The following is a 72,089-nucleotide window of genomic DNA, read 5'->3' on the forward strand; positions in this document are numbered from 1 at the left end:
CTAGAAAAAACAGCTGTGTGAGTCAAACCCAAGTTACCTAGAGGGACCACTTCCTGGCCCCATGCCCGAAGGTAGTGTGGCTGCCACTGCTGAATCAAGAGACTCTCAAACCTGAAAGAGACATTGTCAGTAATGATGTCCTCACAGTCTGACATAAGACTCTGGTAGACACATTAGAAGTCTGTTTGAGGAACTGAAAACTGAAAATAAATGCACCTTGCTCACTGGCTGCAAGCCACCCTCTACCACTGCATTAACCATTTTTTCCCCAATCTTAGATGCTTTAAGAAAGGAGATAATTGATGGGTTGGGACCAAGATCTCTCTGACTCCAAAGAACATTGAAAGTTATATGTACCTAGTCAAGAATGCAGGGAGAATTTTACTTTGAAAACTAAAAAACTGAAGGTAAGCTAGAGCAGAAATAGAGTGGACTACACAGGGAATGGTTTCAGTGAACTATGAGTGAGTTTTTATGCATATGTATGTCTGGTGCAGGCAATGATCAAGTCTGTTTTCCATGCTGGCCATGTTGAGTCTGAGTACAAATTGTAGGAAGGGCATGAACTCAAATCAACTGTAGAAAGATCAGGCATCATGAGCTGGGGAGATACTCAAGAGGAAAAGAAATAGCGACGAATTGTTACAGAGGGGTTAAGCAGGCAATGAGCCTATAAATGGAGGTGAAACACAAGGAAACAGCAAGTCTCAGAATTCACCATAGCAGAGGTGGAAAATCAGCAAGAAACTAAAAAAGCAAGAATGAGAACTTTTGGCAAAGCATACAGGTGACAAGTAAATAATACTGCTACAATAAAATAATCCCCACAGAGATAAGAACAGTGATTCTGTGGAGCCTTCAAAACTTACCTCTGTCCTTAATATCTCATAAACTCTGTTTCTGTCCCCAATTCCTAAGCACTATGATACCTATATCTTCCTTTATTCTAGATTCTGTGTCCTTTCCAGGATTGAGACAGCTTTATGCATAATTCTTTAGTTTCAACCCTTTCTTAGCTGATGTAGGTATTGTTCATGGCTTTTTCTGTCCTCTATTCCTAGTATTTAGCCCATGTTTAATTCATCAACTTGGCATATCATTGCCCACAGAAAGATACAAATAGGGTCTTCTGTTACCACCTCTCATTTCTCTCACAGGAATAGTTATATCTTCTAGTTATTCCCCAAGGTAGAATTATCAAATTTGAGGAGTAGAAATAAAGTGTGACAACACAAGTAGACCTCATTAATAACTCATGTGCCTTTTGTGAGGATATTTAACAATCTTGTTTAGACCAAAGTTTACGGAAAAAATATTAAGTATTTAGAATTATATCTTAAGGGGAAACTATGTAGAATAATGTATAACACTCTAGAGGAAAAAAAAAAGGAGCTATTTTTATTATATTTTAAAACTTCGATCATGAATATAAAAACTCAAATTCACTTGCATGAACAATTACTGAATTATGCATTTAAATAGCATCTGTTTCCATGGAATCTAAGTAGTAAATGTTATCTACAGAATAGGTAAATGCAGATTTTTGTATACAAAACATCTTTTACGAATACATTTTTTTTCCATTTAGGTAATAGACCCAAACCCAGCTAGATATGCAATAGTATTTTGACTAGGGTCTATTTGATATAGAAAAACAGTACTATTTTCCTCCTGTTCAAACTATAATACGTATTTTTCTTCCATTTACTACACATAGTGATTCATTTTAAATAAATATTCTTCATTATCCAATGCTTCATTATATCAATCTATGTGAATGATTGTTTATTTCACTGACAAAAATACTCTTCATTCAGATATATTTAATTTGCCTATAACCAATCCCCCCTAAAAGAAAAAAAAGTCTGATGTTGCTTAAAAGTAGATAAACTTCACTTAATTTTTAGAAACTCTGCTTAGTTTAATGCAATAGACAGTTATAGGAAACAAATTCCTGTTCATTGTCAGCTTATTTGGACATGTCTTCAGTGAATTTTAGAAATGAACATATATCAGGCTCTTTGTATTGACTGTGCAATGTCTTAGAGACAATCTCATTTGGGCTCAATTTCTTTGATAAATCTCCTAAAAGCTAGAAGGGCTGTTCTGTAGATTGGCTCCTAATAGACAAGGAATTTTAAAGGTCTGTAATGTTCACTAAACTTCCTTTAAAAATTCTCTACGAAGTGACTCTTTTTCTTATCAGACAAGTAAAGATAAGCATAATAGCAGGTCATTTGTGATTTTAAAAATAAATAAAAAATAAAATATCTCCCAGAAAAAAAAAAACTAGAATACACCAAGAGACTTTGAAGACCAAAAGAAAAAGCTGATAAACTGAAAGGATAGAGTTGAGGTATAAAGGAATAAATACTAGAGATTTCAAATAACATAATTTAATTTTACTAAACTATTCAGCAAGTTTCTTTTTTTCCTATGTGGATACCTGCTTGTCCTAGGCAGAGGCAGGGTATACTTACATTCTTTCCAACAACAAACATAGGGACAAATTGAATGGTTAAGGCAAAGTTGCTACGAGACACACCTTCGATGTTCTCGCCACAAAAAGAAATGAGAATTATGTGACATGAGAGAGGCGCTTGCTAATACGAAGGTGTAATTATATTGTGCTATAGAAATGTATCAATTCAACATAGAACAGCAGTTAATGTTTTAAACTTAAACATAATTATATGTCAATTTATATCTCGATTTAAAAAAAATTAAACACATAGAGCTCAGGCTGTCAGTATAATGTCATCATAAGGTTAATTATCACAAAATTATTACCATTGGTTATATAGTAACAAAAGATCATAGGTGATTATAGGTGAAGTTCTCATGAAGGTAAAAACATGAGTCTAAATATAAACAATAGCACACAGAGATTTCATTATCAACAAAAATCCAATAATAATGTGGTGATTTTAAAACATAATTTCAAATTACTTTTCCGTCTTCTCCTAAAGTGTGTCACTTCCTAAAATCTTAGTGGGCTAGTAACTACTTCAACCAATTGACTAGTATAACAAGTTCTGCCACACTATTATACTGGTTTTCTAGGACTACAGTACCAAAACACACCAAATTTAAAACTGATAGTTTAAACAACAGAAATTGATTTGTTCACAGTTTTGGAGGCTGGAAGATCAAGATCAAGGTGCTAGCAGGGCTGATTTTTCCTGAAGCCTCTCTCCTTAGCTTTCTCTGTTTCCTCACATGGCTATTCCTTTATGCACAGGTATCCCTGTCGTCTCTTCCTCTTCTTGAAAGGACACTCATCAAATTGGATTAGAGCCCAACACTGATGATCTCATTTAACCATAATTACCTCATTAATGTCCCTATCTCCAAATACAGTTACATTGGATGTTAGGGCTCCAATATATAAATTCAGGGGTATACAATTCAGTTAATAACAATAACTTTCAAGGTTATGCAGGTTCCACCTTTATTGTTGGATTTTTTTTTTTATACCTTTGAGTTCCATTTAAAAAGTTCAACTATCAAAAACTGTGCAGAAGCAATGCAGAGAGCAGCTATTTCATGTTATAAATGAGACTCTAGGTATACATATAAGTTTATAGATAGGTTTCATGGATGTGAAACTGTTGCAGCATTTAGACTTTCTAGCTACTAGGGCTATAGTTGGAATGCCTGTATTTGACAAGTCAGATAATAATAGATTAAATGTGAAAGTGGAAGCATGAAAAAATGAAACTGAATACTGTAATGTCCTAGGACTGGGTCTTGGTCTCTTCTTTATCTACTTTCGTTCTCTAGGTGATGTCATCCAGTGATGTGGCTTTGAAAAACATCTATATCTATATTTTGAATGTTGATGATATCCAGAATTCTATCTCCAACACACCTGAGCTCTAAATATCCAACTTCTATCTTAAAATCCCAGCCCACATACTATTCTTCACCCAACCTTCTTTATCAAGTAAATGGTAAATCCCAAGTCAGTTTAAGAGACATAATTTCCCTGCACACTCAAACCAGTGAGAAAATTTGTCCAAACTCCTTTTTATGTGGCTTCTTACTATCTGCATGATGAAAGCACTAGCCTAAAACATGACTGTTACTCATGTTGAACATTCTAATGTCACCTAGATTAGTTAGTCATTTCTACATTATTCTTTGCCTTTCTACTGTCAACTGTCTGCTGAGTTGCTAAGGAGACTTAAAAAAAAAATTAATAATTATATCATTTGCATTCCTTGCCAAAACAATTCAAGGACTGTTCATTGTAGTGAAAATCGGTTCTAGGTCTACTGCTTTGTTCTACAAAGTCTTACTTGATTTGGTTCTCTTCCACCATTCTGCCCTCACCTCCACCATTTTTTCCTTTACTACATATTTGCATTTTCTTATCTTTATCACGCTAAGCTTGTGTCTGCTTCAAGACACTTATATCCCAGAAAAGCCCTTCCCAAGATCTGTTCAAGGTAAGCTGCTTCTAGTCATTTAGATCTCATTTTAAGAGTCCTTTCCTAATTCAAGCCTTATCTACACAATCAGAGACACTCCTTTTATTACTCTAATATATCGCCCTGCTTAACTTCCATAGTGGCATTTATCTCACTTCTTAGTATCCTTATTTATTGAGATATTTATTATCTCTCTGCTCTCTACCAACACCAGAAGAATTTAAGTTCCATGAAAGTAGGGTCTGTCTTCCATCTTTACCATTATAGCAACAATACTTATAATCATGTTCAATCTACAGTAGATAAGTAATAAATATACCTTGAATAAATTAAAATTTGAGGAGTTAAATTCACTTTTTTAGAATGTGATTACCACTAATTCAACTTCTAACGTTCTCTAAAATTATACTTCTAAATCTTATGTTTTTGAACTAAAAAGAGATAATCAAAACATTTCCTTACTTATCTGATATTAAGTTCTTTAAAAAAATTATAAAATTTTAGCATTATTTAAAAAATAATAATTGGTGAGAGTTCAAGACAGAAGATCTTACTCTCATAATCATATCTCAAAGCCTTTTTTAATCATCAAGAGAAAGAGAAAAATAACAATAAGAACTATAGTTCAGGAATGTAGTTATTACTATTAATTTTTTTACTTCTCTTTACACTTTTTATTAAATATAGAATAATATTCTCACAGTGGCCATATTTGTAGTTAGAAACGGCAAATCTTAAAAATTGTAATATTCCATGTGGAAATGTTTCTCTTTTTTTTTCTACTCACAGCAGGAATCAGGGGCAAACATTTGGTAGCTATACCATTTAACTTCCTAAGGATTCTGAAAGGCCTGACTATGAAAATCCCAGATTTTTTCATATTAGGATAATATTTAGCTTATCCTTCCTTCTTCCCTAGAAATTCTAACCAGAATGCTACAAAATAAATAAGTAAATAAAACTGAATCTGTCTGTTTTATATATCTTTTTTTTTTTTCTTGAAATGGGCTTCACTTCACAACAAACTCAGGAGAAGTAGAATGGAAATGATGACTATTAACTGTCATCCCAGAACCTAGAAGAAGGACCAGCATGTAGCAAATGCTTCAAAGAATATTTATTTTAAAATGAATAAGAAAATAAGTAGATTATAATAAATACACTTGTCCATTTTCTTCCTAATCTTAACCATACCGTTTGGGTCCATGATGTTACCTATTTGATCTCTTAATCTAATTTTTTATGAATATTATGAACTGAATTATGTGTCCTCAAAAACCATATTGAAAGCCTTAGCCATCAATCTGACTGTATTTGGAGAGAAGGCCATGAAGGAAGTCATTAAGGTTAAATGAGGTCTTAATGGTGGGGTCCTAATTCGATAAAATTGGTATCTTATAAGAAAAAAAAAGAGACAGAGAGAGAGAGATACCAGAAATCTCTCTGTCTATCCCTGCACACACAGAGGAAAAACCATATGAAGACACAGTGAGAAGGTGACTTCTATTGGCCAGGAAAGAATCAACTCTGCTGGAAACTTGATCCTGGACCTTGCCTCCAGAACTGTGAGAAAAGACATTTCTGTTGTTTAAACCACCCAATCTATGATGTTTGGTTATGGCAACCTGAGAAGACAGATACAATGAGTCTTAAGATAATCACAATTATTCTAACCATTCTATTTTATGTTTTTGCCACCTGAAATGGATAAGCCTTAAAATTAACAATATAAGAATAACTAAAAATGTTTCTAATTATTATCCCCAACATGTAACATGTGCTGTATCTCACAGCTGAAGGTAGTTGAGCCAAATTTGAACACATCTGTTAGATCCTAAAAGCTCACTGATCCATGACATCGAATAATCTATCATTTCGAACATATTTCCAAATGAACTAACATAAGAGTCATTTATTCATTATAAAATATATGTGACTTTTGGAAGCAGTAGGGCTATCAGGAAATAAAATTTCAAGTGCTAGTTTTACCACATATTAGCTACGTGGCCTTGAGCTTCTATGAATATTTATATTTAAGATGAGACAATACCTTGCTAGCAGATTGATAAAGGAATTAAATGGTAAGTGTATTAAACATATGAGAAAGCATCCTACAATTAACTAAGCACCATGCAAATATAGTATTTTTTAAATTTTTTTAAGAATACTAATGCAATATACTTGTACTGAGTATTTTGTTGAAATATACAAGATAAAAAATCAGTGCTTAAATGTCTCAATAACTCAAAATAATGTATTCTGAAATGTGTACATGATTTCTTTAGTATGCTTCATGTTTTATTACACTCTTTTTGCATTTGATTGCATCAAGCTCTGCATTTTTTATTTAATTACATCGATCAGAAAAAACAAAACCATTATATTATATATGTTATATATAATATATTTGTATTTTAACTTTATATTTATTTAAAAAGAAGATTTGAACTAACTTTACAAAATGATTTGAACTTTCTAAAATATTTCCTCATTATTTATTATTTACAGAAACCACAGGAAAAAAATATTGGATGGTATATTATTTGGTTTGCTTTAATATTATTAGAAACACTCAGGAATTTTTCCAACATGGTAGGCTTATCATTCTGCTTGCAAAATTTATTCATCATAATCAGCTCTACCTTTTCCACATCCTGGCATATGGTAAAGAAAATATTATTTTACCAAAATAGCTTTATAAAAAACATATCAAGGAAAGACTAGAAACATAATAGACTTTTTCTTCAATCAAAAGAACTAAAATTCTTTTGTAAGACTACATATAAATATTCATGGAATTCCTAAGCACAAACTTATATTTCATTTATTTTTATGAGTAACCATTTAGTAGAAATATTATATATGCACAACTTTGATTGCCTAAAAGCAGATGATTCTATGTAATGTCATTCAAATGAACAATTCTTAAACTCATTTCATAAAAAGCACTCTCTGTCACTGAGATGAATCTCTAAATATCACAACTCAACAAAAGTTTGCCCATGACAAACATTTAAGGTCAGGAGTATAAAACAATATTCAATGAAATAAAGTGAGAGACAAGTCTTCTTCCATTTCCCATCTCTGTGTTTTAATTTATCCAAAATAATGATACATTTTATTCAACAATATTCAATAACAATAATTGGCTTAGACAAAACTGAGAGAAAAAAGGAGTTAAGAACAGTAACACAAAAAGACTTCATTTTTCTTCAAATGCTTACAAAATGTTGATTACAATATGCAAAGCCAGCTAAAAATCATTCAACTCCATGTAATAATTGGTCTCAGACATCAATTAATTACTTATCTTCAGCAGTCATTAAAAAAAGTTGCTTTTGACCAATGTGGACATTTGTTTATGTACATGAACAATACCTAAAATAAAATATGTAAATTTGTGTACATATTGTATATGTATGAAAGTTAAAATGAACAATATTTGCTTTCATTATCTTTATATTTTCTTAGAAATTCTCTTTTACCTCATTCATCACTAAATGATCAACTAGCCTTGTTCCTTCTTAATTACACTACCCTCTACCACAAATAGCCAATAACAGATTGTCTTAAATAAGTAGCCAAAGATACAAGTTATTTTTTCCCTAAATATTCATACAGTCTGGCCTTAAGTAATAAGCATGTTTGTGTGCATGTGTGTGTAAAATTATATTTCATTCAGTATTTATGGAGAGAAAAGCTTTTGCTAAAATTTGTGCTAGTTGTTGAGTATGATAGATCACTACCCTCATACGCATAAAACTATGCACCCTCCTCTCATTGAAAATATAGTCATTTGTATTATATATAGCCATATATATGATCTATACTAATAGTATTAACCTAGAGCTGTCAAAATTCTGCACAACGCAGTCTCTCTTTAGCCTCAGGGTCTCTGCACAGGTGGTTGTCCTAGACCAATTTTTATGCCTCCTCCCTGTTCCTATTCCACTTCTTCAATTTATTATTCTTCACTCAGACACCTTCTCAGTGGATTATCCATAATTCCACAGGCAATAGAGAACTGTAAAACTGTGTTATCCTTCATCACATTTATAATTATACATTTACCTTTCTGGTGAATATATTAGGGATTAATTACTGAAGTGTTATCAACTTTTTCAAGAATGATGATAACTAGCATTTAATGAATAACTACAAATATAAGGGTTTAAATGAATCATCTCTTTTAATCCTCACAATGACACACTAAGAATCGCAGTGCTAGTTTTGTCTCTTAAGGAATGAGTCTCTGGATATCTAGGAATAAGATCCAAACACTACCTTCAGAAGGCTTGGGTTACTGGGAGTTGGCATCATATTAATAAAGGACTTTTTAAGCTGCATATAAGACTTACATAAAAGAATCAAACAATGCTTTTTCGAGAGGTACTATTAGAAAAACAGGAGGTACAAAAATTTAATAATAACTCTAAAATATATTCTGTGTCCCAGGGGGGAAAAAATATGGTCAGTAATCTAAATTGAAGTTAAAAAAGAATATGTTTTTTTAATAATTTTTCAATTACAGTTTGCATACAATATTATATTAGTTTCAGGTGTACAACATGTCTAACTTATGAATTGATCACTTCGATAAATCTAGTATGTATCTGACACCATAATAGTTACTAAAGTATCATTGACTGTATGCTATACTTTACTTCCCAATAACTATTGTGTAACTACCAATTTATACTTCTAAATATCTTCTCCTTTTTCACCACCTCTCCAATTCCTTCCCATCTAGCAACCATCAAAATGTTCTCTGTATCTATGAGTTTGTTTCTGCTTTGTTTGTTTATTTTGTTCTGTAGATTCCACATGTACATGAAATCATATGGCATTTGTCATTCTCTGTCTCACTTACTCCACTCAGCACAATACCCTCTAGAACTACCCATGTGGTTACAGATGACTGAGTAATTTTCCATTGTATATATGTACCACCTCTTTATTCATTGACCAATTGATGGACACCTTCAGCCTACGGCCATGCTACCATGAACAAGCCCTATCCTGTCTGATCTCATAAGCTGAGCAGGGTCAGGTCTGGTTAGTACTTGGATGAAAGACCACCCAGGAAGTCCGGGTGCTGTAGGCATAAATAAATAAAAAATAAGGGATTATAAACTGACAAGGTCCTTGCAATTTGTGAGGTCAACCAAGGGTTGCCTTGCCTAAAAAAAAAAAGCATTAAAAAAATAAATTTGATGGACACCTCCACATCTTGGCTAATATAAATAATTCTACAATGAATATATGCATTCACATGTCCCTTCGAAGTAGTGTTTTGGGTTTGTTCAAGTAAATACTCTGAAATTGGATTACTGGGTCCTTCTGTGTCTCTTGTAATAATAGCCTTTGTTTAAAGTCTATTTTGTCTGGTATTGTTACCCTAGCTTTTTTTGTTTGTTTTCATTTTCATGAAATATCTTTTCCCACCCCTTTACTTTCAGTCTATGCGTGCCTTTCAATCTGAAATGAGTCACTTGTAAGCAGCATATGTGAGTGTCTTGTTTTCTTATCCATTCAGCCACCCTATGTCTTTTGATTAGAGCATTTACTCCATTTACATTTAAAGTAATTATTGAAAGGTATGTTGTTATTGCCGTTTTATTATTTATATCCTCTTCTTCTTCTTTTTCCTCTTCCTCTTCTCTTTCCTCTTCTCCTTCCCCTTTCCCCCTTCTCCTCTGGAAACAATTCCTTGTTACTCCAAACTGTACAATAACATATTGTAATGCAAATTGTTTTTTTAAATAACGCACCTATGTTCAAACATTTCCATTAGAGTTTTTAATTAATGTAATGTGGTTACAAGTTGCATCTATTTTAAAGTGTATGAGAAAAGGAACACTAATTGATATGTGCTCTATTTTTCTCTGTTCCTTAGTCAAAGGCAAAGCACTCTATAATACAAGCATCAATACTTCTTGAGATGTGGGATATGAGTGTTGATACTATGGTCAATTGCAAATTCAATTTGAAAATACATATGCTTTGATATTTAGTATTTAACAACTGGAAGTATTTGTGTCTGTTTAAAATAAATGAAATTTCATTCCAATCAAACATCTGAGGTTTTTCTTTCTATAACATCAGTTAACATAGGACTTGTTTTTTTGTTTGTTTTTTTTGTTTTTACAAGTAAGTGTAGACTTTATGATTCCTTGTAATTTTCATATGACACTTGTTTAAAAATGTAAGTTTAAACCCTAACTATTTTAATGCTTTTGTAATTATTCCATGTTTTACTACATGCAAATTATATTGTATGCAACTGTACTAAATGTAATCTAAAAATCCATGAACATCAAAGGATTATTTTCCCCTATTTTATAGACTATGGTTTGTTAACATTTGCTCATCTATCTTTTAGAATGCATTATCTAATATCTTGTGTCTTCAGGCAAAATTGAAACTAATATAGCTCTTTTTTAAATATCTACTTTCTTCATAGTACTGTTTTGAAAGCACAATTATATAAAAATATGTAGAGCTTCACAATGTATTTTAAAAGGTTGATTTAACTCAGACATAAAATTTTTTAAAAAGGCTAGCACCAAAAATAAAAGTATAGGGAACATCACTTCCTTAATAGAACACTTACAAATAGAATTTAGCATTGTACAAAATAAAATAATATGCCACTAGGGTTTATCAGAAGAAAATGATGGTTCCATAAGAGAAAATTTGTTATCTAACTTAGTATATTAACAGAATCAAGGAAAAGACCTACATGAGCCAGTAGAGCCAAAAAATAAATGAAATTTGGTGCATATTTATAAAATTACTTATGAATTAGGAATAGAAGAAAATTTCTTTATCTTTATATGTTTAGAAAGAATATTAATAAAAATCTTACATTAAAAATGATAAATAATTTTAAAATATGCTAAGCATGCCTATTAAAGCAGGGACAACCATTAAAGACCATAATTTAAACTATCTTTTACAGCATCTTAATCAATGCTATTCATAAAGGCAATAAGTTACAAGCATGCATATTGAAAGAGAAAAACAAATCCTCATTATTTTTAGACAATATGATTTAAAGTTTGAAAAATCTCAAATTATAAAAAATAGAACTAATAAAGAGTTTAGTAAAATGACAAAGTAAAGTATAAATTTACCAAAAAAGGGGGGCGGGGAGTTGCCTCTTTATCAGAAATAGCCTATCGGAAAAAATTAATCAAAATTGTTTCATTTAAAATGACATCATAATTAATAAATATCTAGAAATAGATTTGTTTAGATAGCTTTTAGCTATAAAAGACATAATGATAGCCACCAATTACTCTGAGTGAGCTGGACATAGTGGTATGTGACTCAGAAAAGAACTTTTGCCCTAGTTAGAAGAGCTGTAAGCAGCCGTCAGCTGTCAGCTGCCTTAGCTGCAGAGGAACGATTTGTCAAAAGTCATACCTTTTATAGTGTGGCCCACATCCAATTACTGATAGTGGCAGTTGTGTAAAGGATTGATCATTTTGCACCAATACGGGAGAGCTATCATGGGCAATTTTAACTCCAGTTTCCAGTGCTCTTCGCCAAAGCTGATATGGGGTCTGCTTAAGAGGTTGATTTCGTCTTCTGTCCAATCCTTTCTTCCTCCTCCTTCCCACTTATTCAGTTCCCATAGACACTACTTAATAAACACCCTGTACACAAATCACCATCTCAGTGTCTTCTTCTTAGGGAATTCAACTTACAATATTGGGTGCCAAGAATGGTCTAAGAAATCAGGCAATAAGAAAAATTATTAGAGTTGGATCACAGTCTGCCTAGCTGGCAATAAGCATTCCATCAGGTGGAGTACAAATAGTCTCGGGCAAACTTGTTCACACAGTGATTTAAGTCAGTTCTGGGAGAAAAACAAATGCACCAGTCAGGGGGAAATGTCAGGTCTCTGAGAGATTTGGATGTAGAGGAGGCAGTAATTATAAAGACGGTAAATTGGGTGGCTATTGCTGCCCTCCAGTGAAAGCCCTAGAACAGTGATTCTTAGAGTGTGAACCAAGGAATTCGCTAGAAGTGTCCAGAATCAGGCTTCACCTCAGATCTATTGTATACAAAACTGTAAAAGTGGAGGCCTATCACCTATATTTGAGAAAAGCCCACCAAGTTATTCTAAGTCGCTGCTTTAGAACAAAATTAATAGTCAATTGAACACCAAGTGTGAAAGCTAGAAGCGGCCTAAAATTAATCTATCACCTCCTATAGTTAGGGAGCAGAAAAAGGAGATGACAGGCCCAGAATTTATTGTCAGTATACACAAAAGAGCTAAATTGCCAGCCAAGGCAGTTCTGATGTCACAATATCTGAATCTAGTTTGGAAGTAGGAATCATCTGGGTTGATGCCCTTATTAGATCCTTAGATTCCCCCCAGTTCTCTGAACGTACAGAAGGGGTACATTTCTGTTAAGAGCTAACACTCCCTTGTCAAGCACACAAGCCAAGGCCAAACTCTGACAGATATACCAATAAAGAAATAATAAGTCTCTTTTAAGATCTTCACACTGTATCACTTACATAGATAGTGAAAGAAAGATCATCCAAGGATGCTGGTTTGCCATGGTGCTTGTGTAGACAATACTAACAAAAAAAGAGAGAGAGAGAAATTGAATACAGATGGTAGGATGCAGCTTTCCTGCAATGCTCATTCTATGTGGCAACCAAGTGGTTTCGTAGCCTGTATCTGTACCCCAAGGGAGGGAAGGCAGAAATTCTCATACTTCATTAGAATCTGGGAGGCAATGAAAACCTTTTCCATGACAGCGTCTTCGGTAGATAGGAAAGCCAAGTGAGGAAATGACCTTGCAGCACCTTCTCATTAGCCATACATGCTTTCATATTCCAGGAGGATCACATGTTCCACTGTGATTTACTAGTTTTTAGTGATTTACTCAGACCAACTGTGCCTCAAGCCTTGTTCATGTGGCCTTGTCTATTAGGCACTGTCATGGATCTCGCCCCCTCCATCACCACCATGCCTTGTTGAAGGCAACGTAAAGGTTTCTCCCTGACAAGACAAAATGTGCTCCTGTCAGGAACCCACATTCCTTCTTGCCATTATGCCTATAACTTTGATTGTTTTAGCAAAATCAAGCTGGGGACATGGTGTTCCCCAACCCTTTTCCAAAGCACTTCATATTAAATATTCTGTCCACTGAATACCGTCTTAGAGTCTGCTTCATGCAGAACCAACTTTTGACAATGAGCTTACTATGAATTCTTTCTATATCTTGTCATACTTGATCCCGATACAACTCTTTTCATGATCTCACAGAGGTTTTAAGTAATGAACTCGCAGATATAGAACTAGTAAATGATAGAGAAGTAGAATCATGATAAAGTGCTTGCTTTCACCACAATGCTATGATGCTTCACTACACTTAAAAGGATAATTTTACTCAATGAAACTTTTACCTTAATAAAAACATAAAAATTAAATAAGTACATAAAGTGAAAGAAGGAAAAATTCTTGGAGAAAATATGAAATAAGATGAGTTCATAAAAATTGAGATTGGTTGGCACAAGTGTTCATCAAGCTCTTTTGTCTGTTTTTGTGTCTGACTAAAATTTTCTACAGTGAAGTGTTTTTAAAAGAAATAAATTACTACTCTAAGATCAAAATGTATAAAATAGAGAGATAGCTAGCTCTATCTATCTGTTTATATACATAGTGATATATGTATAGTGGTATATATACTACTCTAATACTTTTAAGGAAACACATTATATTGAGATGTAATTTTTCCTTGATATAGAAATGTCTTAAAATAAAATAAAAATATAAGGCATATTGATAGAGTGATAAAATAGAATTCTTTTAACTTTTAAGCTATTCTGTCAAAAGAAAGCATACATGAAAATTTTGAGAATTTACAGCTTGAGGAAAACTGATTGTATATATAAAAGATATTCACTGTTTGGAATAAAATATTTCTAAAAACCAATAAGAATATGACACTTACTGGAGGAAATTTTTCGAGGTGATGGATATGTTTATAGCGTAGATTGTGGTGATGAGTTCATGGATATATTCTTATCTACAAATAAGAAATAAGATAGGTATGCAATATCTTAGAAATATGATTTAAAATTACTTTCTTTTAAAAAAATATACCAGTCTATGAAGATAATTTTTTAAAAATTAAAGACAGATATTTTATATTTGTAAAACACAAATTATAAATATTGGCTGATACAGTAGAAAGACTAAATTTTACTAAAAAATATGTAATAGAGAAACTAATTATATAAAACAATGTCAAAGGAATAGCCCCATCTTCATAGTCAAAGCTTTGGGTCCAAAGACTCTTATGTGAGTAATCAAAGTTAATAAGGAAGGAAAAATATTCACTGTATTTAATGATCCTAGGGTTAGAAGATACAAATCTGCCCATTTTACTAAGCCCAAAGGCAAAACTTACTATCATATTGTAAAAATGTTTAAATAATATATTAAAATGTCCAGATTGATTCAATGTATTAAAGATGCATGTCAAAACCTGACAAACTATCAAATGTGGTTTGAGTATATATGCATTAAAAGCATAATCCATAGTGATAGGGATTTACCCTAGGAATGTAAAATGACAGTGTTAGGAACTTCAGAAATACAATTATATATGAAGTTATGTGTGGCTATTATGGACTAAATTGAAAATTACCAGTTGTCCAACAAATTGTTGGACAATCAGTGGTGCCAGACTCCATTTGTTTTGGGGCCCAAATATCTAAATACTGTGTGAACTGATAGGAATTAATTTATAGGCTTCAGGTCTTCATTAATAGCAGGTAAAAAAGCAGGTGCTCATATTATTGAAATATAGCTGGGATAAAGAAAACAATCATTCCAATTATTGCAGCATGTCAATATGTAAATACTTTTTTCCATAATCACCTGAAAATTTTTAGGGTAAAACTACACAGGTGCAGATATGTGTCCAATACATTTTTTTTAAATCTAAATAATAACATAATTGTTCGATTAAAATATTAGAACCACTTAGAAAAAAAAAATCAGTCTATTCTGGAAGAACACAAAGTCAGCTCTTAGAACCTGAACCCAAAAAGACACCAAGAGAATTACTAAAACATGGGTCAGTCCACTATTACCCTCAGAACAAATTGAGCTTGTCAAGAATTGTGAAGGCTCTGAGGGCTTACCCTACTTCCATGCTAACAAATTAGCCTGCTACAGTTTTATAGACACTGGCAGAACACATGGGAGTTTATTACTCACAACAAGAGCAATAGTTGGAGTAACATCATTTTCTGGGTTCGCTGAGCCCCAGTTTCCACACAAAAGGGACCAGATGTTGCTCGCTCATTATGAGTGAAGCACCATGACATTAGAAAGTGGTGATCTTATAAAGGGGGCTGCTGGCCAGACTGCACGATCTCTATGGAGATGGACAGAGACACAATCTTAACTACTCCAAAGGTTAATAAATCTTCTCTAGAGGGAGACATTACCTTTACCATCAAAGGTTTTCAGTTATACAAACTTTATTGAAAAGTTATTTTGCAGAAAATTAGCTACTGAAGATTTTGCTCACAAGATGGCGTAACAATATGAGACATCCATGGGGAATTGTCTCACTAAATAGACCATTGCCTGGATTTATAAATAAAAGTTCATTGAGACTTAACTGCACACATTCATTTATATATTGTCCATGGCTGTTTTTGTACTTCAACCACAGAGTTGAGCAGCTGAATCTTACACATAAATTTGTTGATCCTTGACATGAAAAGATGACTAAATATAGGTAAAATCAACAGTAATATAGAAAAGCCTTACATGTCTCACTGAATTTTGATTCTCTCTCCGTAACATACATTGATTTAAAATATACAAACATCCTCTACATTTATAGTAAAATGAATGAAGGAGCCAGAACATATCATTCCAAAATATACTTCTCAGACATATTAATTATTTTGAGTTTAAGGTGGTTGAAAAACGACAGATGCAAGAAGGGCACTCTCATGTTCCTTTCTCTTCCCCCAAACCAAGAGATACCCCAATATAGAAGCTGTCCTTCCTATATCAAGAGAAAAGAAACATCCTTATCACCAGATCCGGGAAGTCAAAGCCCAGAGAAATCTGTACAAACAAGTCTTGTTAAACTAATTCTTATTTTCTTTCAAATTTCTCCATGATTAACTAACTACCTTAGCCCAAAGGTAGTTAGTTAATTAGTCCTTTGCTAGTCACATCTCCACAATGTATAGTTGTGAGCCACGTAACATTTCAGTCAACAATGAACCACATAGAAGACAATGGTCCCAAAAGATTATGATAGAGATGAATTTCTTATAAGAAATGGAAAGCTATGTGGTTCTGGAGGAATTTTTTTTTTTCTGATGGGAGCAATATCTGTGGGGCTTGGCAATAGATTTCTCTCATTCACAGTACTTCAATTTTGAGTGCACAGATTACATCCCAATCAGTCAGCCACTGACCTGTTTCAGCACCGAGGAACCTGTCCCCTTAGCACTTACATATTCACAGGGTGCCACAGGCCTCCCAGACCTACCTTGATGGACCTCAGAGACATTGCTATAAATTCTATCTTGAAGACCTAAAGCCCTGTAAAAGGACACAGGTCCACAGGAGCTCATTCAACAGGTATTAAATGTCACTATCACTTTAGTAAAAGTTTTCTGTGGTAGTGTGGAGTGAGCCTGTCTTTGTACTTTGGAAATATCTCCAGGTCATAATGATGTTAAACATAGATAAGTTGTATTTCTTCTATCAAGTCAATGCCAGAGAGAACTCTTTGTGCCGGATAAGGTCATGGATCCAAAAACAAATTTCCAAAGTCAAAATATTGGGTCCTCAGTTCTATACTCTCCATGTTGAACAACCTCTTTTTTTTTTTTTTTAATGAATAACACAGAGTTTCTTAATCTGACCACTACTCCAACAGGCAATAGCCAAAACCACATTGCCATGACAGTCTTCTATGCTTTTTTATCTCTTCATCTTGATTTCTTATTCCTACTGATCCTCAGGCCACCACTCCTTCGTGACAGTCGCTATTATTGTGACCTAGACCTTACCTAGCTCCTTTCTCCATTATATTTCCAACCATTCTAGCCCACATCCCTGTTCATGGAGCAAGATTCACAGCTTTTATCTTAATTTTCTAATTCTAGCTACCAGTTCTACAAATGATTTTGTTGAAGTTAGGCAATTAAATCTCAACATTCTCTAAAGTCAACTAGAAGCTATTTTAAAAGAAAGACAAAAAAAAGCACAAATTATTTTAAGTATTTTTATCAAACTAGAAAGTTTTTTACAACATTGAAAATTTTAATATACGAAAGCGGTTATGTTCCAGCTTGCTAAGATGTCAACCTTATCTGGAAGGCTGTGTGTATATCCGTGTGTGTATGTGTACACCTGAATGTCATGCATGCATGTGTGTGTTTTAATATATGCAGCATAGCAAAATACTGACGGCCCTTTTTATTATAGAAATGGTCACAAAATTGAAACACTTGAGTTTTTCTTTTTTATAATACAGTATGATAATTGCTTAACTTTTTAAGGTTTGACAACTTTAAACATTTTTGCCACAGAACAATTAGTGAACTGCTAATTGATACAAAATATTTTTATATTCAACTGCTGACTTCTTTGCATTTTTAAAAGTCTCATATAAAATTTTACATTAACTTTATATAAGAGCACATATATTCTATTGTGTAGGACTAAACCTAAAATGCATTGCAAAATGTAGGAAGCTAATTAACATATGAGGGTGTCAATTATAACCCTTTGCATTGTGATTTTCTCATTTTTTCTCAGAAACCCTCCCTAAATATAGACCATGTGACTCTTTACCAGCCATATTGAGTGAGAATGGCAGTGCCAATTCCTATGCTGAATATTAGTAAAGTGTAACGCTTCAGTTTTTCCTTTCAGGCAGAAAATACATATAAGAATTCTAATATTTTATTCTTCCAAATTATTGACTTCTCCTGTACCCAATTCACTATTTGAACATTATTACACTGATATGTTGTATAATTATATATAATTACAATACTGGTCACATTAGCAGCTTTTATATATTTTCACAAGTATATATATTCATATCATATCTAAGAATATATGTAATATACATATATGTATCTATTTAATATGTAACATGTATGTATTGTGGTTTTTTACAGTATATCTTTCAAAATATCACCTTTTTTATCTTTGTTATTTGATTACCTTTAGTTCCAATTCACTTAAAAATACTACTCGACTATAATACAGTGTGTACTTTATCTCAGTGCTCCCAGTTTTGAACTTTGTGCTGAAGTGATGAATATACGAGTATATGCAAGAATATTTATAAAAGTGATACATCAAGGCAGAAGAGATACAAAAACTCTAAGTATCCATCAATGAGAGTCTTATTCACTACAAACATGAACAGCTCTTGAACATACTCTCTTTCCAAGCTTTGGGAAGGGCCCTAGTAATGTACTCACATGGCCATTCATTTGTCACTTGAAATGAAACTCTCTCAGTGGTCTATTAAAACCATTTTTCATTACTTCAAGATTATAAATTAGCATTCCTAATCCCAATATTGAGGCAGAGGTCGGGGTGGGGGGGGCATGTCTAGTCTCTAAGTGCTCAACATAAAATTTCTCTGGAGAAAAAACTCATATATCCTTTTTCCCTTTTCCAACCCAGTTATTTTATGGAAGAGGGCAAGGAGATTTGATACTGGAACCAGGTTTTCATGAGGCATTCAGATACCTCTTTGTGGAATGAAACTTTCCAATGATATATTACTTGAAATTTCCCTGTAATATCTTGTTAAATGTATAAAAGAAGAGATGCATTGCTAGCTTCTCTGTAGATATCAGGACCAACATTCCCTAAATAATAAACCAAGTAGGAGAATTTTGCTGAGTTTCATGTGTTCTTTTATTCTTATGTGCATTAAGTGATATTTCTGAAATCTATGCAATGCTTTTTTAACCACTATAAACAATGTGGTTCTTTTTGAAAATAAAAAGTCATCTTAAAAATGTGTGATATCACTGAAAGAGTTTTATAGCTGTTAAACAATTCCTCGAGTATTATTTCATTTGTTTCTCAAGCTAGCCTAAAGTTAAACAAGATTATATTCAAACGTAATATATTAGAAATTTTAAAAAATCACTGAAATTGAAAAGAATAATTATTTTCCAAAGTTACTTATGTATCATTCTATTTTTGGATGATATTGTTCTGACAATACTATAGAACACTGCAGAGAGAGTGAACAATGATAGGGCCATGTTTGAAAACCCTGTTTTTTTAACATTGGCCCTTCTAGAATCTAACTCTGATGAGATGTTGTCGAAGGCTCATGAGATTTTTGTGACAACCACATCTTAAGATTTAACAAAGAAAGGTGATGGTTACCTAATATGATTCAAGCAGCAGACTTTTTCCTGAAATGTAGTTCATTTCTTCTTCTCTTTGCATATTATCTCTTCCTTGAGGAAAACAAAATAGTAACACCAGGAAATTATTTTTATTCAAAGTTAAAAATCAACTTTGTTGCTATCTGAATGATCAATGTAAAACACATTACCTTTATGCTTTCTCATCTTCGTTGTATGTGAGAAATTGAAAGTTGCTGAACATTTGTCTATTTCAACTTTCTGTCAACTGACTAGATCAAAAAAAATAAAAATTTTAAGTAAGCTCCTTCTGAGAAATTTTTTTAGAAAGACAAACATTTTATTTTAAAAAATAAAATTAAGAATACAGGCTATTTAAGCATTAAGTTGTAAAGTTTTGTCCTAAATATTTGTTTCTTTTTTGTTCACTAAATATTAAGAAATATTTTTAAAATGAGGTCATAGTATGTAAATTTGAGGTGGTAGTATAACCATCTGTTTTAATTATTTTTATCATATAAGTTGTGAAAATAAATATCACTGTAGAACTGTCAGAATTCAATTTTCTTTTAATATGGACACTTCAGTTGCAAAGAATTATAAGCTATTGAGTAGCAAAGGAAAATTACTTCACCTAGCTTTTAGATTTACAATTTTAAAATTATAATAATGAAAGTTATAGATATATAATTGAAGGCAAATAACATTCATTGTTCTTATAGATGACATACATGTAAAAGACCACAAAACATCAGCAATGATTTCAACTCCTGCTGCTCCAGATGATCTCTAGAGCTATTGGTCATTAAAAATAAAACAAGAATAAGAGAGATGAAAAGGACTGAATTAATAGTCAGTTGTTATATTTTTCTCATTTTCTTGGTGAACTTTTCCTCAATTTCTCCTGCATTCATGGAAGGATGACATTTCTAAAAATCTACCTTATTTCCATAATACTTAGACTGACCATTTTTCCTGACTGAACCCTAACTAATATACAACCTTGTTTCAGAAATATAAAAAATGCTAACAAGTACATGTCTGAGTATTAATAAAATAAATAATTTTTCAGGTGTCACTTAATACAATATTGTTTTTTAAAAATCTAATTTTATATTTTTAAAAAAGTGAAATAATAAAAGTTTGTTTTTTTGTTTTTTTGTGTTTTATTTGCTTTCAGGAATAAATTACATTTCCAAGTTATTCACTAAATTAAAATCTTAATTAGAAAATAGTTCAGGGTTTGTGATTCGAGAATAATGTTTTCCAAACTCTGGTAAGATTATTTCTTTTAAAACAAAACAGATATTGTTAAAACATATGAGAATACTTTTGGGAACTTATTAAAATTACCGTTTTCTGCTAATTGCTTATTAAAATTACTAGGTCCTGTCCCACATCTAATTAATTGGCATCTTAGAGGAGTCGAGGTCTGAAATATGAATTTGGAAATCTATCCAGATGATTTACTGAATCTGAGGAATATTTAGGTTTATTGAGTCACCTCAAATCTGTTCTCCATATTTTTAATCCATCCATTCACAAGTATTAACAAAACATTAAATTTCTATTTCCTATAGAGTTCAAGAACTTTATATTATTTAAAACATACACATATGATATGTTATTGAATTGTACATTTGAAATCTACATAATTTTATTAAACAGTGTCACCCCAATAAATTTAATAATGAAAAAACTAAAAAAATAGGTAAAATAAATAAAACATATCTAATTATTATTAACTATAGAGCAGTGGGTAACAGAGTACCTCCTCTATATAAAAATTTTTTTCTTTGCAAATATTGGTTGGTTAGTAAAAAGTGTGGGTGATAATAATGGAAATTCTTAACACTTTTGTTATCAGTGGCCTTATTTAATTAATAACATAATTTTAATCATGATGTTTTTAAAATAAATAAATAAATTACTATGTAAAAAGTATCAACTAAAAGGTTACAGATATTTTTATCATCATTATTGTCATTTTTATGAGCAGGATCTTTATTTTTTAAATTTTTTGAATTTGATTAATGAACTATTTCAGAAGACATCAGCCCTCACCTCTCCACTGGGATATTTTCAGTTGATCATGGCATTCATCATGAAGAACATAAAGAAAACTTACATGGCAGGCAGAATTCTAGGATGGCAGCCAAGGTTTCTGCTCCCTGGTCTACATTCTTTGTATAATTTCCTACCGTGAGTGTGGATGGAACTTGTGAATAAGTGGAGGAGCCAGATCACAAGTGACCCCCACAAGCAGTTCACAACATGGGTATGTGCTTTCCTCCAGACCACAAGAGATCTTTTTTTTTTTTTTAGTAGTTTATTTTTTTTATTTATTTTTTATTTTTTTCAAACCACGAGCGATCTTGAGCAGAGAATACAGATAACCCATTCCTGAGCTTCTGAATCACAGAAACTATGAGATAATAAATTTGTGTCATTTGAGGCAGCTAAATTTGTGTTAACTTGCTATGTAGCAATAGAAAATTAATACACTTTATTCTAAAAAATTAAGATATTTAATGAGGTTTTTTTTTTTTCATAATGAAACTAAAGGCATTGTTTTATCTTAAACGTTATCATAAGGATAACATTTTTTATTGTTAGGCCCTGTTGCTTTTTTGTTCAAAACACAGTCAAAGAAGTAAAACAAGTGACATAAACTGTAGCCACTATATGAGCACTTTGCAAAGGGAAACCATTTTCAGAAAGCTATAGGAAGTACGGTGCATAAATAGAGTGTTCCATGAAATATTAAAAGCTACTTAATTATTTCTTAAAAGAAAGAATTATAATAGAAGAATTAAAGGAAGAAACCTAAGCTAAGAAGTTTTTTCATTATTGTTCCTTTTTGTTTTTTGTTTTTTACAGGGTATTATAACAACAGGAAAAAAAGAAGCAGTAGCTAAATAGTTCCTTTATCTTTCTTTCTTTCTTTCTTTCTTTCTTTCTTTCTTTCTTTCTTTCTTTCTTTCTTTTCTTTCTTTCTTTTCTTTCTTTTGCTTTCTTTCTTTTCTTTCTTTCTTTCTTTCTTTCTTTCTTTTCTTTCTTTTTCTTCTTTCTTTCTTTCTTTCTTACTTTCTTTCTTTTCTTTCTTTTCTTTCTTTAACAACAACAACAACAACAACAACAACAACTGCTCTCTGTCTGATTAGCTCTAACAACAACAACAACAACAACAACAACAACAACAACAACAACAACAACAACAACAACTTTCTTTTCTTTCAACAACAACTGCTTTCTGTCCTGATGCTTGTTTCTTTCAACAACAACAACAACAACAACAACAACAACAACAACCTATTTTTCTTAACAACAACAACTTTCTTTCTTTTCTTTTCTTTTCTTTTTCTTCTTTCTGTCCTGATGCTTTCTTTTCTTTCTTTCTTTCTTTCTTTCTTTTAACAACTCTTTCTTTCTTTCCTTTCTTTCTTTCTTTCTTTCTTTCTTTCTTTCTTCTTTCTGTCCTGATGCCTTTCTGTCTTTCTTTCTGTCTTTCTTTCTTTCTTTCTTTCTGTCCTGATGGAGGGAAAAGTCAAAAGATTTGAGATGTAAAGAATCATTAACTAAAAATAGTGGTTCAATGAGAAATGAATATTATCTCACAAGGAAGATATCCCTACCATCTGTGATTCTTTCCCGTTGTTATAATTATGGAGATAAAAACAATACCTAGTCACAAATGGAACAGAACAAGAGAGAAAACTCTTAAGATGTTCAAAATTAGGGTCATAATAATCTCAGAAACTTATAATGCAATGCAAGCTCCCAGGAATGTCAGCTAAACCCAAGTGGGAAATGTACATTCTAGCAATGTTTCCCCACCTTAAAGAACAGAGAAACAGCCATCACTGGCCACAGAAACTTCAACCAGCACATGGGCCACACATGATAATTAGTGAGGTAAGAATTGATAGCAGTTTACATTTATAAGAAGGTATCTAATGGTTTTTCTTTCATTCTCAAATGTTATAAGATTTCTCTCTTTACTGGATCCCACTACTGGGTATTTATCCTAAAGACGTGAAAACCCTTATCCAAAAAGATATTTGCACACCAATGTTCATAGCAGCATTATTCACAGTGGCCTACAATAGATGATTGGCTAAAGAAGCTGCGGTACATATATACAATAGAATATTCCTCAGCCATAAGAAGAGATGAAATATTGTCATTTGCAACAACCTGGATAGACCTTGAGATAATCATGCTAAGCGAAATAAGCCAGACTGAAAAAGTAGAAAATCACACTATATCACTTACATGTGGGATATAAACCTAAAAGCAACAAATGAACAGGACAAACAGAGAGTCAGGGACATGGACAATGGACGAGTGGTATCCAGAGGGTAGGGGGTGGGGGAGAAGAGGAGTGGTAGACAAGTAAAAGGGGTCAAATATAGAGGGGTAGGGGGAGAGTGAAGTAAGTAAAGAGGATCAAATATGTGGCAGCTGAAGGAAACTGGACTTTGGGTGTTAATCACACAATAGATTATATAGATATCAAATTATAATGTACACCTGAAAATTATATAATTGTATTAACCAATGTTACCCCAATAAACTTAATTAAAAAAAATTTCTCTCTTTAGTCACATCATATAGAAAAGAGTGAATTAATACTATAATTTGAAGAAATATTTCTGTTCTAGTCAGTAATAAGTTTATTCAATATCACTTATAAAGATGCAGCAAACCGTGCTCAAGCTGCCGTAACAAAATACCACAGAATGGGTGCCTTAAGCAACAGAAATTTATTTTTCACAGTTCTGGAGGCTGAAAAATACAAGATCAAAGTGCTGATAAAGTAGCTTTTATTTTGAGGCCTCTTCTATTGGCTTGAAGGCCATATCAATCTCTCTGTGTGCTCTTTATAAACTGTGATCTTTGTGTACATTTAGGGAGGGAAGCGGGATGAGAAAGAGACAGAGAGAGAGAGAGATTAATCCAGTGTTTCTTATAAGGAAACTAATCCCATCATGAGGTCTCCACCCTTATGACCTCATCTAATTACCTCATAAAAGCTCCACCTCCAAATATCATCATACTAGAGGACTGGTTAAGACCTTGTGCGATCATAGAAAATACATATGTATTGGTCTCTGCTTCAGTTCCTGGTGCAGAGTTCCTAAAACCCTCGTAATTTCTTAAATGATAAGAGCACTAGGAGTATCTTTCATTTTAATATTTGGTCTTTGTCCCCAATTCCTGACACAGAGTTCCTAAATCTTTTGGAATTTTCTGGGTGACAGAAGTGTCTTCTGTTCTAATGAGGTGACTCTTCGTAGGCTCCTGGATGAGAACTGATCACCAGAAAGACCAAGTGGTGATTAGAAGCTTGCAATATTCAGCAACCCCGCCCCCCCAACCCCTCATTCCCCAGAGAGGGAAAAAGGGCGGGAAATGAAGTTAATGATTCATCATTCCTATGTGATGAAGGCTTCATAAAGATTTCCGAAGTATAGGATTTGGAAAGCTTCTGGGTTGGTTAACACGTGGAGATGCTGGGAGACAGGCACATTTGGAGAGCATGGATGTTCTCTCTCATCCCATATATGTTGTCCTAGGCATCTCTTCCAGCTGGATGCTTATTTTTATCTTTTATCATATCCTTTTATAAGAAGCTGGTAAATAGCAAGTAAACTTTTTTTGAGTTCTGTGAGCCTCTTTAGTAAATAAATCAAACATGATGAAAGGGTTCTGGGAACCTAGATTTGCAAATGGCATCTGAGTGGTGGGGTAGCTGTCTTGTAGGACTGAGCCCTTAACCAGTGGCATCTGATACTATCTTCAGATATAGTGTCAAAATAGAGTTAAATTATAGAATACCCAGGTGATGTCACAGAGAATTGCTTGGTATAAGAAAAACCCACAATATTTGTGACTAGAAGTGAAGTGAAGTATTCTGTGTGAGTAATAAAAAGAAACACATAGGAGGAGGAGTTTTTCCTATACAAGCTTCAACTTACAAATTTTGAGGGGATACATTCAATCCATAATAGGCACTGTATCTAGTAGAGGCTATTGAACCCAAGATTTAATTTTAATTAAATTTTAATTAAATCCCAAGATTTAAATTTTTATAAAATATCTATTTTAGGCATTTAAATAAAATTTTAATATCATTATTTTAATCCACTTAACTCTATGTGTCCCCTAATCAGAATATTTAGGTCTGGGAAAGAACAGAGGGTAGTAAGATTGGCATCTTTCACTATTACACTTTCTAAACACTTCATGACTTAACTGAATGCAAATCTTAATTTGAAGTGTCTGGATTTAGAGATCTTACCGATGTGCAATTTTAGAAAAATGGAATTAATATATTTTTCTATGTGAAATAAAATATCATTCTGGACAATATAGGACTTAGGCCTTATCTTCAAATCTCTGGACTTGAAACAACATCAGTTACTTTAAGATAAAAATCATACTAGGACATGAATCATTTACAAAATAATGTCAATTAGCTTTAGATTATAAAACTGTTCTGTTGATAGGTAGATATATTTTTATTTTTAACAAAAGTTTTTCTCTTACATAGAATAGAAATCTGTGTTAGGTTGTTTACTCATCTCCACATATTTCATCTGCTCTTGTTTGAAACTTAGTAGTTCACAACATGGTCCAAGATGGCTGCTCTATCTCCAGCCATCACATTCACACTCCAGCAACAGGAAAGGGTAAGAAATAGAAGAAAGATGTGGTCTATCTTTCAATTATGTCTCCTTTTCTAAAACTAAAATAGATTATATGCAGAAAAGCTCAGAAATTTAAGTGTACATGTGATATACAAGTGATGATTTATCACAAAATAAGCATGCATGTGGAACTATTTCCAAAATTATTAATAAAATATTAATGGCAACCAAGAGGCTTTGTTCATGCCTCCTCTAAAATGCTAATCTCTTTATACTTACACACACACACACACACACACACATATACCTATACACATACATGTTTTAACTCTGAATTTATTTATTTTCATTATGATGACATCAATTAACAAAATCCAATAAGTTTTCAAGTATATAATTCAACAATAAATCATAAAAATTGCATTGTGTGTTTACCGCTCCTAGTTAGATTTCTTTCTGTCACCCCATATTTGACCCATTTTATCCGATCTACCTCACCCAATTCTGATTATATTCTAACAGTGCCTATATTCATTAGCTTCTTCATCAGACTGAAGAATTCCCATGTGCAAATACTTATAACCTAAAGGAAACACCAGGGTGCTTATGCACATTGTGGCTATCTTTTCTCACTTAGGAAGAGAGTCTACTGTAGAAATGCACCCCATGTAGCAACTAATCTGTGAAAAATTAGCCTACCCATAGTCAAATCCTCTCTTACTTGATACAGAATCTCTATTGAGGTAATTATTAACAAATATAGTAGCTCACTTAAATTTCAAACCAATGCTCTCAGAGAAATTCAAGTAGAAGCTAGATGACCACTTGGTAGGAGAGGTAGAGGAGATTAAAATCTTGGATAATCATCTTCTAACACTCAGATTCTATGAAACTTAGTGATCCAATCCATCCTTTGGCCTCAGCTTCAGTACAATGATTTCTGAGTCCCAATTTTTTTCCTATAACTTTCATTTTCGAGGAGTCATTGTTCCCAAATTATCTGCATATGTTGGGAGAAACTGATATGGTTGGAAAAAATACGGCTGTCACAAGTTCACATTTTAGTTCAAAGTAATGTGAATGTATAATCTGTTAGAATGAAAAGAACACAACCAATCTGAAAGAAGTAGTGAACGTTTCATCAAATATTAAAAGGTCTGATAGTTTGACATTTCTATATAGGAAAATTTATCTAAGAAATTTTAACTTACTGATAACTCTTATCTTTGAAATGTCATAAAGGTCACAGAACAAATTATTTAAAACCACTGCAAAAGAAGCAATTATTTTAAATCCTTTAGTATTTTGGAGACTTCTATCTCTGCCGTCCTCTCTTTTTTACTACATAGTCACTCCTCTATACATACTACAACAAAGTTACATTTCGAAGATAATTGATAACCTTCTATTTACTGAGTATAACATCCTCTTCAATTTCTCATCCACCTCAGTCCCCTTGCAGCGTTGGAGACTATTTGCAATCATTTACTCTTTGAAGCTCTTATATCTTTGGCTTTTTAATTATCTTTTTGACCTCTGAAATACATCTCAGCCTATTTGATGCAATCCCCAAATTCAGCTCCTGAAATCCTTGGTGTGTACTCTATGATCCAGTCATACAAAATGTCTCATTGTACTCCCTTAATAAATCAGAACCTTTGTAAAAGTTATTGATTCTCTTGAAATATATACTCTCCCTTGTTCCCATGCCTATCCACATTTGATGACCATGTTTACCAGTAAAATTCCAGGTCATTCTTCAAAATCTAGTTGATAATTTTCTATCTCTATGATGTCTTCTACTCTGAATTCTAGCATAGAGCTTTATTTCCTAGACACAAGAAAGTTCCTGGAAAATAAGAGACACTCAAGGATGCAATAAATCAAACAACAGCTTTAGATTCAGAAGCCCTATATTTAAATTTTAGCTTTCTCATGCATTTGAAATTAAACTAATAAATCCTTCTCTGGAAGCCTTTGCTGCTTCATAGGAAACAAAACTAATAACTTTTCTATAAGAGTTACATGAAATATGTAGGAAAACTACCTAAAACAATAACTGGCACTTCTATAACTAGTTGCTACTATTGTCATTACAATTATTGTTTCTCTGCTATTCCTTCTCTTCTTAATAATAATCAACAGCTAAATAAATAAAAATCTTAACATGTCCTTTCTCTATGAAACTATATCATGAATCAAGATAATCACTTTTCTATCTAGAGAGATACATGTGTATGTCATATGGGTATAACGGATTCTCTGAATCTATTTTGAATTTGTTTTTCTCTTGTTGGAGGAGGTCATCGAGAGGATGTGACTGCTAGCTGGACCCAAGCAGTCGGAGGAGCCTCACCCTCTCCCCTGTCCTTGGAATATATGCTCTTCTCATTGTTCAAGGGCATAGCCATGAGAGAGTAAGGTGTTGTTGACACCATCTGGACTGTGTATGTGACTGTTAAGGCTTCTATATAAACTTTTAAGATTCTGGCGGACGGATGTGGTGATCAACTCATCTTGCAGACACCACTGACCAGCCTCCCATGTAAGTGTTCTTACTTATTAAACCTGCCACCTACCAATCTAGAGTGACTGCCTCTCTTTTGTCCTTTATGTTTAGGCCAAGTTTTAGATTTTACCCAGGAAATTCCTGAGTTTGTGAACTAACACTCCTGTGATATATTTTGCGCTTTATCTTCTTATTGAATTCTTATCAAGTAGACACAATGAAAACACTATAGCTTCTTTTTAGATCATATTCATTTACAATTCCTTTATCATATTATCATCTCTCACTGACCTATAGCTAGATCTATCTGCAGCAATGTGACAATCCATGCACTACAATAAGCAAAATAATTATTGTAGTAAGAAGTAAAAGAATGTCAATGTTTGCTTACAGATATGTCATTCACCTATTTTGCTTTTTATCTGCCCCCCACACACTTTTTTAAGAGTTTGAAGCATTTGATAATTTATAAGAAAGCTAATTACAATGTTAAAATTCAGGCATTTTCACCAATCCCTACTTCAGGCATTTAGCAGGACACTTAAAGTTAGTGTGAGCTTTTCCTTCTCCCCACAGTGACCACTAACTAGCCAGCCAAAAAGAAATTACACATTACAATAAATATTGTTTAGCATCTAGAAGAAGATGGACACATATCTTTGATCACAAATGTTGGCTAAAACTGTGTAAAAGAAAAGACAGACTATTGGAGAGAGTACATGCTTCTTTAAAGGGTCTCACTGGAAGAACCAAAGGATCAGAAGAGAGTTAGGGTGAGAACAAAAGAGTAGAAGGGACTATTAAGCAAGCTTAGGAAAAACACAGGATTCTGCCTATGACTGAAGGAAGAAAGAGAAACCAGCAATTCAACAAGCTTCTGCCTTTCAGAATAATCACACCTATTTTATTGGAATAATAGTCTTCAGCAATAATTATAGTCTTTTCAAGATAATCAGTCTGTAATACTGCAGAACAATCTGTCGATTTCCCTCATTTCTTCTCATATAAATGTTTTGCCTATAGACATAAAAATATGCTAAAGAGCCAGATCAAGGCCATGAAATAATTTGAGGGTACCATAGTAATTTGAATAATTTTCAAATAGCTAATATAAAAAAACAAGTAACAAGGTCCAATGCTCTGTTTACTCCTCAAAGAATTTCTAATAGTATTTTAATTATCACTATCTAGGACACTGACTCTAAAGTTGTAAGTACCACAGATTTATGAAGAAATAAATCTTATTATCTTGATGAATAATTAAGACTTAATAGTTGCCAGCATTTTTATCTATCAATGATACTAAGTGATTTTGCAAGGTTAATAAATTTTAATTTGGATGTCATTTATTTTGCTCTCTGCTTTTCTCTATCTTCTGCACAGAAAAATCCAATCTCTTAAAGCTCAGTGTGGGGCAAAGACATGATGACCTGCGGGTAAATTGCTGGTTGAAAATGTTGCACAATTGTTGGTCCAGAAGAAATCTGACTTGGCTGATGTAGCATGGTAGCCTAGGGAAACGCCGCAAAGGTCATTGCAGAACATGAATCAGAATTTGTAAAACAATAGTCACCCCAGTGACAGAACAGTGAGGTTACGTTTACCCAGGTGGTGGCAGCATGGTTATAGAACCACTCACAGCACTCTTCTTGGGCAAATTAATTAGCTTAGACTTGCCCAAAGCCACTTAGCAAACACTGCAAAATTGGAAAAACTCGTGAAACCATAATAAAGAAGGCTACGCTGATCCATTTGGTCATATATTACAGACGGCAGAGCTCTCAAAACATTTTCCCTTTATGTATATCCACACATCTAAGACAGAATGATGGCCAGAATGAAAAAAAATATACATGATTGAGAAAATAAACAAAATTTTAAATAGTTTTAGATATGGGATAGGTGGATGTAGTATAATGCTAAAAGTGGTCTTCTGGGTGAGGGGAATATGAGAGTGGTTTATATTTTTTGTTGCAACTTTTACATTTTTGGTCATTGGACGTGAAGTAGGAGCAGCTGAAGAGATGCCATCTTTGGTGCTATTTGCAGCCCGCATATATCCTCATATTCCTACATGAAAAGTAGGCTTGAATATTTTCTGAATATTTATGTTTTCCTCTATAATCATTTTCCAAATTCAGACTCCTCTAATAATCATGATTTACCTCAAAAGATGCCTGGTCCACATACTCACACACACACACACACACACACACACACACACATATATAATAATTTGCTAAGAAATATGAGATTTTTTATTTCTGCTGTATTTCAAAGAAAAATTCTACATTTTAATTAAATTTCTTTTAAAATTTTGCATGATTTTGATTCTCATTCATAAAATATTTGATTAGTCTATCAATAATAGTAATGAAGTTTATTAAACTTAGCTCCCTAATATCCCCTACTTCATTACATATAAGCAGTATCTTAACATTTTCTCAAAATCCACCTTAAATCCTAATTCCCCATAAAGCTTGCAAGAGCATTCATTCAAAAAGTGACCATTCCTCTTCTGGAAAAGCATAATTTCCAAAAGTTTCCTCCACACCATATTCTGAACTTAGAGATGATTTTTTTTAACCGATTTTATTTTTAATCAAGTTTGGAAATAACTGTGTATTCTCTCTTTTAGAGGTTGAAAAGGCTGATTAATTAATAAAAGTTCTTAAATTTCTTAAAGTTATAAACCCAATTGCTTTGATTTAATTCAGGTATCTTTGATGATGGAAGCTTTCCTCCACCCTCTAAGACTTCTTAACAACTTCCTGAACTGTACTTCATGTATCTCAATTTAAGAAATGCTGTACTATGGAAAATAGATCAAATTGATTGGTGATTAATTTATACACTACTTAAAGACAATCTTTGTTGCATGGAAATTGGCTAAGGTTTTTTATTTACTTTTTCACACATTTATGAGTGCCTTGAGTATTGTCTTTTTTCCTTTGTTCTTAGTTCTCCCAAAATATCTAGCAAAGGGCAAATATAAAAATAAAAAGTATGTATTATTGAAGATGCAGAAAGGCTATAAATAAATAATGTAATATTTAATTCATTAAAAGTATTGAAAGACTTCAGACATAAAAATGGTATAAAGAATAATATATAACACATAACATATTATATATTATTAAAGAATGATATAGGGGAAAGTCTTTACATACCACTTAGCTTAAAAATAAAACTTTAAACTGAAGGTTGAAGTCCCCGTGTACCCTTCCTGGTAGCATTTCATGTTCTCTGTTTAGAGGAAACCACTATCCTGAAGTTATTCTTCTCCATTTTCAAAGACTATTTTAATAGCTTATTTTAAACTCTATTTCTAAACAGCAGTGTCTATCTATGTATTTTATACTTTAAATAAATTGTTACACTGTATGTATTCTTATTAATTCTCTTACCTATAATTACAGTTTTGATATTTTAGCTATACTGAAAACACTCCTAAAATAATGCATATTTAATGCTGAATAGAATTATATTATGTAAATACAATAAAATAAATGTATTCAATCTTTGGTTAATATACTTAAATGTTTTGATCTTTTGGTGCTTAAAATAATACTTCTGTGAATATTCTTGAACACAGCTCCATTGGCTCTGTTGAGTGCATTTCATTATACTTGTGGTAATAGAATTTCTGCATCATAACATATGCACACCATTAACTTTAGTTGTATATCAGTTACTTAACATTGGGTAACAAATAACCTCCAAAACATTGTAACAGAAACCATTTCTACTCACTCACAAAGTAGTGGGCTGGATGGGATGACTGGGATAGTAGAGAGAGTTAAAGTGACTTAAATGCTGAGATATCTGGATCTTCTGGTTTGTGGACCATATACGCTGCTCAGGAGTCAACAGATTATACCACAAACCAAATCTGGCCCATGGCCTGATTTTATATGACTCATGCATGAGCTATGAATGTTTTTTACACTTTCTCAAGCGTTGTTAAAAAAAAAAAGAGAGAGAGGAAGAAAGGGAGGGAGGGAAGGAGGGCTAAAGAAAGGAATACATTTTTCTATGACCCGTTTGGGAATTACAGTTATTTCTTCACTTGATAATGTATTTTGTCACTTTTAGAAAATCATCGCCCCAAATTCTTTGAATACTGCCACACGCCATGTTTGCTCTAGTATTATCTTCTGGAACGTCAACTGAACAAATATTTATGTCATCCTGTCCCTAATATCTCTTAACTTCTTTTTCCGACTCGTCTTTTTTGTGATAAATCTAACTGGCTTTCTGCGCTCAACTTTATATATTTCTTCCAGTTGACTAGTTCTGTTTCTGGTTGTATAAATTATTTATTTGTATGCAAATTAACTTTCGTTATCTATATTTTATGTAAAATTGATATGAATTTCAATTACACTATTAGTAAATTCTTAAAGTTCTATCCTCTTTTGAAGCATGATTTTTTTGACAGTATTGTATACCCTTCTCAAAATTCTTGTTAACTTTTTGCTCTTTTAAATAAGTTATTTCATTTTATCTTAAAATTATAATTTTTTGAAGAAATGGGGACTCACTTCTGCTGTTTATTGTCTCTGCTGACTCCTCCATTTTTAGCTTTTCCTCCCATGTTTGAAATTTTGATTATGTAATCAGGTAGGCTGATTTCAATCTGTGGGAAATCTGGGAGGCCAGTCTTGAGACTGTTTCTTCACAGAGAATTTTTGTTTGTTTTTGCTATATACTCTAGAATTCCACTCACTTTCAGTTAAGAAATCCTTTAAATTCATTCTCAGTTTGGAGTTTCCCAACATACTGGAAGTTCAAAGTCTAAATACTTGCAAGATCTATGAATTTCAATGGACAGGAGAAACCTGACTCTTACCCAGAAGCCAGGCAGCCTCTTTAGGTTTCCTTCTAGTTCTCCTGACCCTTTCTGTGGATCTCTTCTAGTCCTTATTTTTCCCAAGTATGTGGCCTTTCAGAAGTGTAAATGAATGTGTAGACCTCAAATCCACTTTCCCACTTTATTCTGGCTTAAGATGATTGAGCTCCTTTAAAATCAAGTTTCTGTTTATTTAGGAAAAAATGGAAAACAGACCTCTAAGTCAGCTTCTGATTTACATATATTATATATAGAGAGTTTGAGTAGGTATTTATCTTGTTTTTATTTCACATATGTACAAATTTCTTTTACATTTTATAATTCTGTGTGTATTCAGAATAGAAAATGTCTCATATTTCTATAAACAACCTTCATTTACTAGTCAAAAGAGTTTTTATGAAAATCGTATACTATCTTAGAAAGGCAGAACTTGCTACGTAGAAAGTGGTACTTCCATAATTTATGACTGACAATGACATGCAAAGCAAAATCCGTATAAATAAACACATTTTGCCCCGCCTCCAATAATGTGATACTTTTTCATTTATATGGAACTGATTTAGCAGTTAGGTAGAAAATGTGTGTAGTATTTAATTAAATGTATTTTTAAATACATCCCCTTAGAGTTAATTATTTTTTTTAATTTTAAATATATTCATACATATTTTCATATCATAGGCTATGATATGTTTATAGGTTTTTTTGTTTTTTTTTTGACTGACAGAGTCTGCCTCAGGTTTATTTGTACAAATAGCACAAGAGGACACCACTAGCCCAACGCAGACAGCAGCCTAGGGGTCACGCCAGTCCTTCCATGCTCTCGTCAGCAGACAGACTTCTACTCTGGAGGCTTTATGAGGGCCTGGGCACCTTTGGGAGCCGCAGCCAGAGCCTGAGCTGGAGGCCGAGGCGGAGCTGCAGCCGCAGCCTGGGCCTCACTTTGAGCCGTGGCCTTGGAGTTTGGTCAGCAGAACCTGAGACCTCCGGCAATATGGGCATGAGCACTTTTCCCAAGCTGAGAGTGAGAAACGTGAGCGAGTCGATTGAGTTTGCAGTTGCCGCCCTTTGGGATCTTGGGCTTGGCCTCCTTGGGCTTTAGGAGGGCCTTGATAGCCTAGCATGTGCACTCACGGCTTTGGCGTTGTTGGCTTGCATCTTCTTCACTCCCTTCTTGTTGTGCTTCTTGACAAAGCGCATGTTTCTCAGGAACTTGGGTTCTACCCCTTTAAGAGAACCGTATCTTTGTGATTGGGGTTTCTGGATGCCATTTTGGTGCTATTTTCGGGACTGGTTGTGCATGATGTCAGTTCTTGGACTTGGCCATGTCTGCACTTAAGCCCAGGGCCCCTGAAATGCCTGAGACTGGAAGAGAAAGAGCTATAGTTTTATTAAAGTTACTATCATGTGTAATTTATTTTTAATAAATGCTCAAAGATAAATGAATGAAAGAACTCTCATCAGAAAACTCTATACATATTATGGCTTGAAACCATAAATTTTAAAAGATAGACAAGAACTAGAAGAGTTTCCAAGTCTAATTTTAATAACGTGTTAAAATATACTAGGTACACATTGTTAACTTAAAAATTGCCTAAATGAAAATACTTACTTTGGAATATCAACAGCAAACATTAACAATTTTCAACACTACTATCTTATCCCCAAGTTTAATTTCACATTATCTCTTTCTAGATAGAATTTCTTATTTATATGTTAAGATAACATATTTGTGGAGCATTTGCAAAGCAATAATAATTGTCCAAGTATTAGCACCTCATGAAATTTGTAAATTTGTAAAAATCATTAAAATACATGCATTTTAGCTGCAGAGTTTTAAGAAATGTGTTCTAGTGCTATTTCAGTATAAACTGATTTAGCCCATGCTAAAAGCCCTGCTCCATCAGCCAAAATGTATTTTTTTATATTTTTTCTTGGATATATTGATGCCTAGATACTTGCTTAGTGATATGACTCCATAATGATTTAGTCCTAAAACCACACAAGTTTCAAAATTCTCTGAGATTCATTAACCTCTTATCCCCCAGCTGATGCACCATTGACATATGAATATAGCTAAAGGCAATTTATGTGCAGGCTACATAATGCAGAGTGAGGCAATTATCCCAGTTAGTTATCTACATTGAATAAATTTACCTTCAAGTTACTCTCTTCTCCAAATCATTTGATGAAAATACACCAGTAAAAGATCCAGTTAAAATTATAATTCCCTCCATTCACCAGGTAATACTTTCCTTTCTTCATAGAAAGAGAACTCATCTGAATGATTATGACTGGAAATGAATAAAAGCCTGTCCTTCACAGATGGCGGTGATTCTCAACTTTTCTGTGCATCAAGTCATCTGGAGAGCTTGTTAAAAGAGATTGCTGGGCTCCACTCCTAGAATTCCTGATTAAATGGTCTAGGATGGAGGCCCAGAATTTGTGTTTCTAATAAGGTCCCAAGTGATAATGATGATGCTGTTCTACACACCACACTTTAAGAACCAGTGACCTATGCTACTAGTAAAGAATTAATCATGTTGTGACATTCAATGTAACTATGGAATATTTACAAAACACTCCTATCTTCAGAGAAAATCCAGGCAAATATATGGGCTTAGCCTTTCTCCCTGCCACCAGCTATAAGGTGACCAGCTCTGCCTTTAACTATTAAATTGCTGATCTACATTTTTATTGTATTTCTCCAATTGTGTATAATTTAAAAAAAAAAAAAAGTGTTGACTGAAATAATCGCTTGCTCATAGTTTGAGATTTACCATTCTTTATAATGTTGAATCAGTTCTATTAAATAATTTCTCCATTAAAGAAAAAGTTAATATAAACTAAAGGCGTTCAAGAAACTCTGTAAGACAGGTTTTATGAATCAAGTAGATAGATTATCAAATTAACACTTTCAGGAGTCATCTTGACAGAAGTAATTGACCGCTGTGGTATGCTTAAGAAAAGTTGACTCTTATAAATAAGCAATGACATCTTTATGTATATGGAAAGTGTCTGAGGGTGAAGTAAAGGGCACAGTCCATCACATGAAGCATTTATTTCATGGGGTATCAGAGAATAGTCTAGATTTCATTAGATCAGGATATGCTCAGAGTTTTTTTTCCATTTCAAAGTCACCACATAAAATACAGAATGCCTAGTTAAATTGAATTTCATATAAACAAGTACTTTTGTAGCATAAGTAGAGCCCAAATAAGCCTGGGGGTATTTTACTAGAAATTATTTGTTATTTATCTAAGCACTAAATTTAATTGGATGTTTTAATTTGCTAAATCTGGTAACTGTCATCTAATCAGATTTGCTCATATGAAAGGTTGGCAGGAGCGGTATGAGTATACAGTAAGTCCTCACTAAACTTGTCAATAGGTTTTGTAACTTTAAGCAAAATGACATATATCAAAACCAATTTTACCACAGCATAGTTGATATAAACAAGAGTTAATTCCTACAGCATCTCATCAGCCTTATAATGAAACAATATCGAGCCAAACAGTGTTATTCTAGGACCCACTATATCCATCCAGTTATAAGCAGTATTTTTTCCTCCTAAATATGTTTGTATGACAGAGTGTTTAACCAGGGAAATAATACTCTTTTGAGGATTAGCATCTTACGCATTTGGTGGAAGAGCTGAGGAAAGGAAGTTTCAAAAGGGTAAAGTTACTAACCAACTTCCTGCATGTAGTTGGAAAAGTCAAAACTAACAAGGAAATCTGGGTAGGCAGGCATGCCCTGCTGCCAGGGTGGGACCTTGAGAGAAAGCTAGTGGAGAAGCTTATAGAAAGCTGTCACCTCTGGTCTTGACAGTGAACCTGTAGGAACCAAGGATAGTATGGCCAGTGAAAACTGGATATACCAGATAAAGGTCAAGAGGTAAAAAAGCAAAGTTGGGATTGGAGCTGTAGATTTAAGAATGGGACCTTACTGCTTCTTATTCTGCTCTTATCAAGCACTATTATAAGTTGTTAAATTGTAAACTTCCTGTTAGCAAGGAGATGGGTTTCATTAAATCCTCATAGCTGTGTCTTGGTTTGTTCTTTCAAAATACTAAAGTTTTTTTTTTTTTAGCTTTTCTCTGCAGCATATAGGTTTGAATCAAAGCTGTATAGGGAAAATAGAGAACAAAGACAGAACCAACTGGTTTCTTGAAAAAGACATTTAAGAAGGACTTAATTTTTTTGGACTTTCCTAACCCATTCTTTCTTATTAAAAAGAAAAAAAATTAGAAGAAGCGTAGGTGAAGCCACCTAACCTCTTCATTGGAGGGTATATATTACTGATAAAAGGAGTCCATTGGCATCTTCCACATAACCTAGTTCCTCCATTTTCATATAATATCAAGAATATTCTACCTTATGAATGTAACATATGCTGTAGTCTAATGAAAAGTTTGATTAAACTGACTAGTTAATTCATACACCCATTAGAATTAAGCAAATAGATTAGATTGCCCCGCTACCTGAGTAGGCTGCTCTGTCATAGTAGACTAATCCAGCACTGCCTTGGTTGTGTCATTCAGGGTCTGTGATTCTCTCTCAAGCAGAAAAATCAGGCAAATGATAGGTTACTTCACAGTAAAATTACAATAAAAATCATCAAACAGCTTAACCTTTTGCATTCTTTTTTTTAATATACACATATTTTTAAGCCTCCTAAATCTCCTAAGTAAAATGTATTAATTTAGTAAAGATTTTAAAAAATCTAGTCATTTTTACATCTGAAATTAATATATTGTATATCAGCTACAATTGACAAGTAAAATATTTAAATAAATAAATAAAAATCTAGCCATTTTATCTTATATAACTGAATAGGATATGCATCAGCTTAATGAACGTTAAAACTATTAAGATGATAAAAATAGCAAGTACTTATTTTTATTCTTTCAAAGTCTACTTTTCTAAATGGTCTTGCATTTTTTACCAAATGTCAGTTTCTCAGAATAAGGAATGACTTATTTTATGCTTAGAGTCATTAGTGCTGCATAATGTGAATCACCTGATACTTTAACAATGCAGAGCATGTCTTCAATTATATTACATCACTTACTATGGAAATAGTATGCTTATAAAATATTCTCTTTATTAGTATTGTTCCATGACTTTCTATATAAATTGAATGTTTTTCAATGTCTGGAATAAAACATCAGTTTCAAAATGTCTGCACCACCATTTTCCACCATAATGGGACCAGAAAAATATTACAAAGTAAACTAATTTAGAAGATATTATGAAATTATTAAGTTGTTACAATGTTTCTTAGGAATTTGTTTCATTGTGTCTATTTTTGCTTGTATAAATAAGTATACTATTACACTATTAGTGATCAGTTTATAAGTATGTTCTAACAACATTTTCCTGTAAAATTTATTAATCAATTTTTTTATTCTTTAAATCAGTATAAAATAAGAGAAAAAGAACATATGGACCCTTCTCATAGTGCATCATTCCTTTGAATATTTCTAGTTTATTACTTTAAATTGGATGATAATGTATTAAAGGAGAACCATTCATCAAACAAGCTACTTTTTTGTGCATGTTTGTTATGGATTACTGAGATAATAACAATTCATTTTAAAGATAAAAGATTTGGGTTACTTAGCAACAAATAAAAGATTAAATTCAAGTGTTTGAGATAATGGAGAGGAGATAAACACAGGCATATATAAATGAACTCCATAAAATATTTGTTTAAAATAGAAAACTGCAAACTGTAGTGCATTCCACCAACTGTTCTGAACCTTTTTGATGGGATTCAAAATCCATCCCCAGCTCCTCATCCCCATCCCAGGATCCCCACTGACATCCAGGGACTCTTCTCCAGGCTGTTTGTTAAATGAGTAAGTGAAGATTTGCCTTCTTGTATAGGTAGTTTTCTGAAGATTTCTTTCACATTGAGGAAAAATACCAAGTAGAAAAGGCTATAAAACACATATAAAGCTTTTTAATAGGACAAAGTTAAAGACTTAATTCTGAAAATAACGACTTCGTTTTATACAATGAAAAATTAATATAGCATGTTTTTTCTTTTAATAACTAAATTGCTTTTGAAATTTATATTCATTTATATATGTTTATGTATATTCACATCCATAATTGGCAGATGTAAAGAATGCAAATTTTAAAATTATAGCGATTAGTTTACAATATTTAATGAGCTAATATAAATACGGGATTGAAACATCGATGAGAGCATCTCTTCTAAGATCACAAATCTTCCTGTGGTTTTTATATCTTCCAAAAAAGTCTTATCTTATAAACCCTAACATTTAAGAAGAAATAGGACAAAAACTCTTTCAAAACTACCTACGTCTATCATACTTTCTAACTTTGCTCGGTAGACTGGTTTTTTTTTTTTTTTAATATGCCAACAGTTTATTATTTAAACATAAATATATATCTAAGAAAAAGCTAATGACTTTTAGCATATTTTCTCCAATTTAAGATGCATATAATTTGCAGTAAAAAAAATAAAAAATATTCTGGAAGGAGGATCATGATAGCCACCATTAGTTTCTCTGCTTCCTATTAAACCTTTATTTTTGACACAGTAATGAAACAAAAAAATTAACAAGCAAGTGTTCATTCAATGCTGATCTCAACAGAGATTTATTTTATTTTATTTTAACCTACTTTGGAGGACTACCAGAAAAAAATGACAGATAATTTTTGGAGATTTTTGTTTTTGTTTTTAAATAAATTAAACTCTAAGAGGGAAGCTTTATAGGAAATCTATGAATTATATTAAAGGTCGTTTTTTCCAGGATATTTTAAAATTAGAGTAATCTAGTCATAATTGATGTGCCCTTAGGAAAATTCTTTAACCTTTCTCTTCTATTTTATAAAATCGTAGAACTGTTTTTGGTTAAATGAATTAATAAGTGGATAAATATAGAGATATGCCCTCACAGCAGAGTTTTAGGCAACATGCAGAATTAAGTCAGTGGAAGTTTTGAAGCCTCTGTTCACCCAGGCAGGAGAGAAAAGGTTTATTGATCAGTCAGCTGTATAAAAGATAAGACAGAGTGAATTTTCTGAGTACTTTCAGAATTAAATAAAATTATTATTTTGTTTTCTAGTAGCAAAAGATAAAATTCCCTTTATTAGAAATATTATAGGCATATATGAAGAAGATGCACTATTAGGTTTTAGAGGAGTTGCTGCAGGAAGGGAAGAACTGCCTGCATGAAGCTGATCTCTACTTGTAGGAGCACCCAGACCTCAGAGACAGCAGATTTTACAGCAAAAACCAGGCCACTAAGAGAACAAAAATGGAGAGACTGTTAGGAGAGAAAAATGTGTCCCACTCTTCAAGTATAATCCTCCTTGTTTCTCTCTACCCTTTATTTAGTTCTCTCCAGGAGGTTAGAGAAACTTGCCTGTTTGGTGAATTTGAGAGAAGAAACGGAGTATTGGATAATCAAGTATTTCTTTTCTCTCTTTTTGAGAGCTTTGCATTCCTGAAACTGGCATTTATTCCAGTCTTCTTTCTTCCTACATGCAAATTTTACAGGAAACTGTTATCCTTAAACTTTCCTTTTGACTAGGGAAGAGTAAATATAATTCATGCCCAATGTCCTGCAGGTCTAAACTTCATCTCCTAACCCAACATTTAGCAGCAATAAGCCTGATTTTTTTTTCTTTATTTCCCTGATTTCTACATCTAATTTGCAACAGCTTCGGAACCTGGATGGGAACAGAAGTCATACTTATAACTCAGAACTCAATAGCACTTACGACAATGACAGTTGCATGAAAATATTGAAATTTCTCATTCTTTTTTCTTTATTGAGATTATTCTTTCCTATTTCTGCTGAATGGACACTTTCTTATTAATTCTCACTGTTTCAACTATGTGTTCCTACTATAAACACTTCTGTGACTTTCTCAAGTGTTCCATTTTCAGTGCTTCCATATGATTTGCTATATTTCTACAATCACATCAAGAATTACATTCATTTGTCATGGTGCATTTTTATGTCTGTCTTTATTTTGTGGATGTAGTTGTTATGGTGGTATTGGTCTCTCTAGCACAAATTAAAGATCATAAATCAAAACAAAAAATTTGTAAATGTTATTCAATAAATAAATTCCTCAAATTTTAACATTTTTTTTCCTATTCAGCTTTTATTTGGGCATGTCTTCAGCAAAGTCTACAAACTACTGCCCAAAGGTCACATCTGTCACTTCCCCTATCCCCACTGTCCTGTTTTCTTAATGAATACTTTACAGAGAAACAGCCACTTTGCTATTGATCACTACAATGGAAAAGTTGAGTGGTTGATACAGAGGTATTTTAGGTCAAAAAACCTGAAACGACTATTATCTGCCCCTTTACAGTGTCAGGAAGGAAAACTTTATCTTCTACTCTCTTAAGTTAAACACCAAATACTCTGCAAATTAAACTAACAAAACAATAATTAAAAGAAAAAACACACAAGTTTTACTAATATTTACTTGCACAAGAGTTCATAAAAAAGAAGTAAAACTCATTGAAGCAGTTAGACTTGGGGGCTTGTATATATACCTTTTAAACAAAGGAAGAGGGGTTTGAACTTTAAGGGACAATAAAATGTGGGGACATGACTAGGAAATATATGGGGAAACTATTGAAAGACAAGGTATATTTTAGTAAGGTCTGTTTTTGCAAACTTATCTTGGTGACTCCTGTCTTCAGTGATGAGAGTCGCTCTTTTCTTCCTGGTGAGGGGTGGGCAGTTATAATGCCTTCCTCAGAGAGAAATGTATGCCCTGCTGTTAAGCAGGTAAAGTGAGGGCAGAGAACTCTGTCCGTATCTGTTGTTTTTCAATTGCCTTCGGTTCACAAAAGTCCTTATGCCGAAGTGGCATATTTTGGAGTAGCATATTCTGGACCACTTCTTTAACAGAAAGAGTTTGCTGACATTGCTTTAAAGTACAAAAGGCCCTTATTAAAGGAACACAGGATAACATTCAAAAGTCTCTGGAGTCAAAACCACTTTTTTCTCATTCTAGCACATACCTTAATTTCTCAATATCCTCTTAAATCATCTTTGGCTACTTTCAATAGCAATATTTTTTGTTATTTTTCTTTATCATATGTTTTAGTCTAGTATATGGCACTAGAATATTTCTATTGGCATATTTAAAAATAATTTAAATATTTTATTTTCCCTTGGATTTTATCAAACATCAAAACTCAAGAATATTGCCTTTCAGTTCATTTCTTTTGAAAGCTTAAGTGCTTGGAGCAGCATGATCACCATTTTTCTGATAGTAGACAGATAAATGAATAAACAACTACCAATTTAAGCATTAAAATATAAAGTTATTCCATGGAAACTTGATAACATATACTTAGGAAAAAAATTGACTTCAGAAATTATTGATGCGATATCACAATATTACAATAATTACAATAATTATTTTCATTTCATAAGTTGCTTACCATTTTAAGGCTAATAAGTACACAGCATAATATTCTTACATATTTTTTATGTAATTCTGGATTTAGTTCCTTTAATGACAGTGCTATTTAATATACATATATATTATATGTAAAACATATTTATATATATACACACACACACACACACACACACGCACATATGTAAAACAAACAGGGAATCGAGCTAGAGAATAATATGGATGTAACTACTTTAGGAAGGTGTTTGGGTAAGGCCTATCTATGGAAGTAATATTGAATGAGAGATTTAAAAATTGAGAAGAGATAGTCATGGGATCGGAGGGAAGAGCAGTCCAAAAAAATGGGGTAGCCTTTAGTTGATGTGAAAAATTTAACACAGAAATTCAGTGTAGATGGAGAATAGATAGCATTAGATGATGTTGAAGATGAGTTTGTATTTTATTTATAGTAAAATGAGGGAACATTGGCAATTTTGTAAGCATGAAAGATAAATGATGCAATTTATATTTTTAAAGAGTCATCCTAGTTGCCGTATTGATTTTGGAGAATTACAGTAGATTGGGGGAAACACTTTACAAAGCTATTATAATAGGATGGTGGGTTTGATTAAGGTAGTAGAGAAGCTTATGAGAAGTGATCGACAATAGCAAATGCAATAACAACAGTATAATAATACTTTATAGTGGTTGAGGATATTTGAAAGAACAATGGTAATGTTATATATAGAATCTAGGTTACACGAAGAAGAAAGTGATGTCAAAAGATAGCTGAATAATCATAAAAATACTGTGAGAATAATGGCCTGACAGTTCCAATGAATGATTGTGACAGTGATTTTCTTGAGCAAGTGAGAAAGATGCTAGAATTCTGCGGTTGGGAAGCAAACTTCTTGAAATAAAATTTCAAAGGTGGCCGAAATCTGGAGATGACAAATCTAGAGGGTAGCCTGACAGTTGATAGCTGAGTTAGAGAAGACAAAGGAAGATGAGACAGACTGAGAGACCACAGTGTTAGATAGTTAACCCACATAATCCTCGTGGAGGTTGAATTCACAGTGATTAATGACAGGTGTTGGGAGAGAGAAGAACAAAGTTTTCACTGAATTAGGTAAAGTTACCATGAAGTTAAAAGTATAGTGTTATTAGACTTTTCAATCCAATCATTCAGCTTTCAAAGTTATCTGGAAATTGAGATTGTAAACAAAACTACAATTGCTCAATGAAGAACTGTAAAACAAAGCAATCTCCCCATCTCTAATGTAGAGACAATTATATTTGATTTGAGATTATGTAAATTGGAGCATAATTACTTCAACCTTAGCACGATAAAGCCCTTTGAAAGCCTTAGAAAGAAAATGATGAAAATATGCAAATTATTATGATTTTAAAGCAAGCTTGATCCCAAAATCTCTACCTGGAATGCATTTTATTCTTCTAGTTTTGTTTTTATGAGCAATTGTGCCATAATACACAATTCCATTTAAATATATATATAGCATTTAACATGAATAATTCAGAATTGTTTACTATGCTTTATTGATCTAAGTAAAGAAAAAAATCAATGTTTTTTCTTAACAAAACAATCAAGTTTCTACTAAAAAAGAAGAGATTCTTTCAGCTTGGGTTCCTTGCCAAGCCAGGTAGTTAAAACACACAAATTGCTAAGTTTTTTTTTATGGAACATAAATACTGATATAAAAGACATATATCTTTTGGAAAGGCTATCAAATATCAAGACTTGGGCAAAAAAAAAAGAGATGTCATCTGGTATCTCCAGTTTGAGATATAAATAACCTGTGATTAAATTTATCACAGAAAAATCCACAAGCATAGGACTTTTAGAAAATTAAATTATGGGTGACCATAAAGCATTTAGCATCACCTATGAATCAGAGATGCTTCTTCTCTAAGAGCCTCCTAATTCAAAATTTCTCCTTTTTTTTTTTGTACTGTTTTTTTTCTTCTCACATTTTCCATCAGTCCCTCACAAGCCATCATCTGCCTAAAAAACAAAAAGCAAAATAAAGAGATCTTGGAGTACAAACTCCAAAACAAGTGAGTGAACAAAATTCACTATAACTTAAAATATCATTCCTTTCCTTTGGATTTCTTTCAAAATATTGGCTAGTATTAGCTAACATTATAAAACAACAACAACAACAACAACAAGTAGTTAAAAATATGGTTTCATTGCTTACCATACATTCTTGGAATCTTAGGCTGAAAGAGGGTGGTTAATTTTTATATTTGAATAAAGCTGCTAGAAAACACTACAGATCTGGGAAAGTGACTTTGAAAATTCAGTTTTTTTCATAGATTTATGTTTCTACTAGATGAGTTTAGTTATTTCTTTATGGTGAAATTATTTAGCTTTGAATTCTTTTCTCCCTTTCTATGTAGAGATAGATGAATTCCTATGTAGCAAAAGATGATCTATCTCATTTTTTATTGTTTAGATTACAGTGATAAAACTTAATTCAAATTTATCAAAGAAAAGGAAATACACTGTGAAAATGTATAATGAAAATAGAAAGAGTTTGGTTGAAACTTTGATTAAAATAAGGTTGACATATAACTCAAACAACAGTGCTATATTAGAAGCCATTTATCTGATAACATTGTTGCTTTAGTTCATAATTGTAAGTATAAGGGAGAAGTGTCTAAGACCTGTATCTGTCAATCTTAATGCTTTATGATTGCAACAAATATGTAATTAAGTGAAGAACTGCTCTTCTTTTGTGGTTAGTAGATAGATCATAAAATAAAATAATATGAAATTAATTTCATAACCTCTAGAGAGAAGAATGCCATAGTAGCCGAGTTCTGAATCTGATAAAATTATATTCAAATTCTGCCTTTTTCACTTATAAGGTGTATAATTTTGAGAAGAAATTCAATTGGTTCCTCTAAGCCTCAGATTCTTTATTTGTAAAATATTATCATATTTATGAATTTGTGAAAACTAAACATGTCTCATATAAAAAACACTTAATAGCTTATAGTAGTAAACTCAATAAATGAAATAGTATATGTAGTCATATGTATATTTATATACGTACTTATAAATATATTCCTGCAACTAGACAGATATTCAAAATAGGTTTTGCTCAGAGAATTTACATTGCCAAATGATATTATTTTACCAGATAGCTATTCCATTAAAAGGACACATGCAAAATTCAAATTGAGAGAGCTATTTCTTAAATAGCATATATATATATATATATTTCTTAAATAGCAGGAAAATCATTATCTGCATTAAATTCTATCTTACAATTTTCATAAAATCACTCAAAATTAAGTAATACTGATATAAAGAAATTTAATTTGCCAGGTAAATACATTGTGGAACTAATATTTTACTTTTTTATATCTACTTTACTGCATGTTTTTCTTATGCATTTAAGAGTCCCTAGGTCACTATAAAATATAGAAGTGCCTGCTATACCACATTAAATTACTCTCAGTATGGTTTTAAAATATGCTGTAACATTGCCTTAATCACACTGTCTCGATAACCATAGCAGCTCACTGTACAGCTGTTAGATGAAAGGAATTTTACTCAATTGCCTCAAAGTTTAGTTGATTTGAGAACTGTGCATATCTAGATCACTGATAATTTTCTAGAAATGACCTCTGTAAATTTGTAAGTTCAAAGACTCACCATGCCTATAAATTATTTACGCTATAAATCTTATTTAAATAACTGTTATCCTCGATGAGCAATTTTATAAAGAAATAGCTATTATATTAATACAAATCTGTATAAGAATTGTTTAATGTCACTATGAAGTTTCAGATTTTTTTCTGAGGGAATGGATGCATCAGACCTTAAACAGAAAATCAAATAAACAAATCTCTCTAACATCTGCACTTCACATAATAAAATTAGACACACACATGCTATTTTAATATCTGGAAAGTAAATTACTTTGCTCTGCGATGTGTTTTTAGAATAATTTCTAAATAGCAGTCATTTCCATATTCTATATTTTTCTTCTGTGTGCACATTAGTGGTTTCTAATTCTAGTGAAGAGATGTCCTACCTAATTATCAGCACAGTGTAAATTAAAATAAAAATATGCCATCAGAATTTGATAATACAAAGTGTTCTTGAACATGTATTAATATAGAAACTTTAATACTATCTCCTATTTATCTTTCTGAAGTTCTTTTCATGGGCATAATTTTAAATTTTCTAAGCACTGGAAATTCAGCATTTGCTACCAGAAGAAAGAAAACAGCAGGCCTGAGAAGCTAAGACTTACAAAATTGAAGAAGTACAGAGAGAATTATTTTTTAACAGGGTTTGGAGAATGTAAATCCCATTTTTATTGCACTGTATGCAGATTTGCTTAAATTTATTAATAATTTCTGAATAAGTGTATCTCTTATTCTCCTGATTTTGGTGTTCTATCCAAATTCATAGTGGCCATTACTTGTTCAGTACATATGAGTAAGAATATTTGTCATGCTTCCTTTTATGGCTACAAATTATGAAACATTTTCTCAGCATCCACTAAAAACAAATGCTACCATTCCTAGTGTTATTGAAATGCCTTGTACATGTTTTTATACTTTAATTTCTTTAAAGACCAACAGCCTGTGAAAATATAGCCCACCCTCAGATTGTATAGTTTGAAGACTTTGGAGGCGGTGGGATTGGAACTGAAAACTGTGGATGAGATCCAATTTGTCACCAATGCACATATAAATTCTTGCTAATAAGTTAATATAATCCTTTTGCTGGTTAAAATTAAATCTGTTTATTCAATAGTATAACATAGTTTTTCTAAAATCACCATCACACCAACCTTATACTTATTATTTATACATCTTATTATACATCTTATTTTTGCTGACTTGTCCTAAATGTTAACTTGGATCTTGGTGTTTTCAACAGAGCTGGAAGCCCCATGTGGTGGGACTACCATGGATTTATGGATCTTTCCTACAGGAAAATCGAGAAATAATACATGGCCAGGTGCCATAATCCATAATGTAAGAGTTAGACAAACTGTCTAGAAATCATGGATGGATCCATGTTCTACAAATAAAATAATTTTTTTCAGATTATTATAATTTACATATAATGCATAATATCATTAGATAATGCAAAAGTTGAATTTTTAGTACAATTTAGGTTTTCCAGAAACACAGTAAAATCCTGGTGTAGTAAGATAATCGAAGGACAGAGATTGCTACAGGGAGGGTATTTTTAAACAACTAACGTGAGGTAAGAAATTACCACTTTTTGCAAACTAGAACTAGTCAATACTGATAATTTTAAAGGATATTTTCAACTCCAGCTGTCTCACTGCTGTACCTGTCATACCAAGAACTGTCACCTGCATTGGGGATTTCTTCCTCAATACAATTTGGTAATAAGAGCAAAGCAACATTTAGAAACATTAATTTTTATTTGTGTGTTGATAACAAAGAAATAATGAATTAACATTATATCTTTGTGCTCTTTTAGGTAATATTACAGTAACAATAACTAGGCAGTGTCTATCAATTGCAGTGAAGCGTTCTTACTTATTAGTAATTCTGAACCAGTAGGCCAGAACAGAAATTTCAGCTCAAACAGTGCAGCAACTAGTAGTGTTTCCCAAGACATTTGCTGACTGGCATAACTGTCGATGGTGATCGATGGGCTGGCTTTCCTCAGTGAAGCAGAAAGGATTAGCAATCTCACTCAGTCCCTACATTGTTTCAAGTAAGAAGACTTTTATGAAAAAGTCAGTCTGTGCTATGACTAGAGAATGAGGTAAATAAAACTATACTTAGCGTACAGGGGACAGGAGTGAGAGGAAAGATTGAAAGAAAAGAAATTATAGTCTCCTATCGACAAATAGCAAGAATGTTATCCTGTTGGAGACTTAGCTAACCACACAATATGGGAGAGAACTAATTTAGAGCAGTCTGAAACAATGCGGAAATGAATCTGTAGCACAGAGTTTAATTTTATTGGTCAGCCAGAAAATATTAAATTAGAATATCTACCATCTGCTACTAGGGTCTTTTTGTCAGTCGTTATCACCAGAGTGAGATTCAAGTGAGGAGTGGGAGTGGGTTGCTGCTCATATTTCTAAGGAGAAAAAGAGAAATTAATGTTAGGAAGTTGTTTAATGGATGTAGCTGGCATTTTCTAATATTTGGAGACATAGATGGTAGAGCTTGCACTTGATAGCCCCAGTATTAGCAAACCATGATAAGATTTTTCCAGTAAAGTTCTAGAAATATTTTCATCTAAAAGTTCTTGTTGTGAATCCAGTTACCAGACATTTAAAAATTGTCCAAATCCTGTGAAAGGAATTCTACTGTCTCACCCTGGTAGTTTGGAAAATTATAATCGCATAGTGGCAGGGCTTCTCAAACCTTTTTATGTCACTACACACAGAGAAAGTGACGATGTGTACATGGCACACTGAGATCACCAGACAAGGCTGTCCAGGCTTAAAGTGAGTGGCCAGGGGCCCTAAGAAGCCCTGGGCTCAGCCTGGCCACTCTGAGGTGACTTCTTAACATGTGTCTCATCACGCAACTTGGGAAAATCTGATCTTACCTACCAAACAAAATCCCAGCCCACTCATGAACAGTTTACATCTATTAAAGAGAATCCAACGCTCTCCTTTTTCTGCAGCTGTCATTTTTATAAGGGTTGTGAGCAGAACATTTGACCACTTAAGAACAGTTTCTATATGCAATTTAAACGTGTTTCAGAATTTCCGATTTGATGTTTCAGAAACTGTAGGCAGTGAGTGACCGTGCTAATGAATTCAAAGGAGATTATGGCCTTCTCTCTCATCAGAACTGTAAAGTGTCTGTCCATATTGTTAAGTATTCATTCCTCAGATCAAAACACTTTGGAAGAATTTTGCCGATGATCGCTGTGTCATTTTTTGTTCATGATTGCGCTTTACCCATTCTGAATATCATAACCACTCTCAACATTTTTCAAGTGAATAATAGACCCTGGATATATTTACAAATAGTCTCCAAAGGATGAAGGGGAGAGAAATGAGCCACTTTTTTTTTGTCTTGAGAACCCACCCCCATCCAATACACGGTCTGTATAATCGACAATAAAACATTTCCTACATTACTACTGAGTCATACTGGAGAAACTTGGGGACATAGCAATCATTTTCACATCTTCCTAAGATCGCCTCTCTGTAGCATGTGCTGAGGCAAGAGTTACACAATGGAAATGGGGAGTGAATACTTTGGTATTTTGAGCAACTATCTGGGAAGCACCAAAGATAATCTGTATGGAAAAAAAGAAAAAAAAAAGATACTGTCTTCAAAGTTTCTTTGTCTTTCTTTTCTCCTTCTTTTTATTTTTCAGTTTAACCAGAGAAAGGCAATATCTGAAAGAGTTACCGAGGGAGAACGCTCTGTTGATGAAGTAAAGTGTGAGAGCGTTTGAGGACGAGGAATGACCGCAGCCTTGGCTCTGTTATTAGGCAGAAAACAACATTTTTTAACAGCCTGAGTAGAAAGTAACATAAGTACCATTAACAATTTAGTTTCTCCAGAGGTAAAAAGAAAAACCCTCATTATTCTCACAATTTTTCACAGCCAAGAAGTACCCAAGGGCACTATGAAAGGGATGATAACGGATGCTTTTTAATATGTGAGCGTACACTCTCCAGAAGAGCTGCCATTTCTGCCACCTGGGCAGCATGCAGAGGTAATGAGGAAATTTCACGACCTCATAGAACACAGACTGCAGGCCAGAGACCAATTTTATTTACTCTATCAGTCTTTTACCTGTCTCTCTAGTATATGTAAAGTTTTACTAACTTTTTAAATACATTGATTTATACCTATGTACTATCATGCAGAAGCATTTAAATAATACTATTTATATATCCAAAAAGGAATTAATGGTAAGAAGTGTATCAAAAGGCAGGTATATTAAAAGTCCATAATGTGTCCATTGGGGTTACTATTTTCGGTGTCATGAAAAATTGCAAGAAAATCTAGGTACATAGAATAAATAAATAAGAATTGTACTTTTATTTTCTTTCTTCTGAACTTCGATTTTCTCAGAAGCCTTACTACATATAACTATGATCAACACTTTACCACAAGTAGTAACAAATACTTTATTGTAGCTGTCCAAACTCTCAAAGCAATTAGAGATTTAAATACATATATTTATATATCTATAAAAATATATATTATTTAAGTATATGTTTAAATCCATGATTTACTATTAATTTAGTTAATAATAATATATTATTAATAAAATATTAACAAATAATATAGATCCATTTAATGTCAGTAATCCATTACTAAAATATTCTACATGAGCATGTAAATACAAAGACTATTTCCCATTATTTTAAAAGGAAAATAATTACAATTTATTTACACGTTAACCCTCATCAATTTCTTAAAATATAACCAAAATACAGAACCATATTTTTATATGTTACAAACTACCATACCAAATTATAAAACATTTAAACATATAAAACATTAAAAACTTTCTGATCAACAAAAATTCAGCTGTAATGACCTAGAAATATGTCTGCCCAAAGTATTTGAAATGAAAGACCTCCTGGTTGAGTTTTAGGGAGCTATTCAAACTATCCAAAGGTGATTCTAGCATTTCTGCATTTCTTACAGACTTTTCCCATTGAAGACTTTTATGTTTTGAGACACACTAACAACAATTTCTCTATATAATAATTAACTGAAAAACTTGTTATCAAGAGTTAAATATCCACTATGCAGTTTGTATCTTAAAAACTGAGCAGCATTTTATCAGATAAACATTTCTTCATAAAAACATAACTAATGGAAATAATCTTTCTTATACTGCCACAACCTTCCTACGCCAAAAGTATACCCACACACAAACTCTTACTCATTTAAAAATGTCAGCTCTTGACTTTTTTCTTCTATTATTGTGTAATTCTCAGGCAATCTCTCTACACAAGGAGGCAAAAATGGTCCTTGACATTCATGGGCTTGCATGGTCCAAGCCATCTGCATGGACCTTTCCCAACATGCACCTCCAGTTCTGAAAAAGATATCTGATTGGCTCCATTCATGCCACTCATGCCATTTATGCCTCCCTTGGTGATTTAACATATAGAAGGCAGTGGGTAACAGGACAATTTGCGTTGAGAGAATCTAACCCTATGCAGAAATAGTCAGGAGATTACCAGGAGGATTTCTGGAAAAGAAACATTCTGGATGGAAAAAAGTGTATGACTGAAAGAAGCAAAGGTGATCTGGAGTAATAAGGCATGACTCTGTTGACCCTACATGGTCCAGAATATGTTTAGACAGCTTAAATGAAGAGGCTAAGTGTTCACCATCATTCAGAATGAACTATAACTTTAAGGACAATTGCCACAATCTGTCAAAGATTCAATCCACTTTATTTTTTTTCTTTTTTAAAGATTCTATCTTAGAGCAGTTTTAGGTTCACAATAAAATTGAGAGGAAAGTACAGAGATTTCCCATAAGCCCCTTGCCCCTCACACACATAGTCTGCCATTATTAATAACATCAAAGAAGATGTGATATATCTATGTGATATATCTATGTATAAAAAATGGAATTTTATTTAGCCATGAAAAAAAAGGAAACCCTGCCATTTGCAACAGGAGGGATGAATCTAGAAGGCTTTATGCTAAGTGAAATGTCACACAGAAAAAGACAAATGCTATTATGATAATCACTTGTATGTGGAATCTAAAAAAGCAAAACTCATAAAAACAGAGAATAATATGGTGGTTGCCAGAGCTGGGGATGGGGAAATCGGAGAGATGTTGTTTATGGTACAAACTAGCAATCAACCAGATAAAAAGTTCTAGAGGTCTAATGCTTAGCACAGTGATTGTAGCCAACGATAATGTAGTATGAACTTCAAAAATTTTAAGACACTAGATCTTAATTGTTCTCACAACAAAGTACAAATAATAATTATATGACATGATAGAGGTATTAGCTAATGCTGTTGTAATCACATTGCAATGTATAAATACATCATGCACCTTAAACTTATACAATGTTATATGTCAACTATTTCTTAATTTAAAAAAATCACCAAAGTGGTGCCTTTGCTATCATGGATGAACCTACACTGACACATCACAATCACCCAAAGTCTATAGTTTACCTTAGGGTTCACCCTCAGTGTGATTTGGAAAAATGATTTGGAAAAATGTATGGTGACATATATACATCATTATAATATCATTATAATATCTATGATTTGGAAAAATGTATGATGACATATATACATCATTATAATATCATAACGAGTATTTTCACTGCCCTAAAAATCTTCTATGCTTTGTCTATTCATCCCTCCTTTTCCCCACCTCCCATTGGCAACTTTTTGTTGCATCCATAGTTTGTTTATCCTTTCCCATAATGTCATATAGTTAGAATCATATAGTATGTAACTGTTTCTGATTGGCTTCTTTAACTTAGTAATATACATTTAAGGTTTCTCCGTGTCTTTTCATGGCTCGATAGTTTCTTTTTAGCTCTGAATAATATTGCATTGTCTGGATGTACCACAAGTGTGTCTATTCATTCATCTACTGAAGGACATCTTAATTGTTTACAAGTTTTGGCAATTATGAAAAAAGTTGCTATAAACATTTGTGTGCAGGTTTTTGTGGGGACGTAATTTCTCATGATTTATAGATTGTATGATAAAAGCATATTTGGTATTGTAAGAAATCGCCAAACTGTCCTCCAAAGTGGCAGTACCATTTTTCATTTCCATCAGCAATATATAAGAGTTGTTAGTGTTCCATATACTCACCAGGATTTGGTATTGTCAATATTCCAGATTTGGGCCATTCTAGTAAGTACATAGGAGTATCTCATTGTTTTGATTGTCATTTCCCTAAGGACATATGATGTGGAGCATCTTTTCACATATTTGCCACTCGAGTACCTTCTTTGATTGGGTGTCTATAAAGGTTTTTGGTCCACATTTTAATCAGATTGTTTTCTTATTGTTGAGTTTTAAGAGGTTTTTGTTTGTTTGTTTGTTTGTTTGTTTTGCATTACAGTCTTTTATTGAATGTGTCTTTTGAAAACATTTTCTCCTAATCTGTAAATTGTCTTCCAATTCTCTTAACATTGTCTTTTACAGAGCAGAAGTTTAGATTCTAATGCAATCCAGCTTATCAATTATTTATTTTATGGGTCATGTCTTTGGCATTGTATTTTAAAAGGCATCATCACACACAGTGTCATCTAGGTTTTCTCCTGTGTCATCTTCTAAGAGTTTTATAGTTTTGTATTTTAGATTTATGTCTATCGTTCATTTTGGATTAATTTTTGTGATGGTTTATAGGTTTGTAGCTACATTCTTTTTTTTTTTTTTTAACGTGGATGTCCAGTTGTTCCAGCACTATTTATTGAAGACTATCTTTGCTCCATTTTACAGCTTTTGCTTCTTTGTCAAAGACCAGTTGACTATATTATAGGATCTATTTCTGGTCTCTCTATTTTGTTCTATGGTGTATTTACGTCCTCTTTCGCCAACACCACACTGTCTTAATTTGTAGTAAGTCTAGACTCACTACTTCTAGTAAGTCTGGAAGTCGAACAGCATCAGTCTTCCAACTTTGTTTTTCTTCCTTACTCCATTCTTTTGATATTTATGTTTGCACAAGGACTATTCTTAGAGAAGGGGCTAATTGCCAAGACATAGATAATAATTTTTTAAAGGATTTGCTTTTGAAAACCTGTCTCTATTAAGAAAAGATGCTTCTGGAAACAGGAGTAGTTAGGAATTGTGATTATGTTTATGCGTCCACTTGGCTAGGCAATAGTACCCAATTATTCTACTTAACAGTAATGTAATTGCTGCTAATCTAGGTGTTGCTGTAAAGGTATTTTGTAGATGTGATTAACATCTACAATCAGTTGACTTCCAGTAAAGATTATCCTCCATGCTCCAACTAGGTCGTATATAATCAATTGAAATGCTTTAAGAGCAAACTGAGTTTTCCTGAGAAAGAAGAAATCTTACCTATGAACTGTAGCCTTAATTCCTGTCTAAGAGTATCAAGCCTGCCAGCCTGCCCTATGGATTTTAGACTTGCCTATCCAGACCCCACAATTATGTAAGCCAAGAGCAAGTGCTTGAAATACATTTATTTATGCACTCACACACACCACACACATACACACACAGATATCCTACTGTTTCTGTGTTTGTGTGATGGACACAGGAATCATATTAGCTATTCATTTCACTCTTGTCATTTGTTATTGACCTCAATCTGACAGCACACCAGATTTCTCCCTTGCTCTGAGCTGTGGAAAAGCAGAGGAGGTCCTGATGCATGGAGTATATGCACCGTAAGCATTTCTATTGAACAAACCTAAAACATGATCATTTTTAAACAAAAGATAACTAACCTTAGAAGAGGAACCTCAAATGATTACTTTCTAAATATGAGATGATTTATTTGGAGGTCATCTCTAAAGTAGCTTAATTTTAAGCATACATTTTTTTTCTCCTCTACTAAATCAGCACTGGGAAAATTCCTTAAATTCTGAAGATGTTTTCATCTGTATCAACCTATCCAATATGCACTCGATCATAGTTGCTGTTATATTTGGTGTTTCTATTCTTCAATGTCACTTCTCATTAATGGACTGATTCTGTTACTGTCATTTGATGACTTCTCCATTGCCATCTTACTTCATGAACTCATTATAATCTAATTACTATTTTATTTCTCTCTTTGATTCATCAGTTTTTAATATTCCACTTAATTGATTCCTTTGTTTAAATGACATGAGAAAAATGGGGCTAAGTTTATCATTTATCTTATAAATTCTGATTTAGGAGAGCTTAATTTGGTTGTTCCATTTTCTAGAAAAAAAAAACAACTAAGTAAATATTTTCTTCATTCTATTCAAGTTTCCATCATTGAAGTTATCTTATTCCATGACCTCTCAAAATGATCTTCAAAGATGTCAGAAACACAAATACATTGGTATTTGTTTATGTAAATTTTTACACTGTTTTTTTTTTATTTTTAAATTTGTAACATTTCACATGACACATACTTTTTAATCTTAACTCGGATCTTATTTTCTTATAGTTAAGTCAAGAATAAAAAAGTCAAAGAAACAGGTAATAATATATGAGAATATGTTAGGGCTATACTGTAGTTTTGAAATTAAAAAAACATTTTAAAGGAGAAAATTAGAAAAATACTAAAAAATCAATTTTTATAATACTTGGTACAATTTTCTTATAAAAGACAACAAAATTTTCAAAATGTAAGCATAAATATTTTATTGTTAACATTATGTTACTGCAGATAAAACTGTGTGTTCACTTTTATATAAAGCCAAGAATCTAAGTCTTGGTAAATTAACATACTAATTTGAATATCATAAAATTCTCTTTCATGAAAACCTCCCTAGAACAGATAGAATTACTTGGAGATCTATCTTTGACTAACAAATGTAACAATATGAGTCCCAAATGCTAAATTTATTCCAGGAGATTATCATGACCACTGGAAAAACCTTTATATATCTGTCACAATAAGCATGAAATAATGTAACCCTTTTTCTCCTTTTTCATATATCATTACAGACACTAGATAGTAGTATGTGACCTGTGAAGAGATTTTCTTCACTCTAAGTTCATCTTATATTAAGTTTCAAATTTTTTCAAATCCTACACTAAATGGCTATTCTAATTCTCAGAGTATACCAAAGACTGGAGTAGGTCTAGATTTTGAGACATAGACAGAAATATGGTAGGTGTTACTGAAACCAAACTAGAAAAAAGGAAATTCATTATCTCAAATGTCTTAAGGATAAGTTGGACTTTCTTTCTTTTTTTTTTTTTAATGAATTTATATTAATGAATTTACACACATGTAGAAAAAAGTTCTATGCAGCTTATAATTGACTGGATATTTTAAATTTTCCTAAATATGCTGAATTTTTATAGTATATTTATCAGTTCATTACGTAAAAAAAAAAAAAAGGAGTTTTAATCACATTTTAAATAGGGGAATTGAAGACAGCCTGAATCCAAAATATGCAGTGCATACTGTGAGAGAAAACTTAAAGTCACCTCCACTAAATATAAGATTTCCCACTGAAAGCCTTTTATAAGTGGGTAGACAAAGGATCCCAGTGCTGTTATTGCTGACAGATGATTCCTCCATATCCATGTGTGTTCCTGTGTTCTTAAATCACTTTAGGTCCCCTAACATGCATAGTAAGGTCTGAGAGAGTTAATTCAGACTAGAAATACTAGTAATTTAAAAATTATTATGGTATAGTTTAAATATTAGGAATGGAAATATAATTCATTTGTAAATTAATTAAAATAGGAAATCAGTAATATTCAGAATGAAGAATTGTTAGAATAAAAATTGTGGAAATTTTTTGGAAAACCCAATATTTATGAGGATATCTGGCATTGATAAAGAGTAAATATAACAAGAGCTAATATTCTTTTGGCTATCTCAAATTTTCAGAATAAATTTAATAAGGAAATAAGTCCCAAAGTATACGCCAAATTTTTAGAGAGCACTGGAAAATATATCAACACAGACTTCCAATTAAAAAAAAAAAAAAGAATATATATATTTCATATGTATATGTATGATGCTGTTGGTGTGACTTCTGACTTTGCACAATATCTAACTGGCTTAAAAGAGCCAGAATCAATTGCTTTGATATTCATTTAGTCACACACACAGTGTTATAGATTCATTTTGTAGTTAGACTCTAGTAAATGAAAAGTCTAATTCTTTAAATCTCTCTAACAGCAATTGATATAGTAGTTACTATTATTCTAAAGTAAGAATCTTCTACCTCATGTTTCACAAGTCCCATTATTGCTGAAGTATATATATATATATTTTTTTAAATAAATTTGGGGAAAGATAGACAAGTTAATACACCGTGAAGACATCTGAGCCTCGAGTTTTATCAGACAATATTTTTATTACAAATTCTATTTCTTGAGTATATATAAAGCCACTCAGGAAATATTCTGGGGTTTTTGTTGTTATTGTTCTGTTTTTGAGCAAGCTTTGGTAGTACGTATTTCCAGGATTTGCTAGTTTTATTTAGATTATCAAAATTATTTGCATGTAGTTGTTCATAATATCCCCTTATTATCCCTTAAAGACTTTTAAAATTAGTAGTGATGTCATGCTCTAATTCCTGATATTGACAATTTGTGTTCCCTCTATTTTTGCTGTGATCAGTCTAACTGGATGTTTATCAATTTTATTGATATTTTCAAAGAACTAGCTTTTGTTTTCATCGAATTTCCATTGTTTCTCTGTTTTCTATTACATTAATTTTTATGCTAGTCCTTATATTATTTTTCTTTTTCTCCTTATTTTGTATTTAATTTGTTCTTCTTTTCCAATTCCTTAAGATAAAAGCTGAAGTCAATGAGATTTTTTGGTCTTTATTTTCCTTTATCTCTCAGTAGAATTCATAACTTTTTAAGAAACGCTTTTCTACCTTGTCTTCCATGAAAAGGCTCTTCTAGAATTCTAAGCATGCTGGCCACTTTTTCTGTTACTTTTTTAATTTTTCAGTCTTAACTGGACCATTAAAATTGGAATTTCACAACTCTCTATCTCTATCTCTAGCTTTTATTACATGATTTTATCCATACTGTGGTTTTAATGACCACTTACATACACTAGTTCATCATCTTAGCCCATTACTGCCTTCTCTTCTGAAGAAAACCTTCCACACTTCCCAGGTCAAGTCAGTTTCCCTATTTATTACACTCATAACATCATGTAGCTTTCTTTACAGTATTTGCCAGTATCAATTTTAAACTTTTTTATGATGCCCACAAAAATTAGGCAAATTTCTTTGAAAATATTGCTTTTACAAAGATGACAGTTTTAATGGGATGTATTGTTTTCCTCCTTATAGTGTAAATATCATAAGCTGTGACATAGTAGATGTTTGCTTCAGCTATAAGGATCAGTGCACATTCTCTCACAATTCAGTAAATTAGAAAGTGATCTAATTTTGAAAAATTCAGGACTATATTATTTACTGCATTAAGATAATAGTTTCTCCCATTAATACTGAGGTAACCCACCTTTAAATCAGTATAAATTAACTCTTAATACCAGACTTTTTAACCCCCTTTTCTCTCTAAAAAATAAAAATAAAAAAATTTAAAAAGTATAATTATTGTACACACTAAACTCTAAAGCAAACTAGGTTCGATGAAATTATTTTCTCCATAATAGACAACAAGATCATATTAGTACTTGAGGATTTAAATGACACACTAGACCTTTCATTCAATGCATCCCTTTAATTCTCAAGTTTCATTCCATATTAGGGAATGCTTTATATTTTATAGTAATAGAAAATATATATTCATTATTTTCATTTTGAAGCAACTTCCATCCCACCTATGAATATTTTAATGACATAAACAACACATTAATCATCATCTGTATGTGTACTTCTAACACAGAAGTAAATTTAAATGTCTATTTGAAGGGAAAAGTTTGCTTTAAAGATTGAGTTCTAAACAAAACATATTTTTTATCTTTAAACACTGCACTTTCAACATATTGGTAAAATTAGCCATATCATGTTATAACATATTAGTGTTATTTTCTTTCCTTTTGATGTTACTGGATAATACCAGTATCTCCCATTGTGTTTTCTTCTTTCTCTCTTTAGGAAAATCCAATGACAATTATCACTTTCTTATTAGAACAAAATTTTCAATTGCAGTTATCAATTCATAAAAACAAAATGCTATATATGAAAATGAAAAGACCTCAGATTAGAATGTCCCGCGGGAGGCAGTTTGCAGCAGCGAGAAAAGCATCCATCCCGTTCCCCAAAACCTAAAGTGTCTAATCTAATTCTTAGATTAGAGCTGTAGTATTCCAGTTCATAAAGAGGAATATATTCTTACTGAGATTTGGTATGTGTTAGGGTTAGTATTTATGAACTGTGTGGCATACATTGCCAGGGTTCTCTGATATGAATGTTAAAGGTTCCTTTTTAATATTATCATTTACTCCTGGACAAAATGAATTTTCCTCTTGGGTGAGTTACTGCTGTAGGAAAGGCAAGTTAATAGCCAACAAGGCACTTATGAAACAGAAAGTGTTAATATAAAATAGAAAGGTTTAAGCTCTATATTTTAACATGGTTTTTATACTATTTTATGTCTTTCATCTAGATATTACTTAAATACTATATAGAGTAAAATGTCAAAGTTTTCTAAGAATATTGAAGGCAACTCATTTAAAGAAAAATCTATACAAATGATATAGAAAAATAATTTAAGCTTAGTGGAATAACTATATATAACAATAAACATGTTTCTTGATCTCTGTTAATAATCCTACTTGTTATTATGTTAAGACATTTATATTATAGAGTACTTGGAAATTATAAGTTCCAACGAATAATTCATGACAAATATGGTAGCTACCGATCTTATAATTAAATTGATTCTTAACACCAATACATTTATATATTTTAATTGAGAATAAAATGAGCTTTACAGTCTCCTCACCAACAAAAAATGAAACACTTAAGAATTCTCAAGTCATTAAAATTTTGCCACAGAACAAGTTTATAAAGTAACATCATTAAGTAAAAATGTTAAAACAAATAATCAAAAACTGGGGTTTTTTCTAAGTTCAGTTTAATTCAACATTCATTTATTAAGAGTATAATGTATGCCTAGCTGAGTATTATGCTACCAGGAGTATAGAATAAGAAAATGGTAAATTCTTACCTCTGCTAATTATTGAGTTAATAGAAATGTAATCTTTGAGCATTGCATCAATAATCTTGCAACAAACATAGATTTACGATTAAAGCAAGAGGTGAGAATATAAGTGAATTTGAAAACAAAAGCTAAGCAGGACATTTTACAATGCTTATTTGGAAAATATGTACTCTGGATAGTCATTAAGATGAAAAAGATAATAATCATTAAAACTATCTGAGAAAATCTCTCGATTTTCAAAACTTGGAGGAGCTGTTGGCTTAAGGAGCAGCAAAAGTGACATCGCCAGAATAACAAAAAGAAAACCACATGAAAATCTAGAGATAAGAAAATATATATGTGTATTGGGTGACAGTAAATTGGACCACTGTATAAGAGAAAACATGCTTTCAAAATCAGGGAGCGGTGAAATAAAGTTATACTACCATAAAAGATCACATGTACTACAACTACGATTCAGATTTGATCTGAAAGGCAATGTTAACCTTTGAGTTGTTAAGCAAAGGTATATTGATTTTGCACTCTACAGTAAGTTTGAGTCAAATATGTAGTAAACATCATTCACTACATTTTACATTGGATAATATGCTTAAACATTATTTACCTAAGAGTCATTGTATAATCATAAAGATAAGGTGAATCTCTGTGTTCTCACTAGATTACTCTCCACCAGGTAAGTATCTAAGGACAGTTGGGACAATAACTGGCAGTGAGCCACCTTGCTAGAATAACAGTCAGTGGAAATTGTCTAAAACTCTATCATACAGATTTGCTCATTTTCCGAAGCATAATCCTTTTAATCTGAAATCAGTGCATATCATTTTAATGAGCTTTTTTATAAAAGTTTTTGGTAACATAGACTTCCTAAATTAAAAAGTCTATATTACCATTTTATTAAAGTCTTTGGTAACATGTGTTGGCTAAATTGGTTTAGTATATTAAAGATTAGTTTCTGTAACTCATCAATCTCTCCAGTAGCACAGATATTGATGAGTGACTTACAATGCAAGGAAATATTTTCTTGAGTTTTCACATAGTTTCATCTCTAAAGTTATTACATACTAATTAGAAACCAATCTTTCTTTCTTCTTATTGTGTTAACCAAAGATCAATTTGTTAATCACTAAATTACACAGAGCGTGATAGAGATAATACAGATCACCTCTGCCTTCTGATCATTAGACTCGACTGATAACTTAGAGATTGTCAGGACTTCTGCATTTAGAGTCAAGGGGTAATACAGTAGGCTTTTTCAATGTGGCAGGTGAACTGCCAGCAGGAGCAACATGATGAGCATCTTGTGCTACCACAGGCAGCAGCTTCCTGCAAAGCAGCATCAGCTCTGTAGCTTGCTTTTGAATTTTTTTTCCCCATGTGGGTTATTTCAGTACAGCTGGTGCCAGAACTCCCAAGTCCCTTACTTTCTGTCATAAAAAAGACATTGTTTAATGAAGTATTAGGAAAAGGGAGGATGGGGAGCTATAGGTATTTTTACTCTAAAAATTAACTTATCTTTTCTTTGAAAAATTCCAACAATCTAAAATTCCTATAGCATTTCCAAAATGCTTAAGTTATAACAAGAAAGTAAAAGTCCCAATTAAGTATTCATGTGAATGCCAGGGGCTAACCTCATTCCCATTCATGAAAAAAAAAATCTCAAGTGAGTATATCTTTATTTGTTCATTGATTTTTGTTGCTATTTCAAAATAAATGGCCAAGTTTATTTATGTTGGTGATATATCCACGAATGTTATTAAATCATTGAGTCAAATGTGTTATCTATTTACTTCTAATATGCACAATGAAAATAAGACATAGAAGTTCTGTGCATTACCAATATACCCTTCTTTGTAAGTGAGAAATTGAAGCATGGAGCTTTGTTTAATGCCTATTGCACATTAACAGACTTAATAAAAGCAACTTATTTCAAAAGCAATTCTCACTTGGACCTACGTGATCCATCAAGTCTATCTACCACTTACTTTTCTTATTACATATTCATGTGCTATTTGCTAAAATTATTTTACTTTGCATCTCCCAAGATTGATATAGTTGTGTATTTCCTTAATGTACTATGTTAGGATTTTTTTTTTTTTAAGAAATAGTTCATGGAAATAAAATTATAGAGAAAAAAAATTGGGATTTAAGTGAATGTTGATAAGTTAGTATTAAGAAACATGTGGTTTTAAAGGATTATCATAGTCATAGATGAAGACTCCAGAAAGATTGCTGCTCAGTACTTAATTGAGAGTATTAATATTGAGAATTAAAAAATATATATAGTAAATATGTGAGGTGATGGATGTGTAAACACGATGGTGAGAATGCTTTCACAACTTGTTCGTATATTGAATCATCATTTTAAATATATTACAATTTTATTTATAAAGGAGCAAGAGAACTAAATCGGCAAACATAAGATTCTTTTCCTATTGTCTCCTTTCTTAGTGATTCTAGATCTTTATTACTAAGTATAGCATATTTTGATTACATGAGTGGATAGAATTTGGGAGCATATTAGGCAGAGTTCTCTAGAGAAACAGAACCAACAGGATAGATAGATATAGAGACTAGAGATCAAGATCAAGTCAAAGAAAGATATCTAGTGTAAGGTATTGATTCACATGATCGTGAAAGCTGAGAAGACCCATGATCTGCCACCTGCAAGCTAGAGAGCCAGGAAAGCTGGTAGCGCAAAAAATTTTACCCAAGTTCAAAGTCCTAAGAACCAGGAGCACCTGTGTTTGAAGGCAGCAGAAGAGGAATGAATGTCTCAGCTCAAACAGCAAGCAAGTTCACCCTTCCTCTGCCTTTCTCTTCTATTCAGGACATCAGCGGATTGGATGACGCCCACCTGCAGTGGCAAGGGGATCATTATTGAACTACCTATGCAAATGTAAATTTATTTCAGAGACACCATTACAGACTCACACAGAAATAATGTTTATCAGCTATTGGAGACTCCATGGTCCAATCAGGTTGATATGTAAAATTAACCATCACAGGAAGAGACTAGAAAAATAATATAATCATCAGCAGAGCTTTGTCTATATAAACTTTTTTGGAATATTTCTACTGTGGTCCAAACTCTGCATTGTTTTCTGCATATCTCTTTATATACTCTATCCTTTTGCCCTGAATTATTTTTCTATTAGCTCATATCACCTCCCCCCAAACATATTTGTTTGGCTAAGTTTTTTCCTTCCCCCCACTCACATCAAAATATAAAATTCATAAAAGCAAGATGTTTACTTTGTTATTCACTGCAGTATCTCAAGAACCCAACATAATGCATGGCATATGGTAGGAGCTCAGATAATATTTATTGAGTGAGCAAATATTCATTTATTGAATAAATCAATAAATTATTCTAAGATTATCATTTATACAACCATTCCTCCATCATTGAAAATTTAGTGCCCAGATTTTTTTATAGTAAAGAAATATGTTTCCTTTATATGTTAGTTGTTCTGCTTTTTCTGTCCACTCATTAAGTGGAAAAGCTAAAGGACAAAGAATTAAAATGATTCAGTATAGTTACACACCAGTTATTAGTGGAAAGGGTAACGAAACTGAAGTCTGCAGCATCGTATTCTATGCAAATTATTTAGGTGTTTGGCAAGCTTCTATCTTACCAACTACACATCAAGAAAAAGCTGGAGCAGGATGTAATTTGCTTGTGACAGCTCAAGTCTGTACCTTCTGAAGGCATACATTGTCCTGCCCTCTCTTCTGCACTTGCTCCTAAGTGCAGAAGATACAGGTGAATAAAGCCTTATCATTGTCTCGCAACCAGTATTACTGACCTGCCCTAAGCCCCTAGGAGATTGTGTGCTAAGTGCTAGCTTGGAGGTAAAGTGCAGCTTCCTGATGTGGAGACTTAGCTTAACAAATTAGATCTAGAAATGGAAAAAGTCTACAGTCTGTCACTTGTTTCGTTGCCTTGATCAATAAGCACCCAAATGTGTGGTGAGGGGCGGATTCCGCAGTGACGAGAGAAATGCCAGTGTTAGATCACAACTGGGGGCCGCCGGCCTTGCTGGAATCCCAAAGAAGCCAAGAAGCAACAGGAAAATTCCAGTCATTTCTGTCTTCACTGGATATGCTGGGCAGTCATGTTCAGAAAGAAGTCATGCCTGATTCAGGATGAAGCAGAGGGTACACATTATCCTAAATGGACACTGGGTTTTTGCAACAGGAACTGGCCAAATAAGGGTCATATAAAAATGGAAGAATTAAAAAGCCTGCAGAGCCAAACTAATTTTAGGACACATCTTCTTAAACTATTAGGTTTATTTCACCACATGTGCTATAGATCAACAGAGTCTCTAATTGCCAAAAGGTCTCTCTATGGGTACTTTATTCCATCATGGGGAAAGACAATGGGTTGTGTCCAATAGCGCTTACAAAGTAGCTGTGAAAGTCATGGTTGTGAGATCAGATGAATGGAGTGGGTGGGCAAAGACAACAATCCTTCAATTAGGACTCCTAAAAGAGTGATTTCCCTCCAAACTCCCTTTGTTGGGGATGGATTGCCAAGCTGTGCTCCTGCTTAATTATTGTTGCAGCCTTTGTCCCTGCTTCCAGACTTGGCATCGCCTCTGCTATTTTCCAGCGTGCTACTGCCAAGGCTACTTCTATTCCTTTTAGTGCATGTTGGCTCACTGAATACTGTCCTGGCAATACTCCAAGTGCACACATATGCCCTGCTACGATGTGCCAAGTTCCCTCTGAAATGCCTATCCCTGGTATCTTTACCTTGTTTTAGTGTGTGCAAATGAGTTTTAAGGTCCACTTCCAAAAAACCAATTTCAATCCAAAGGGCTGACTTACTTAATTTGATGATGAGAATCCTCCCTTTAACTTTTTGCTTCCAATGGCTCATTGGAGTTTTATTTCTACTGCTATGTTCTCTATATATAGATATGCATTTAGAAGTTGCCAAATCAATGTCTTCAAAAATTTTACAATGATCGTTAGATGGCTTTAAGAAGCAAAGGCTAATTCTATCTGTTATACTTTATGCATGACTCCACAAATATTTTAATCTCATATTTGACTTATTATAACACCTTATTTCAAGGGAAAATGGTTTAATGTGATTCTAATTTCCATCATCCTTCCAAGGTCTCTGCTTTTTGGAAAATCATAAAGGGACTTCATCTTCACAGTGGCCGGATCGTCGGCTTCATGTGCACTCTTTGTTCCAGGTCTTCATCTCACTGCAGAATTTCTGCAAATCTGGGTTTTGTTCTCTCTCTAAATGTGACCTTCCACGATGTCATCTAATCAGTTGTGACGTGTCCCAAGATCTTCTTCACTATTAATAAATTTCTTGTCTTTATGATTATGATTATTTCAAATATAAACTAAAACAACCTCAAATTTACATCTACAGAGCTGTAATTTCACTCGTTGAAGTTCTCCCATTCTTTCTTTATTATGAGAAAATGGATTTGAGTTAAAGTTGGAAGGCAGGGAGAGCACATAATTTTCTATCTAGCTCCAAACTAATGCACTTTCCCAAACTCTTTGTTAAATCTTTTCCTTGGTCATTCAAATCAGTTTCAAAACTCATTTCTAATAAAACATTTTCAAAATTAATCTCCCTGTAACTTTTTTAAAAAGTAACTTTTTTTCCTTTTGCCGTAACTTTTTCATTCTGCTTTTGCTTCTTTTCCATGAGATGATTTTGATAATAATATGAAGATATTATTTTTCTTGGTCAGATTATGTGGACTGTGTGTTATAAAACTTTATCACAAATTATTAAAAAAATAATAGAATGGTAGACTACAATTAAACATTAAAAAAATAATAATAAAGAATCTGATTCAAACCTTGAAATCTATTTAATGGAAAAATTCAAGTGATCCACAACTTTTTATTTATGAGTTGAAACTAAATACCAAAATGCAAAACTGAAAACAACAAAATAAATTAAATATTTGATAAATCCATTTCTTTTGAGAGTCTCTCTCTCTCTCTTTCTCTGCCTCTCTCTCTCTCTCTCTCCCTCCCTACCTCTCCTCTCATTTGTATAATAGCATTTCAAAAGCTTGAAATAACTTGTAAACTAAATAATGAATTACAAGTAGATACTTAGGAATTGTGGTAGTTACCTTAATATGTCAGCTTGACTGGGCTAAGGGATGTCCAGATAGCTAGTAAAACATTATTTCTGGTTGTGTCTGTTAGGGTATTTCTGGAAGAGATTAGCATTTGAATTGATAGATAAGTAAAGAAGGTAGCCCTCAGCAATATGGATGGGCATCAGTCAATCCACTGAAGCCTTGAATAAAAAAAAAAAAAAAAAGTAGAAGGAAGAGTGAATTTGGTCTCTGCTTAAACTGGAACATTTATCCTCTCCTGTCCTCAAATATTGGTGCTCTTGGTTCTTGGGCTTTCAGACTCAGACTTACACCATAAGACTCACCAGGACTTATACCATTGACTCCTCTTGTTCTCAGGCCTTTGGGTTTGGACTGAAACTACAGTGAGCTTTCCTGGGCCTCCAGTTTGCAAATAACAGATTGTGAGACTTATCAATCTCCATAATCATGTAAGCCAATCTCTCATAATAAATCTCTTTCTATATATTTCTATTTCTATATCATCTATCTATATCATCAATATCTATGTCTATATCCTATTGATTCTGTTTCTTTAGAGAACTTTGAATAATACAGAAATGTTGGAGAAAAGTGCTGTTTAAGAAACTGAACCAAGAGACGGTTTTCAGTACCTAAGTTACAGAAATAATATTTGCATTTAAGGTAGATGTAGGGAGTATGAGTGCTCCCCCTACAGGCCCATACAATTTATTTTTTTATTAATTTATTCTTAATTATAGTTTACATATAGTATTATATTAGTTTCATATGTACAACATAGGGATTCAACATTTATATATCTTAAAAAGTTATCACCACAATAAGTCTAGTAACCAAATGTCACTGTATAGTTATTATGACGATATTGACTCTAATGTCTGTACTGTACATTATACCCCCAAAACTTATTTTGTAAATGGAAATTTGTACTTTTTGATCTCCTTTCCTTTTTTTCCTATACCTCCATCCCCCTTTCCCGATGACAACCATAAATTTATTCTCTGTGTCTATAAATGTGTTTCCGTTTTATTTGTTTTGTTTTATTTATATTCCACATATAAGTGAAATCATATTGTATTTGTCTTTCTCTGTCCAACTTACTTCACTTAACATAATACTCTATTCATTTTAATGAATATTCCTGATTTATTTTAAATGAAGTTTGTGTATTGATCGTTTTACAGAATAACTGGATGAACCGATTAATTAATTTGACTTTAAAAGTATAAGCATATTAGATTCTATTTTTAAATGTACCCAAGATTTGTATTAATCAGATATGATAAGACATGCAGACATGAAAATGACTGTCAAGAAAGGAATTTATACTCAAATATTCCTAGAAACAGGAGATATGCCATACAGGGCCATATAAGGAAGCACCAGGGCCAGTTAGGAGGCAGAAGGAGCAAGCAAACAATGTGGATAACAGACTTTATGGTGGTTTCCAAAAGAAGGAAGTGGGAGGTAAGCTAGGTAGGCTGAGAATTAATTAGCTGGTTTGAATAATTTCAGTGGACTCTGGGTTTTAGGGGACAGTCCTGAGTTGTCTGGTACCTGGCCTTATGGTGATTAGCACAAGCAAATACTGTCCTGGAGTGTAAGAGCTCAGGTGGATGGGTGGCCTCTAAAGTGGTCAGTTTGCATCTGAAAGGCATGCTCCCTGGTGATTTGTTTTTTTTATATTTAGGAATTAACTAACCCTGGGAGAACAGTCCCTTTCAGTGTCAGCAAGACCTCAAGATGTCAAGGTATAAAAATAAAAAGACACATTTAATACATATTAAAAGATTTATTGCCAAGTATTTTTGTTTGCTCAATCTCTTTCCTTTTTGAAGTGAGAGGATCCCCATATTACTTTAGTGTGATTCTGGTAAGGCTTTTCAACAAACCATCCTACCATGTCTACCAATCATGGTACCCTATGTGCTTGAATAGTGATTGGTCTGACAATAAGTCATTATCCAATCTAGTCAGATTCCTTATCTAGGATTTCTTTAGTGGGGGAGAAAAATTGAAAAGGCAAGCACAGCCATAAGGATATTATTTGAACCCCTGGATCTACAATGTTAAAAGTGTTTCCTTCAGTTAGATTTCTCAGTTAAGATTAAGGCAATAGAATGCTTTTCTTTCTTCTTTTTTTTTTTTCCTTAAGAAATTTGAAGTTTAATTTATTAACTTAATGTGAAAATAATCATGATACAATATCTTTAATTTTAATTTCACTAGAAATCATAATCAATCCCAAGGAGAAATACTAATCTCCAACCCTCACTGCTATTAGTGTAAACTATTCATAAATGGCTTCAGCCAGCTCTACAAAGGGTAGAAAAATATACTACCTAGCTGATGCCTTAGTGGATTTTCTCTATCAAGACATACTAGATATTAATTAATTCTGACAAAATTTAATTCTGTAAGAAATGACATTAATATTATAAAAAATGGAGCATTGTATCATGTTAGTATAATCTGTAGCTAATTAACACTAATAAAATAGAATTGAACATTTTGATGTAAAATAATTTAATCAGGATTTATAATAAAATACTTATGTATATATAAAAGTAACTGATTTCAAAGCTTGAATGTGTCAATTTCTTGTGTTCTTCCATTTTCTTTTCAGTTTTAAGTGAAAACCTGTGTATTGTGTGTGTAGATGAAGGGTGAAAAAGTGAAGTTAAAGTACCATTGAAAATAGTACAAACTAGTAGTGAACAAGAAATAATGATAAGTAAATTCTGGCTTCTATGTTTTAGTGTAACATAAAAATTATAGTCATCTATAATTTAAAAAAAAAAAAAAAGAACTGAATCTACGGCCTTGCTACCCTGAACAAGCCTGATCCCATCTGATCTCAGGAGCTAAGCAGGATCAGGCCTGGTTAGTATTTGGATGGGAGACCACCTAGGAAGACCAGGCATAAAAAATAAAAAATAAGGGATTGTAAGCTGACAAGGTCCTTGCAATCTGTCAACCAAGAGTTGCCTCGCCTAAAATATAAAAATAAATAAAATAAAATAAATAGAACTAATTATGGAGATCTGTATTGTAGGAAGTGGAAACCCAGCAAAGTAAAAAAGGATTGGGGAAAATTTTATCATACTCTTCTTTGTATTCATCCCTAAAATAACAGAAGATCTCATTTCTTATGCTCTTTTTCTCACCCCGTAATTAAAAAGGTTGTGATTCCCAGTATTCTGAAAAAGATAAAATATTCTTTAGATTTGTATTGAGATACTTCCCTTATATACTTCCCATCCCTGTATACCCCACCCCTATATACTCGTGTCAAAAACGTTTCTCTTCTGAGTTTGAAAAACATTGTTCTTACACTCCGTTTCAACTTTCCCATGTCTTGCCATGTTTATAAATTATTCATATTTTAATTAGAATACTCTGTCAGATCACTAAAAGTTTCTCATGCTTATTTAGGAGTAGTAGAATTGTAAAGAGTTATGTTAATGATCTAGCTTCTTATTAAAGCGGTTTCTAATTTCATGAGGTGGCAGATGGTGATCTTGTCAAAGCGGGAGGGTTATGTTGTTACGGTGGTGGCTCTAAATTACTCTTTACTTGTGGTAGGCGTGTTAAAGCTCCACAAAATAAAATGCAAAAGGTATATTACTGAAAGCTACTTTGAATGAAAACATAAGACTTTTGAGCTTATTCTAATCATATGGTGCTGCTACTGCTGTACATTCCTGTTCAGCTAGCAATCTTCTTATCTCAAGATATTAGTCTTGCTCTTTCTTATGAAATGTTTTAAAACTTCATTAATAATTGATCTAATATTGGAAGGCCTCTAACTCTTTTATAACCCATTTTAAACAAATAAACAGGGATGGAAAATAACATATTGAACACATAACATATTGAATAACATATTGAATAACATACTGAACTCACCTTCAAGTTTAATAAATAAACATTACAAATACAATCAGAGCTTTCTATATACTCTACCTGCTCTGCACATTTCCCTCCACCTCCAAGAGAAATACATTTCTAAACTGCTTAATCATTATTCCAATGCATATATCCATTTTTACAACATCTGGCTACACTCAGACTTAATGTCTGGTATAGTTTACATGTCCAAAATTGACGTAGAATTTATAGTACTAATAGGAGCATGCTGGACATACTTATTAAGGCTTGTCCAGCAAACTGTTCTTTTGTTGTTACATCTTCCTCATTAATAGTTAAATGAGTGTCATTTTTCTTTTATTTGTTGGTCATGTAGATTTCTTTTTTTGTAATTTGTTAATTCATACCTTTCGCTCATATTTATGTGTTGGATATATTTTCCCTATTGCTTTGTAGGTCTTACATATTATGGATGCTTATATTTATTATATACTTTCACCTAAAATATAGCTTTTTATTTGAACTTTGTAAAATCTCATGTAAGAAACTCTCTTCTAGTCTAAGATCATAAAGATATTTTTCTCTAAAATTCCTCTAAAAGTTTTTAAGTTTTGTCTTTCATATACAAGTCTTTTATTTACCTGAAAGTGATTTTCACATATGGTCTGAATTTAGAAACCATTTTTTTCCTAGTACAGGTAATTTATTGTTATAGTAGTATTCACTGAATGTTTCCTTTTTTCCCCATTATTTTATAACATCCTATGTTGTACATACAATGACTTCTTCTAGACTCTCTATTCTATTTGTCTACTCTAGCAAAAACCACTCCCACATTCTTAACTTTATAATGAACTTTATAATGCTATTTAGATAGCCTCAACATTTTCTTCTTCAACTTTGATTTAATTATTATTGGGCTTCTTCACTTACACATGAATTTTAGAATCAGCTTGCCAAGTACCACAAAAAATTCTGATGAGATTATAATTGGATGACATTAAATTTATAATTTAATTTGGGGACCATTGACATCATTATGAC

General features: G+C 32.6%; 1 pseudogene; it reads right to left on the reverse strand.

Annotated features, from left to right (window-relative positions):
• Positions 1 to 34,699: 34,699 nt before the first annotated feature.
• Positions 34,700 to 35,160, reverse strand: LOC120598848 (60S ribosomal protein L29-like; annotated as a pseudogene).
• Between the last annotated feature and the right edge of the window lie 36,929 nt (positions 35,161 to 72,089).

The sequence above is a fragment of the Pteropus medius genome, unplaced genomic scaffold (assembly GCF_902729225.1).
Source record: "Pteropus medius unplaced genomic scaffold, Ma_sr-lr_union100, whole genome shotgun sequence".
Lineage (NCBI taxonomy): Eukaryota > Metazoa > Chordata > Mammalia > Chiroptera > Pteropodidae > Pteropus > Pteropus medius.